General features: G+C 47.2%; 1 protein-coding gene and 1 long non-coding RNA gene across 3 annotated transcripts; both read right to left on the minus strand.

The window, feature by feature from the left end:
- Positions 1–4412: 4412 nt before the first annotated feature.
- LOC139051946 (uncharacterized) lies at positions 4413–11752 on the minus strand. The gene is made up of 3 exons (XM_070528995.1): positions 11461–11752; positions 10322–10473; positions 4413–4556 (listed from the first exon to the last, which is right to left on the minus strand). Exons 1-3 carry the CDS (start codon positions 11750–11752, stop codon positions 4413–4415), a joined length of 588 nt encoding a protein of 195 aa, XP_070385096.1.
- Positions 11753–23264: 11512 nt separating this feature from the next.
- Positions 23265–55173, minus strand: LOC135901716 (uncharacterized). 2 transcript variants are annotated; one of them, XR_010564240.1, is made up of 5 exons: positions 55021–55173; positions 51709–52005; positions 25757–26021; positions 24911–25145; positions 23265–23808 (listed from the first exon to the last, which is right to left on the minus strand). It is a non-coding gene; the product is annotated as an uncharacterized lncRNA (long non-coding RNA). The 2 variants fall into 2 exon arrangements; XR_010564239.1 differs by lacking the exon at positions 23265–23808 and having other exon boundaries at positions 23817–25145.
- Positions 55174–72089: the final 16916 nt, after the last annotated feature.

Raw genomic sequence — 72089 nt, forward strand, 5'->3', positions numbered from 1 at the left:
TGCTTCTCTGGATATTCACCACGCATCTGTCCATATTTATACAGTTCTCGAACAACACGACTCCGTTTTCAGTCGAACATGTGATGCCTTCGGCTTTACTTTCGGCGTCTTTTTCCTTCCTCGCACCTGTTATTTTATGTCGTTTCTCCGTTTCCGAAGCCATGTGAAATGATGTAAAGCCGTTGCACTAAAGGGTAAAGCACATGTAGCTGCTCGGCGAGGGTTGTTTTGCTCCTTTTTTTTATTTATACTGTTAACACTCGAATCGTCATTACAAGAACGGAGATACAGTCAATATTTAGAACGTAATGAAGAATCACACGCGCAACAATGAAGATAATGGTAATAATGCTAATACAGGAACTGCTTTTTCACATATATTCATAGTAGTAATAATCCGAGTACAATTGCACTCGTCGTGACCACAGCGCGGTGTTATCTGTCTAGCGGATCAGAATATTTCCTGACCTGAACAAAACAAGCATCAGAAGCTCGTCTAGGAATGTACTCTATATGACTGACGCCAGACATGGACGACGAACGAAGAATGTTTATTCAGCAATACGCAGGAAAATATATAGGCGCGAGAGGCGTGATAACGCAGCACGGAATCATGGTTCTTTCAAGACCGCGATGACGTCACAACACAGCGTCGCGCTATCACAGTACTTAAAGAAGTCGAGGAAACCGATAACTCAGGCAGCATGTTCCATTCCTTTATTACTCTAGGAAAATAGCTATATTTAATACAGTAAAAGCTCGTTAATTCGAACCGCAAGGGGAAGCCGCTTCAGTTCGAATTAACGAAAGTTCGAACTAACGAAAGTGAAGGAGGGCAACAGTACACTGCGATTTGGAAGCAGTAGGGCATGTCAGAAATCTGGCGTGTCAGAAAGTGATGGCGTGTGCCGCGGGCACACGCCCTCTTCAAGTCGAAGCTCTCGATCCGACTGTGCTACACCACCGATGTCCACCGAAACGAACGTTAGCCGAGGCTTAACACCATCACAATGAATCGCGACGGCCGATACCTCCTAAGCTGAAAACAAAGGTGCACAACCGATGAAGACTGCCGAGACAAAGACGCTGAACATGTGAAGGTGGCGAAGGCCCTGATTCGTTGGTTCTTGATTGCAAGCGCAGCTGCGACGTACTTGATTCGCTGTGTTTTGCAGCTTGCCGTGCCATCTCCGCACAACATTAGCAGCTGTACAAGATTTGCAAAGCCTCTGAGATTCGCACCGGGCAAGAAGTCTCGGAGGTTACGTAGAACGGAGAGGCGGCAGCCGCCGCTGCCTTCTGGCTGACCCCGCGTCGGTTAGATTTTTGTCCGATTTTGCCTTCTCTCGCCGTTCTCTCCGTTTCGGAGGCAATACAGCCTTGTGTGTAGGCAGTAGGCGCGTTTCTCTGGCTATGTGCCAGGCGAGCGCAGTTCGAATTATCCGTGAGGGAACCTTCTCGCTTTCGAATTAACGGACTTTTTTATACATAGACTTCTGTGGAGCTTGGCCGGACCAAATCGTACAGTTCGAATTATCCATAAATTCGAATTATTGAAGTTCGAATTAACGAGCTTTCACTGTATTATGATTTCGTGTTATTGGTGGCTCGATATACAGGCTATGTCCATGTCAAAAGCGTGCGGTGAGCGATAACTTGAAGAAGTCGTACCAGTTCATTTTAAATTTATTATGAATAATGAGGAAGAGAAATTTAATTCTGTTCACAGCTGTCCTAACTTCTAAACCAGGAACATTTGCGCTCCGGCCCAATTCGCTAAGGGGGGACAACCGCAATAGTTGTTAAATATGAATCTAGCAGCTAAACGCTGGGCTCGATCTAATTTGGGACAATTTATTGCCATGGGGTTTATTCAAGCCTTATACGCCCAGTTTTTTTTTTTCAGGTGTACCACGGTGTGAGTTGCGTCTGACGCTACATAGCACTGTGCTGGCTTCATTGCATACCATGTCTATGTGTGCGTTCCACCTGAGGTATTCGGTAAACAGTACGCCTAAGTATTTATGTTGAGATACCTTTTTCAGTTCAGTGTTGCGAATTTTGTAGCTGTTAGCATGAATAACTTTTCTCTCTTTATGGACATAAACACACATTTATGTGGATTCGCATCATTTGCCATTGGTCACATCATTCCGTGTTTTTTTTTTTGTAAAGTAGCCTGTTATCCCAGTTGATCGTCTAGGTATGTTATCTCATTGTACAACACACAATCGTTCGCAAATAACCTTTGTGAAACAGTTTTACCGTTTGCAAGATCAGTACTAAATATAAGGAATTGGGGGGGGGGGGAGGGGCTAGTACACAGACCGGAAGTACTTATGACAGTACTGGTACGAGACTTGACCTACAGCCACCTATTTGGACGTTTTGTTCTCGAGATTGAAGATAAGATTTCAACCAGTTAATTATATTAAAGTTTTTGCAGAAAGCATCAATTTTCAACAACAATTTTGGTGCATACTTCGCCAGCATCTGCTGCACTTGTAGCTTACACTCAAGCCTTGGCATTTCATCGTTTTGCAGATTAACCGCCAGCCACCACCCATGGCTGCGCGCTGCCAAAGCTGTGGAAGACAGCCAAGACCATCCTGATCCCCAAGCCTGGGAAGCCGCCGGACACGGATAACCTCCAGCCCATCTCGCTCACGTCCTGCGTGGGCAAGGTGCTGGAGCACTTGCTGCTGCACAGGTGGCAAGACTACCTGGAACGCGAAGGGCTGTACCCGGCCATGGTGATCTGCTTCAGACAGCACCTAAGCACGCTGTACGCGATTCTGCAGCTCAAATACCAAATTATCGACGATGGCGGCAGCACCCGCGACAACAAAGCAATCCTAGGGCTCAACCTGCAGAGCGCCTACGATAAGGTGAAACACTCAGCGATTCTGTCCCGTCTCCAAGCTCAACATGGGCGAAAGATCCTACAACTGCATCAAGGACTTCCTCACGAACCGGACCACCGAGCTACGAGCAGGCGACCTACAGACGCCAGAGAAGAAGCTCGGAAGCACCGGCACACCACACGGATCGGTCATTTCGCCGATGCTGTTCAACCTGGTAATAATTGGAGTGGCTGTAAAGCTCGCGGACATCGAAGACGTCAGGAACACCATCTATGCGGACAATATCACGCTGTGGGTGACCAGAGGCAGCGACGCACACATCGAGGGCACGCTGCAAGCCGCCGTCGACGCAATACAAGACCAGCTAGAAGGCACCGGACTGAGGTGTTCGCCGAGCAAATCGGAGCTTCTCATACTCCCACCTAACAAAAACAGCAGAGGCAAGACCAGACAATGCGAAAACGAAAAAATTAGAATCGTAACCAAATCAGGCAACGGGATCCTCCAGGTCGGCAAAATTAGGATCCTAGGCATGTTCATCGAAAAGCACGGAAGAAACGATGAAACCATCACGCAGCTCACGGCAAAAACAGCCAATGCGATTCGACTCAGACAAGTCACTTCCCGGACGGCTGGCATGAAAGAGGAGAGACTAATTAGGCTCGTCCAATCCTTCGTCACCAGCCACGTCGCCTACGTTGCAGCCTACTACAGATGGCTGCAACACGAACGTAACGAAATAAACGTGATCATCAGAAGAGCGTACAAGACGTCGCTGGGCCTGTTCGATTACACGAGCACGACCCACTTGTTACAACGCGGCATACACAATGTGCTTGAAGAAATAGCCGAAGCGCAATGGACCTCTCAACTGGAGCTGCTGTCCGTGACCAAAGCCGGGAGGAAGGTACCGGACGACCTGGGGATAGGACGCTCGATCGAGGTGGAGATGAAGCTTCCCGTTCCCGAAGAGGCCCGACGCCAGACCAGAATCGACTCCATACCGAAGAACATGAATCCCGAGTTCAACAAGGGAAGCAGAGCGGCGAGGGCCAAGGCTCTAATCGACCAGCATGCCAACGACGAACACACGCAGTACGTGGATGCGGCCGAATACCAACGGAACGCCTGCGCAGCGGTAGTCATAGAGGCGTCAACCGGCGCTACGAGGACGGCAGCGAGCGTGAGAAGCGCCGGAGTGGAACAAGCGGAGGAAGTAGCCATCGCCCTGGCCATCGCCGACGCAGTCTGCCACACGGTACTGAATGACTCGAGACAGGCGGTGCGAAACTTCGCCAAAGGCCAAATCTGCAGGGAGGCCGATCGCGTACTGCGAGCGGTAAAACTACAAGACAGAAAAGGAAGACTCAAGTGGTTCCCGCCGCACTCGGGTGACGCGTCGGAACGCGATGAGAACCACAATGAGATGGCACACGCAGCGGTGCGAGCCCTAACAAACCACGCCCCGGCGACAGACCATCCGACGTGATTCGGAACCAAGGACCGCATGACGGATTGTAATGAAATCACGAATGCCTACCGCCTGGCTCACAGGACTCTCCCGCCCCCGCACCCGAGGCTGAGTCGAGAGGAGCCGGTACTACTGGGACAGCTACAGAACGGATCGCTACCGAGCCCGGGACTGATGCATCGCATGTACCCTGAGACATATCCGACCGATAAGTGCAGAGTCTGCCGGAGGGAGACGGCAGAACACGCACATCTTGTGGGACTGCGTTAAATGTCCAGAAGAAGCAAAATCAAGAACGATCCCACTGCGGCTCGAGGCAGCCGCGTAGAGCTACGACCGAAACGAACAGCTCTCGGCCGTCTAGAAGGTCCTCGGGGCGCTTGAAACGCAGGGACCCAGCGAGACGGCAACGGCGAGCGGAGACCCGCGCCGAGTAAGGGCGACCTCGTAGATGACGTAGGCCCTCGTCGGGGCGCGCGAGCGCCCAACTGGAGGCACAAATAAAGTTGGCTCCTATGCAATCCAATCCAATTCGATTGCCACTATCTTCCGGTATACAACTGATCGTCGCTTTCCTGATGTCACGGTCTCCATCGCTTACCCATTGCCTACCATCAGGAGCAACGTGTTTTAGAAGAGCAAGCTTGGACCGGGCATCTTCACTTCGGCAGCAGCTGCGGCAACCGTAACTTACGCTCAAGCCTTTCCATTTCATCTTCTTGCAGATTACCCGCGAGCCACCTTCCATCGCTGAACGTTTCCTGAATTGCCACTATCTTCCGGTTTTCGCGTTCCTGATGCCACGGTCTGCATCCTTGCCCATTTTCTACCGCCAGGAGCAACATGGTTTAAAAGAACAAGCTTGGACCGTGCATCTTCACTTGGGCAGCAGCTGTGGCAACTGTAGCTTGCACTCAAGGCTTGGCATTTCATCGTCTTACAAGTTGGAAAGAATTTGGAATATTTTACCTTCATTACTGCACTAACTGTTGCTGCCACTGCAGCTTGCGAGGTGTGTTTCCTTTCCTTGCATTGTTCGATATTAATTCTGAGCTGGCTAAAGCCCTCAAAGACTTACGGCAGGACCTAAAAAAATGCGATCTTCTCTAGAGAAAGAGTTTAGAACGCAACACAAAGACATAAAGAAGAGCTTAGAATTTTTTAGTGAAAATTTCATGGAATGACAATTGAGCTAAAGGCCACAAGCAACGAAAATAATGATATTCGGTCCGAAAATGCCTCTCTCACATCTGAATGAGATACGCTCAAGAAACGAGTGTAGCAAGTGAGCATAAGCATTTCCAGCTGGAGCAATACTCGGGAAACAAGAGTCTTGAAATTAAAGGCATTCCGGCACCTGATTCCGGAAATGTTGCTGAAATCCCAGAAAAGATTGGAATAGCTATAAATGAACCAATCGCTAAAAATAATATGGAAGTATGTCACAGGGAGCCGACAGGAAAGGCAAATGAGTCTAACATTGTTGTCCAGTTCTTCAGCCGTGCTAAACATGATGAAGTCCTCGCAAAAGCAAGGCAAGTGCGCCTTTCTATCGCTGGCATTGGTCTTACACAAGTGCCATCCGTTTTCGTAAACAAGCGCTTGTGCCCAGAACTGAACAATACTGCTAGGAATGACTGCTGCTCTGAAGAAAGAAAATAAATGGCTTTTAGTCTGGACCAAAAAAAGAAATATTTTAGCAAAAGCACTAAGTCCTTCCACACGCTGCACGTTGTCCTTGTCAGCGATGTGGACAAAATGGACTGAGCATATCAGGTGTATTATGTTACCATAGTTTCGTACGCACAATGGATACAGCTTATTTCACACAGAGTGAAGCTGCCATTTCCCGCTCAGTCAGCACGAAATAAATGGGGCGAAGAAGAAGAAGAAGAACAAAACTTTATTCGTTGAAAGAATTTCGTTGCCCCTAAAACGGGGTAACGCCGTGTGGTCGGGCCCCTATTCCAAGGCACCGCTGGCCCTAGCCATCCTTTCTGCCCTGCGGACGAGCCTGAGCTGATCACCAAGGGCGGAGCTGGATAGCAATGCCTCCCACCTCGCTCTCGTGTTATTATCTTCTTGTTCTTCTGTGTGAGCTGTGCACTCCCATGTGATGTGGTAGAGCGTTGGTGTGCTCCCACACCACGGGCATATGTCCTTGTATGCTGTTGGGTAGTATATATGCAGTGTATGAAGGTTTATGTATGTGTCTGTTTGGAGCCTGCGTAACGTCGCTGAGTCCATGGCTGAAAGGTTCCTATGCGGGGCTGGGTAGAGCCTTCTGATTTCCCTGTAGTGTTGCAAGATCGCTTTAGAACTTGGATCGATGGGTGTCGGGTCCTCCACCATGTTGCCATGGGCAGCTCGGCAATTAGTAAAACTTCGAGCCACCTCATCTGCATGGAGGTTCCCAGTAACACCCTCGTGTCCCGGGGCCCATGTTATCGTTTCGGTATACATGACGTCAAGGTCTCTGTTGATTTCGGTAAGTATCCGGCGTGCCCTCGCGCTGATCTGTCCCCTCTGATAGTTTCTACATGTGGCCTGAGAATCTGTGACTATTGTTAGTGGAGCATTGCGCTCTATGCCTTCTCGTATAGCTAAGGCGATGGCTATCTCTTCGGCTTCTAAAATGGTTGCTCGGGAAACCGAAGCACAGGCCGTGATTTTCCCTTTACGGTTTACGACAACTGCCACCATGTTCTTTGCGTTGGCCCGATATGGTGAAGCATCCGTGAATCGTGCAGTGTCCAAGTATTTTGTTGTTTTGTCTATGTATTCTGCTCGAGCTTTTCTCCTTCCTGCGTGTAATGTCGGATCCATGTTTTGTGGTATTGGTGATACCCCATACAAATCTCTAATCTGGCAGGGTAGACCTTTGGCGTTTTGGTGTATTTGTATGCATCCTCCAAGGCCGACTCTTAGAAGAAGAGCTCTGCCGACTGTCGTTTGCGCCAATCGACTCCTCTGCGCTATGAGTTGGGCCTCAGCCAGCTCATGAAATGTATTGTGGAGGCCGAGGGCTAGAAGCTTCTCATTTGAAGTGTTGCGTGGCAACCTCAGGGCTGTCTTATATGCCATCCGTATTATTGTATCAGCCTTTTCTTCTTCCTCTCTGTTCATGGTATGGTAAGGAAGGGAGTACATTATTCTGCTGATGGCCAGGCTTTTCACCAGTCTGAGGGTGTCTTGTTCCCCCATTCCTGTCCGATTATGAGCCACACGGGCTATCATCCGGTTAATTTGTTGCGTTGTTTTTCTGATCGTGTTTAAAGTGTGTAAACATCTGGCATTAGATTGCAGCCACATCCCCAACACTCTTACCATTGACCTCTCAGGAATAATTTTCCCATCCAGCCTGATCTCGAGTTTGAGTCTCGGGTCAGTTCTTTGTTTTTTTGTTTTTGTGAGGCGAATGAGTTCCGACTTCTCCGCAGAGCACTGGAGTCCTCTTTGTTGCGTATAGTTTTCTATTATATTGGCTGCCCATTGGAGCTTTTCCTCCTTCTCTCCCAAGTTGCCCTTGGTTATCCATATCGTTATATCATCCGCGTATAGGAAATGGTGGACGTCGGGGATTTCTTGGAGTTTTTTAGCTAGTCCAATCATGGCTATGTTGAAGAGTGTAGGCGAAATCACCGCACCCTGTGGCGTTCCTTTGTTGGGAGGATGGATGACTTCAGATTCATCGTTTCCTACTTTTATAACTGCTGTTCTCTGGTTGGGGAAGCTTCGGATGTACTGGTACGTCCTTTGACCGCAGCTGGTCTCTGCAAGTCCATCCAGTATCCCTTTGTGACTTACGTTGTCGAAGGCCCCTTTTATGTCGACAGCCATGACAATGTGTTCTCCGGCCTTGGGGACGTTCGTTAAGACTTCCTCCTTTAAAAGCAGGAGTATGTCCTGTGTTGACAGATGTGGTCTGAAGCCAAACATGGTATCAGGCATTAAGTTGTTTTCTTCAAGGTGACGTTCGAGTCTAGTGGTTACTAATCTTTCGGACACCTTTCCTAGACATGATGTAAGAGAGATGGGCCTAAGGTTGTCTAAAGTAAATTTCTTCCCTGGTTTTGGAATCATGATTATCACAGCGTGTTTCCATTGCTGTGGTATCGTTCCTTTGACCCAATGATCATTTATAAAGTTCGTAAGGGCTGTTATGGCTTCATCATTCATGTTTCTGATCATGGCATTTGATATTTGGTCTGCCCCTGCCGCTGTGTTCCGTTTTGTACTGGCGATTGCTGCTTTAACTTCTGCTACCGTGAAGAGTTCATCCATTTCTGGGTTTGGGTGTCCGATGTAATCAGCTTGGTATGGGGGTATCGGGGCTTTGTTACCGAAGCATTTTCTATGGACTGCCTGTAGGAGTTCTTCTTTTGTGCCTGGGTACGAGTGTAGCAATCTCTCCAAGTTCTTTTGTCCTTCGCGTCTGGTTTTGAGCGGGTCGATCATTCCTCTGAGGATGTTCCACGTTTTTGCCGTCCCTAGGGTTCCATTAAGTGATCCGCAGAGGCTTTCCCAGTTGGCTGTTGTAAGTTGATTAGCATATTCCTCGGCCTTCTGGGTTATTTCTTTGATTTTCATTTTTAGTTTGCGGTTGCATTTCTGTCGCTTCCATCTTTTGGTCAGGCTTCGTCTTGCATCCCACAGATGCAATAGGTGAGGGTCCACTTCAGGTGTTTTGTCTGTCCTGGTGATGGTTTTGGTATGTTTCTGTTTTATATTTCGTATGCATTCGCACCAATTATCTACATCATTTATGTCCGTGGTATGTTTATTAAGTGATTCTCTGTACGCCCGCCAGTCTGTTATTTTAGCTGTACCTATTTGTTTGCGGATTTGAGCGGTGCGGATTGTGGTGCTTATAATGCAATGGTCACTGCCTAGATTTTCGAGGATGTTGCACCACTCCGCATTTCGACAATTTTTGGTTATTGTTAAGTCCGGACTTGTGTCTGCGGAGATGCTATTCCCTCTTCTTGTTGGCATTGCAGGGTCTGTTAGAAGTGTCATGCCGAGCGCTTCTATTTGTCCCATGATATTTTTGCCTTTATTGTTCTGGGTTGGATACCCCCAGCTTGAGTGCCTGGCATTAAAATCCCCAACTATCACTAGAGGTCTCCCCTTCGCAATTTTTGCGGCCTCTTGAAATAGTTTGTCGAACCTTGCTCTTTTCTGACTCGGCGGGCTGTAAACATTAATTATGAAGGCACTCTTTCCTCTGGTGCCTTTATATGTGATTTCTGCTATTATATGCGGAATGTCCGTTCCTTCTATGGATTTGTGACATATTGCCATTACTTTCTTGTCCACCAATGTTGCGACCTTCCAGTTTTCACCTTCGGTATTGAAGGTTTCGTATCCCTGTAATTTTGGGTTTGTTCCGGCTTCTTGCAATGCAATGATAGCTGGTGATCTGTTTTGTGTCATCACCAGCTGCGACAGTTGTCCCATTTTACGCCGGAACCCGCGGCAGTTCCACTGCCATATTTCGCACTCTTCGGAAGCGTGCTTTTGATGTTTAGGCATTGTGTGTCGCCTGGGTCATGGCCGACAAGCCTGGCCTGTTGTATACTTTCTCTGCCTTTTCTCTTATGCTGCTGCCTGTGGCATGTTTTCTCAGTGCTTTCGTAAATTCTATTTGTTGTGCCTGGATTTTCTTGTCCAGAGCTTCTAGTTTTCGATCTACCTGAATCATCACCTGCTCAACGATTGTGGGTATAACTTCTTTTATGGTTTCTTTCAACATCGACAAGGTAATTACGGTGTCGCCTTCTAAATTCGGTAGTTTTTGTCCTTTCTGTCCTGTCTGAACTGGTTTAGGTTCTCGTTGTGGTTGCTGCATTTGTTGCTTTTTCAATTGCCTATTTTCTCTTTCTAGGTCTCTTATTCGCACTCGCATTAGCTCTAGTTCGCGTTCTAGGCGTGTGAGTTGTGTTGTTTGGTGTGGGGGTTGGGAGGCGATTGCTGCCCAGCTCACCTTGTTTTTGCCTTCTTTGTTCACAGTCTTCTTGCTCTTCTGCTGTTGTTTTGTTGTTTGGCCCCTCTCTTGGCCACTCTCCCTGGAGTTGGAGCGGTCTCGGGAGCTGGACCTGGATCGGGAACTGGATCGGGACCTGGAACGGGCCCCATCTGGTGATGCAGAGTCCTCACGGTCCGTGCTGAACCAGCGTCTCTTGAGGATTCCGTTGGCCTGTGGTCGGCGTAGACGTTGCGACAGTGGTGGCCTGCCCCTTTGGGGGACCCGTTTGAGTTTCTTGGTGCACTACGATGCCGCCGTGGGATGAGCCCCCCGCACAGGGCACACTCTGGATCACAGGTGTGGTCCTCAGGAGGGTCCCTTAGCCAACAATTGCTGCACGCCTTTGTCGTGGGCGTTGGACAAACGTCCGTTCTATGTCCCTTGCTTTTACACAGTTTGCAGTATTGTCTTGTGGGCTGATAAGGCACACATGGCATTTCGCCACCGTAATAGTAGACGAAGCGTGGCACTATCGGTCCATCGAACGTTATCACTGCGGTTGCAGACTTGCCGAGCATCCGGGCTTGGACGATTGTCACTCCTTGAGTGCGCACTCGGAGATGACTTAAAAGTTCCTCTTCTATGGGTTTCGCGTTCCAGTCCGTGTACCACTCCTTTAAGGTACCCTTCAGGGGCGGTTATTTAGGTGTTCATCGGATGTTTAGTGCCATTGAGCTCCAGCGTTTTGATCTTCACGATCTTCTCCGCCACTTGTTCGTATGGGGTACTTACAATGATTATGTTTGACCCGTTGCGGAGGCGAAGCAAAAATTCATCGCTCCTGCAGGTCTCCGGGTCGCCGCTTGCACGCTCTATCGCTCGCGCAACTTCGTAGATTTTAAGTTCTTTTACAACTAGCCCTGGCTTGGGACGCATGATAATTTTCATGTCATTTCTGGGCAGCGGCGCCGCGCGCGTTCGCCGTCGGGCTCTTATATACGCTACGCCGCGTTTAGATCGCTCTCCTGCAGGCGCCCTGGCAATGCAGCTGCTGTTGCCCTCAGCGTCGCCTCGAGCTCCGCTGTCATCAGTGGCTGCTCGCAATTGTTTTCTTAAACCTTTTCGTTCTCGCAAAGATAGTGCAAGTTGCCACTGACCGTTCTTGGCTTCGTCGTCTTCCCTTGCTGTGTCTTTCTCCTCGTTGTCGTCGGCGTCGCTGGCTGATTCCCCCTGTGTCACCTCGTCAGGCGAGAGGAAGTCCTCTTCAGCGTCGGCCGCAGATCCCGCGGTTTCGATGGCTTGGTCATCCGTGTCCATGGTGTCCTGGGCTATTTCCGGGTCGTTGTCCGTTGGAAGTTGGGCCGTGGCGGCGCTGCGCTTGGGCCGGGAGCTGACTGCCGGGGGTCCGCGCTCCGCTACGCCGTTAGGCTTAGCGTGGCGGGCCGGCATGCTCGGGTGGTGGTCTTATCTTCTTGGAAGAAACCGGGTCCACTTGTCAAAAAAGGGGGGTGTCAGCGCGTTCCTGGTGTCTTCCTACACAAATCCTGCGAATTCCGTGGTGGTCACATGATTTTGACCGCTACTAGGCAAGATTATTGACAGAGCCGATGTGAACACGTCTGCACTCCTCGGCGCCACCTGGCGTCAATCAAATGGGGCCAAATTCTTGCTTTTAAGGCTGCTCTTGGCTTTGAGCCGAACATTGTCATGATCACTGAAACATGGTATCAAGATAACTGCGATGTTCTTCGGTTGCCAGGGTGAAAGTCCTACTTTGTAGAGAGAGAGAGAGAAAATAATGCAGACAAAGGAAGGGAGGTTAACCAGAGGTAGTTCCGGTTGGCTACCCTGCGCAGGGGGAAGGGTTAAGGGGGATAAAAAGAGAAACAGAGTGGAAGGGGGAGATAGAAAGAAAGGGAGACAAGCACGAACAAAGCGCGTACACTACATAACGGTAGGGGGCGGCATTCTTAGAGTCTGTCGTGAAGCCCCGTAGACCGCAAGAACCTTAATAGCGCGAGTAAGGCCTTCAACGCGGGTGTTCTTTGGGAGCATTGGCCTAAAGCTTTTAGTTCGGAAAGTGGGCGATTGTCCAACTGGTCCAGTACTCTGCACATCACTTGTCTCAGCACTGTATCGCAGGCAGACACAGATAATGTGTGCGAGCGTCTCGTCGATGTTATATGTGTCGCACGTGGGGCTGTTGGCCATTCCTATGAGGAAAGCATATTAGTTTGTAAAGGCAACGCCTAGCCACAGACGGTAGAGCATGGTTTGTTCACGTAGTGGTAATCCAGGTGGGAGGTGCATCCGTATGTCCGGAGACAAGGAACGCAACCGACACATGGTGAAAACATTTCAGTCCCACAGGGGCAAAGTACACTCATGGGACATCAATCGCAGCTCAGCCGCAGCGTCTGTTCGCGAAAGCGGAATGAAGACTCGTTGACCACTTTCATGTGCAGATCGGGCGGCTTCGTCGGCGTGGTCATTCCCGCTGATGTTACAATGTCCTGGAAGCCACTGTTTCCCTTCCCGGTTTGGAGGTGGCGTGATGCCGTTGGCTAAGCATGGAATAACCTATTTGTTAGTTGAATCATATATATGTATCGCAAATAATTATGAGGCATTAACTAAGCAGTGCAATGATGCTGCGTCTTGCGCATTGTATCGGCCTTCAGCAGGAAGTGTCCCACATTTTTTTTTTCCTTCTTGTACAACTACCTGAGCTGGTCCGATGATAATGGATATAGGTTGTTTCTGACAGGAGACCTGAATATCGACCTTCTGAAATGTTCTACAAATCAGAAAGAATCAACAGAACACAAGAAGTGAGCGGTTTTTTAAACCTAGTAAAAACATCCACGTGCATTTCGAATGACTCTTCAACACTAATAGACCTGTTTATGAGTAACATTGACGATTCATGCCTCCTGCCAGGGATAGTAAGCGCCGAGATCAGTGACCACCTTCCTGTATTTTTACTAACTAAGCTCAACAACGTAAACCAGGCACGTCACTTGAAGTTACAGTAAAGTAAGAGATATTAAGTGTGCATTCTTTTAACAATCAGCTATCAATGGCTCACTGGTGAAACATTTATCGTATCAATGAACCTGAACTTGCCTACGACTGTTTTTTAGAGATATTTGGTGGTGTTTAGGATGAATGCTTCCCACTCAGGACTTTGAAGCGTTCACGTTCACGTTCACGTGAGGGCAAGAAACCATGGATAACGAAGAAATGTCTGACAGAACGACGCAAGCGAAATAAATTTTACAAATTTTGCATAAACAGCAAGACACTGAACGACTTCAAACCACAACGAATAAGGTCACCAGCCTTTTACGTCATGGGAAAATGTGATATTTACACGTGTACTTATCTTTATCGGGCAAACACGTTTGGCCGCCTAACAAATGTTATGGCGCTGCGCAGAACGCGCTTGCATGTAAAAGAAGTTTCTGGAAAGATATCGACTCTTCTATCCGCTGTCTGTTGTCGCCGAACACTATGTTATATGATTTCATCACCTGACGCTAATGGTGTAGAACTTTGTGGAAGGCACGCGGGCCCGAACGATTGGCCTGGAACGTTCGACGACTGCTCTATAAAAGCCGACGCGCTTGACCCGCTGATCAGATTTCCGACGGTCACTGACCGTGTTCGCCACTATCGTTGTACTATAAGTCTAGCCTGTTTTTGTGGGCACAGGTTCACCCAATAAAAGCTAGTTTGTTTTCCACCGTATTGCTGCTTTCTTTACCGTCACTACCACGTCACAATATTCGTGCCCTCGTTATCACCGAACTCTCCACGAGCGCCGCAGAATCGAGGCCCTTCCCCTGCTGCGCTCTCAGCCCTCCCGCCGATCCGACGACCACCTGGTGCGCGCGTACGCTTCTGCAAAATCGCAGCACAGCGCGCCGAATCTTCGGCAGGCCCATACAGCGCCGCTCGCGTAATCCCGTAGCGCACGCGACCGTGGCGCGTGCATGTCAATGCACCCCCTTTCGCACCATCGCCCTTGCCTCTCCTCCTGCACGATCTGCACCCGTTGTATTTTGTCGGTGGTAGAAAGGTGCAGCGATATCGTAGGCAAGTGCGTGGAAAACCACCACGATGCCCTGGCGACGAAGTTGTTGCGAATGAAGGTACCTTAGGGACTGCTCGTTAAGCTATACTATGTGAGAAGCATAATCACGTAATTTTAGCTATTATTTCTATACTACCCTAATGTGACTAAGAAAAAGAAGTCCAGTTCCTCGTATCTCCTTATTGATCTCGCTCGCTCACGCATGTTTGTTATCCTCGGTGGATGCATTGGACTCTGCGTGATTGGGTATCGCGACTGTGGAATAATTAAAGATCGGCACTTATGACATCAGGGCACTTCTCCTGATGGTTTGTTACACGGGCTCCACACAAGATGCGCCTACAGGGCAATCTAAAACGGTCTGAAAGCTGTCGTGGCGCAAAACCGGTTGGAACTAGCTGGAGCTTCCACAGCGCTGCACGGTTTTTCAGGCTGTGCACGCGGCAGTGAAAAAGAAAACAAGAAAGCAGAACAATGCAGTAAGCATAAATGGCAAGCCCAGCCTGGCGCGCTGTCGCAGCGACGCCCTCAACTCCGTTATGGGATTATGAACGACTGCCGCGTCGCCGTCGGCGGGAATGGCCGCAGGGCTGCCAACAATGAAACAACCGCCTTCTTTTCCCCGCCGGCCTTTTTTCAATGCTGTCGGGATGACGCCGGCACAGCGGGCGCCTGCATTGCTGCGTGGTGCTCTCCCCAACGCACGCGATCTCTCACCCTCTCTCCGGCTCGTCCGAACACCTGGCCTGCATTGGATCGGCATGGCTAGCTTCGGCTGCGTGCGTGTGCGGGCCCTGCCAGCACGGTGTGTTATTGCACCGGTGTGCACGCGCCAATGCACAGCGCTACGCTCCACTTATTGCACACACCGTTCTCGCGTATTTCTCCCCTGCGAGCTCTTCCATCGTGATACTTGCTTTTGTTGTTTTTCTTTCTTCTATTCTAGGACATCTACAATACGAGTGACCATACAAGGAGTGTACGAAAGAGTTGCAATTGGAATAACGTTCGTTGAACACAGAAGTGTGCACCAGGTGCCACGGAAGACTGCTGGAATCTACGCACAGCGCTGATATCTGCTCTCCTTGTGTGATGGGAAGAAAAACGGCAAGACAGAAGGGCAGAAATTTTAAGTTCGTCATTGACACACAGCTCGGACATAATAGAAACAAAAGGCAACTGAACAAGCATTTGGCCGACTTCCTATGTGCTCCGTTATTAACCTTTGCCAAATGCACGCGATTCGCTCGATTCGATAGGTACTACGTGGCATCGCGATGAAACGGCCACTGCTGACTGGCGACTACAGCTTTCGTGACGCAGTACAGCACCCCGCTAAAGCGAAACTTAGCTATTCGCCAAATTATTGTCCGAGACCCGATGATCGAAACCAGAATTTGTTGATACTGCGCAATGAACAACGGCCCGTAACATTAAGCGATAACTGTGCCTTACTGCATATGTTTCTTGCTGTTATAGCTTGTGCACGTCACTTTTCAACTGTATCTTGTGGCGGTGCTTCAACAATCAAATGATCTAGTACTGACGTCAGGTGAAAGGTACCAAATATAGTCCAAAATAGATGGCGTCATTCTGATTTTCTATTCTGGTTGTTTTCTCGCTTACAGTAATTCTGCTCTCGCTACGAATGATTAATTCATTATTCCAGAAACCTAATCGTTTAGCTTAGCTCGGTTTGACATATGGTAGCTCTAATAAGTAACGTAAAGCGTGAACTTACATCTACTAGCCCGAGTTTTCCTATTAATATAGCTCGACTTAGTAATTTTATTTAGTGTCTCTTAAAGGCAATAAAGTAATGACATGATACAGTACCTGGCAGAGCAGCTTCCGTCGTCTACGATGAAGTTTGCGATGCATGAAATGTTCCGAAAATCGAAGCGGATCACAATTGGCACAAATAGATTTACCATGGCGGCGGGCATTAATTAACCTCGCTTTCGTACTGTCGTACAAAACCATCAAACGGCGTGAAGGGCTCCGTTCACCGACGACTTTACAGAGGCTTCTACTCAGAGTAGCTTCGAGATGTTGGTTGGCGCTTGCAAGAGTACTGATGCTTATGTTCTAATTTGTAGCAGTGTGAACGATGAAACACTAGAGAAACACTGTGCAGCAAAATTTGGCTACCGTATTTGACAAAGCACTGTGGCTTAAGCGAACAACTTGGTGCTGCGTACATCTCTTTTGAAGACAAGACCAGCAGCAGCTTTGTTTCATCTCGAGACACCAATATATTCATCGTGAAGTGCTATGCTGGCACGCGCAACTTTCATGTTTTTGTGTTATATGAAGAAGAAGTTTTTAAAGACTGGAAATTGTAGAGAGGTCGGCCGGATAATGGAGCATCTGGCCTGCTACTCGACGTAAGGGGAGAGGAAGAGGTGAAGAAAAAGGGTCACAATGGGGTAATGATAACGGGAGGGACGAGGTGAAGGACACATTACACAACTGGTATCACAGCCGTGAGTCCAGGCCCGTGTCACCTAGGAAACGTGAAAGAGCACGCATTGTCTCTGTCGTCTGCCAACTGTGTGGCCATGCGCCTAGCAAGAGGTCCTCCGACAGTGGTCCATTGTGTAAATGCCTCAAGATATCTGATGTAGTCAGTCGTTCGCGCGCATACTCAGGGCACACCACGAGCACATGTTATAGTCTCTACAGCACCACACACTGCACAATCCGGGGAGTCTGTCCGTCCAATAATGTGCAAATATTTGCGCGTGAAGGCGACGCCTAATCGCAGTGTGTGTATCAGGCATGTATGAGGGCGTGGAATTCCACGCAGAATAGGAAATTTCATATCGGGATCCAGCCTTTTAAGGCGGACGTGACGAGCGTCTGGCTGGGCCCAGTATCTTCTCGTCGCACTCCTCATTAATTCCGACAGGAGGCATGTGATGTCCGGTCTGAAGAATGGCACTACAGCTCGCAGGCCATTGCTGAGGGCGCGCCTTGGTGCAGCATCGGCCATCTCATTACCGTTGAGCCCACAGTGTCCCGGGATCCATTGGAACACTATGCGGTGGTGTTTTTCTTGAGCGCATGAAAGTAGCTCGGTGATCTGCAGCGCCAGAACCTGATATGTGGTGTGGCGCAGGAAGCATCCCAAAATTCGCGGGTTTTGAGTCCGTGAAAATGCACCACTCTTGAGGTCTTTCCCCGCAGATGTGGCGAATCGCTTCCCGAATAGCCACGAGCTCTGCAGCGGTTGATGTAGAATTATGGTCTAGTATGAAACCTCGAGTCATCTGTTGGGCTGGTATCACCACAGCTGCTGTTGAAGCCTTTGGAGACGCGGAGCCGTATGTGTAAACATGAACATATATGCGAGAGCAAGTTGTTGTAGTCCACTGACGGGAACCAATGATTTTTTTAGTATGCCGGGGCCATGTACGCATACGGAAGGTTGAACCATCACCCACGCTGGTTTGGCGGGGTGATATGGAAGGGCATAGCCTGATGTTATGTGGGATAGGTGGCAGGGGAGTGCACTTGCGAAACTGCTGTCCGGCCACTCATGTAGAACTGACGTCAATGGATGGCAATGGTGTCGTGTCAGTAAGCGTAAATACGCACGTAGTCGTTCGTGGGACAGGTATATCAATAATGGGCATGCGCGGGCTTCCTCAATTGTGCCTTTGTTGGAGGCACGCCGTGGCAACCCGAGGCATATTTTGAGTGCCTGCGCTTGAACGCTCTCTAATGTCCGTAAGCAGGAAATGCTCAAGTTTGAGCGTATCGGAAGGCTGTATCGAATGTAGCCTACGAAAATAGACTGATAAAGTCTTAGTAATGAGCCTTCCGTGGGGCCCCATTTCATGCCTGCTGCGAAGAGAAAAACATGGCAAAACAGATTAAGTTTTTGCTTCAACATATTAACATGCCTCGACCATGACAAACCGGGGTCGATGGTAATGCCCAAGAATCTGTGGTGGGAGACATCAGGTATTATCACACCGTTAATGGAGATCGGGTAGCGGCAGACGGATTTGCGCGTGAATGCAACCACAGTACATTTTTCGGCAGCTAAGAGCAAACCCTGACGCCGTATGTATCGTGAAGTAGATGACACAGTCCGCTGTAATTTCGCACGTAGTTGTGGGCGTGTTGTACCAGAAGCCCAGATTCAGATGTTATCTGCATATGCACTGATGTGGATGCGATTTGGAAGTTCGCTCACCAGACCAATCAGTGCCACATTAAGTAATGTTGGGCTGATAACTCCTCCCTGAAGAACTCCATGGCATACATGATGACGGTTAGTCTCTCCGTTAGGCGTGGACATGCAAACGAAACGGCCGCTGAAGTAGCTCACAATCCACAGGTAGAGCCGGCCGCCAATACCCAAGTCATCTAGGGCATCGAGAATAGCTTCATTAGGGATGTTGTCGTAGACCTCTTTGATATCTAAGAAAACAGCGGCGACGAGTCGGCGTTGACGTTTTTCATGTTCCGCTGTCGTAACGAGGTCAATGACGCTGTCAATTGAAGAACGACCCCGCCGAAAACAGGTCATCATGTTCGTATAAAGATCATTTCTCTCGAGAAACCCTTCGAGCTTCGCCAGGACCATTCGTTCCATAACTTTTCCAACACAGCTGGCTAATGCAGCTGGCCGATATGAGGTAAGCTCATAAGGAGCCTTTCCGGGCTTCAAGAGAGCGACCAGGCGGCTGATCTTCCACTGCTGCGGAACAATACCGGAGAGCCGTGTGTCGTTGTAATAATTGAGCAGCGCAGTGCGACCAGCGCTGCCAAGGTCAGAGGGAGACGAGTACGAGATCCCGTCAAGGCCAGGAGCACATGAATGCCGACACGACGCAAGAGCAGCCTCTAATTCGGGCATCGTAAAGAGCAAGTCGTAGTGGTCACTTGAGGAAGGTGGCGCAAGAACTTCGAATTGGATTGAGGCTGGTTGAGTTGTGCCCACAATCATTTGAATCACAATATGAAGATTTTTGTTCATATCAGTTGGTCGGTTGTACTCACGGATTGCAGATTTGCGCTTTTGGCTGTTCGCAAAGGCGTCAGATATAAAACGGACTACATAAAATGTTTTTCATTTACTACCCCGATTTCTTAGTCCAAACAACAGTTCGTGCAATCACTAAGTCACACATCACACGGATACGAAGAGGAAAACAGCATCATAACCGCTAAGCCCAGAAGGAGCTAAGCTCTTATGATGTTGTGAAAGTTCGCTTGGTTATACATAACCATATGAAGCACGGCATCTTTCACGCGGCGGACTTCGTCCGCTGCGGCTTCATTTGCACTTAGTTTATCACTAAAGAGCGTGATGGAGCCGCATGAACGAAAGTGAGGCGTACTCGTATAATTTTCTGTGCCTGTACCTACGTTCTTTCTTCGCTACGCGACGGTGTTTTAGTGGCTACAATGTTCTGCTGCTAACAATAAAATCGTGAGATTCACGACCGGTCGCACTTTCATTGCAAAAAGGTCTAAAAACACTAATGTATAGGGAGCGCAAATATTAGACATTTGAAGTTTCAGTTTCCTGAAATAAATGTATATGCAATGCATAGATCAAGCATGAAGCGGGAAAACCCAAAGCTAGTAAATGTGACAGAACTTCTACCACAATTGCATCAAACGCAGTTGTGCAAGAGCAGCTGTGAGCTGAGATTGCCTACGAATTGTGTTATTCAAAACAATGAGTGTAGCTTAAGCAGAAATGACGCGATAACCGCAACTGCAACAGGGGCGGCGCTAATAGCTAATATTTCTACATCAAAAAGAAATTTCAATCGGAATTTCATGTCTAAAAATTATGGAACGTCTGAAATCGTTTACTGGCTGCATCTTCAAATGGGCCTCTAGATGTTCGAGTCACGGGGGAACGCAATTGTAAGCCTTTCATTCCTTTCCATCCAGCTAAACTTGAAAAAGATAACGGAGGGGCAGCGCGCACCGAAGACAAGGACAACGAATGTGACAGGGTGAGCGCCCAATTACCAACGATGTATAGGAAGAATTACAGACTAGATCAAAACCATGTCCTAAAAACAACCATAGTAAAATAGGGTTTTAGAATTGCTCAGCAGAAGTCCTATTCACATCTCCCGCAGTGCGGACGTCGCTTACTGCGGCCGCGTCCTAGCCGGCGCATAAAAAGGCCATTTGAGAACTCAATGCGAGAAACATCTCCCTTGTTCGCCCGGCGCCACTCAAACGCTAGGATTCCCTGCGATCCGGTATATCCACCACCTTTCTCACCACTCGAACAAAACAGCTGTAGTGTACGCGCCACCCTTGCATGTAGCTGCGCTTAGAGCGATGCGGGTGGCGGCACACGCGAGCGATGCGCACGCACCATTTCCGCGCTTCGCCCGCTGAAGCCTGCGTGACCAGAAGCTCTCCCGCGAGATCTCGACGTGCCGAGAGCACAGCAGACAAGATAACGGCACGGCGGTTATAGCGGATAACAACAAAGTCGGGTACATTTTGGCGTTGCGATTGATTCAGAGCTGCCTGCTTACGTAAAAAATTTGAACCCGTTCGCGCACCGGGTGCAGTGTAATGGCGTCTGAGGAGCAGGAAATCACCGGCCCTTTAACGCACGCGCCATGCGCAATCGAACCGAGCCACTCCTCTCGTATTACGTTGGCCAATCTGAGGAAGTGAGCTCCGTCTCTGACTGCACTTTGCGGAGCAACAGGCATCAACGGCTTCCGCATATATGCACTGCTCAGCTTGATGATTTCTTTGTTCTAAGTCGGAGACAGAGGAGCAGGGCGGGTATTTTGTAGCGATGCCTTTTCCGATTCTATTCTTTTTCAGACTTTCCGCGCTTGGCCAGTGGTCAGAGTGACGGTCTGCCCACATTATCAACTGGATCGGGCGGCCGTGGGTGGTGGATGATAAGAATAGCATGGAGTAAGGCATAAAGCATCGCTACAATATAGCGGCCCGGTATGACGCACGAGAAGCTTTCCTTCAACAGGTCCTCGACATGGCTCGATACGAGTCGGCGTTGCCGCATCGGGAACGTTGCTCCGGCCCCTCGAGGCCCAGGCTCCAGCAGTTGCAAGGAATTCCGCAGCGGCAGCTACACTCCTGAACGGTTGCACCCTTTGGGGTGTATATTTGTCCCACAACAGTAATCGTCATCTGCCTAGCTTGAGTTTCCTTTCTTGAAAACTCGGCGCTCGCTACTTTCCTGTCGAGAATGCTGCGTCACACTGATAACGCGCGTGCCGTTCGTGACTGGGAAGTACCGGGCTCGCAGCGTTAAAGAAAGGAAGCGCGGGCAAGACAGATGACGATTATCGTTGTGGGACAAATATACACCCTAAAAGGTGCAGCTGTTTTTAGAGTGTAGATACGCGGCAATGGAAACAAGTAGCGGCTCGGGCACAGGCTGTGAGTTGACGCGACCGCATATGCAGGCGTCGTTTTATACCGGTGTCACACGGTCACCCTTGATCACCATCGGACCCGATCCGGATCGAGTTTCTTGATCGCTGCTACGTGGTTCAACGATCCAGATCCAAACCAGGCCCACCAGCACACCATGCACCGCTGGTGGGTCTCCCGCATTTATCAAAATTGTCTAACCTGCTGTAAAAATTATCCCGACTCCTTTTATCGGGAAAGAGTATTTGGTTTGTTATGGCTCATTACGAGCCAACAATTGCTCTGCCGAATGCTTGCAACTCTGAGAAATTCGTTGTGTCGTACGTGTTTACAAATGAAGATTTGCGAAATATGAGTAAATTTAGTGGTATTTCCATCTTACAGCGTAGTCTTTGTTTAAAAATTTGTAGTATGTATTTTTGTTGGGCACAGTTTCGCGATCGTCTTGATGCGGATCGGGCCCGATCGCGATTGAAGAGGACTGTGTGATACAGGTTTCACCGTTAATGATGCATGACATTTCCTTTTGCATCACTATTGTGTGGCTGTGAAATTCCCCTGTGAAGGTCGCATGTGCTTTAGAGTCGCTTGATTCGTCGTACCACAATTTGCAAACCGAAAGATTCGAATGTTTTGCGGGCGGCGACGACCACAAGATGGCTGTCGAACTATTTGTCCGCATCCTGCGTTACAACGACGAAGACACCGAGCAGATAGGTGGTGAACGGAACTACCAGTATGAAGAATGCCTCAGAGCACTGCGGTGGAACTAGCCGCCGCGATTTAAGCCAGGCGACGTCGTTACTATCCAACGAGTCACCGAGCGAAACGCTGTTGTCACCACCAGCAGTCTTAATGGCGGTCACCTCTCATGCCCCAGAACCAAGTTTGGCAGTGTGGAATGAGTCAGTGCGTCACAGGTGTCCATTACCTATGCCACTATTCCATTTAGCTATAGCTGCCTAAATGCCATCCGGGTTTTGAAAAAAAGTATTGCTATAAAGTGCTTAACCTTTAAAATCAGTGGTACACGTTTCAGTGCTCATCAACTTTTTTTGCCTGCAAGAAAGAAAAGCCAGGAGCAGCTTGCAGATTATGACGGCTTCTTTTTTTGTATTTTGGGAAAACGTACGCACCATGACTTGCTAATGAAAGAAAAGTACTGCGCCGTAAAGTACGTCTCGAAGAACTGGCGTGGGAGTAGGAACGCCCTGAAGCACGGCTAGCACGGCTAAAGGCAAAAGAAAAAAAAAACAAAAGAGATGATGGGGAGAGCATGGCTGAATAACGACCGGAAGAAAGGAGAATGCTCGCTTAGGAAAGAGGGAGTAGCAAGAAAACGGCTTAGGAGCATAGTAGGTTTGTTAACAACAACGATTATACTGAGCATTCTAGAAAGCATCCTGGCCAAAGTAAACGAGTAATGCATGTTCAATGCTTGAATTGCTGTTATGGTCAGCCAAGGCAATGATCGCAACACTTTATTACAACAAGAAATAATAACGATAAGCAGAGATTTGAAGCACGCACACAATATGTTTCGAATTAACGCAAGCGTATCTAGACCGTTCATTTTCATGTTGTCTTGAGAAAATCGGAACACAAATATTAACTCGGTAAGAGGTACCGTGGTTTAAGGTACTCTTGCTGGCGGGGAGGGCTTATGGACATAAAGCTACGCACCTAGCTGCCATACAAGCATGTGTGGCTGTTGGTAAGCATTGTGACTGGCTTGTATATTTAAGCTATTTGTTGTCGGAGAAGTTTCTGTCTGTTTTTTCTTAAAGTCCAGAAAGGAAACTTCTGTCATGACCTTCCCAACGCCCCATTCCACTGCTTGCCGGACACTGTTCATGGCCTGATTAAATTGCGGCTACACTGGTGTGAGTGTAAGGCCGCCCTAGGGCTTCGTGATCAGACGCAGCAATCGATAACAGAGTATGAGAAAGTGTCTCCCGTTAACGAGACGCTCCAGCTTTCCAAAGATGCCGTTGTTTCGAGGGGATTCCTGCAAGAAGTGCGACCAATAGGTCGGTCAATATGGGCATATAGTAATAAGGGAAAGGTACAGGAGAGGCAAAATGCCTATAACGTTAATTTAGCAGAACCTGTGCACAAATGTTAGTAACGAGCTGCACTCCACGAATAGCTGTCACCATCACTTCAGATACGGAACATGTTAAGGCTAAGAAAAAGAATTCTGGGGTTTTACGTGCCAAACCACGATCTGATTATGAGGCTGTTAGTGGGGCGCTCAAGATTAATTTTGACCACCTCGGGTTCTTTAACGTTCACCAAAATCTAAGTACATGGGTGTTTTTGCGTTTCACCCCCAACTTAAGGCTCAGAAAAAGAAGCAAATGTCATTACAACTGTGACGAATGCTGAAAGGTGCGATAGCCATAAATGCGTTTACCAGCGGAAGCGAAAAAAAAAAGCATACCAAGTGGAAATTGCCAACAAAGAATACTTTAAAGAAGAATGCCTAAAATGAGCATGTTACGATATGTGTTAATACGAAAAAGAGCTTTATTATGAGCATTACTTCTTAAAGTATTTAGGAGATAGAAAATACGGCTGTTAAAGATGAGTAACGCGTGTGTACTGCTGTATCTCCCCTCTTTTTGCACAATTTTTTAAGTGCAGCCCAGCCTTTGTCACATTCGCTTCTACTCAGTGTGAAATGTGTTCACAGTGGCAAACATGTTTTAAAATTTCACTGTTCCTTTGTACACGACTACAAATTACATTTCATTGCGGTCTTGCAAATATTGCCGTGTTAAGCTCTACGATGGGTATTTATTGCAAAATGTGTTATAAAATGCAATGTGCCAATCAGTTGTTGGCTCGAGTGCTGTCACGCACGACTGCTTGTTTAACAGGCAAAATTTGATCACGCAAAGCCACTTGTGATGAAACATGAACACCATAAAAGCCTATGAGTACCCTGACCATCAGAGGTGGCGTGCATGCAAGCTTTTGACTGTTCTCATCCCGAGTACGCACATGTCGCTGCTGCTTCTCTAGAAAATAATTGCCTTGGTTTTCGCGCACTTCTGCTCCTCACTTAAGCGACTACATTGCGAAGCAATCCTATAGGTAATCCTTACTTTGGGTGACATTTGAGTGCACACATGACCAGCCTGCTTCATGCCGCCGTCCTGAAAAGTGTCCATCTAATTGGCACAGAATTTCATTGGGGCATATCAGGGAGCTGTACTTGACGCAGTGTACCATCTTGTTCCCCGAAAAATGCACCTGCTGATTCCATTTTGGGTGGCATATAGGGCGACCAGTGCCATCAATCCGGCACTTTTCCTGATGTGCCGCTTTCCTTGTGACAGCCTGTAAGAAAAACAGGGAATGCATTAACCGTCACGGTACCTATTATTTACTGTGAATGTCTACCGTGAAAGTTCACGTTATCAAAAGTGCTAACGTTGCACGAACGTTGGCCCGTTGCTATATATTGATAATGAAGCGGCCAATACGTAACAAAAGAATGTTCCTCCACAACACACGTCAATACTTCATTCTGTAATGATGTTCTTGCTCTGTCCTGCATACTTTGATTAGATATGTGTGCTTGTACTCGTACGTGATAGTTGTATTTAGAAAGCACATGTCTACAGAGCAACTATGCCAAATACACAGGCAACTGAAGATAGTCAAACGAATAAAAAGGCAAAGCTATCGTAATGGTATGTTCACTATAAATCTGAACTTGCAATCAACTTATGCCACATGCCGATTGACGCACAAGCGAGACACAAACAGCAGTTGACTTGTTACAAAACACCTTCCTTCTCCTCAACATTCCTGATCAAGATTTGCATATATAAATGCATAAATGTTGCAACGAGAAACAATTGTGTTTCTTCTCGAGAAGTTACGTAGGAACTGAGCTATTCTTCGACTAAAAAAGAAAACGCTGGTGAAATACAAAACCGACTTACGTCTGCGAGATCACCGATGCATCCGAGCCAGGAGTGATTGTCTCCTGTGTGTGTCTGAGGAATGGCGAGTGCAGGCTTGATATTACCGGCATGTGCAGCCCAAAGATTTCTTGCAGGTCATCTATTGGGGTAGGCCTGCCACCACAGTATAAAGTCCAACGCATCGCGACTGGGCGCGGTCACTTTCTGCGCGCTGTCTATTTCCTCCCAGGAGCAGCAGTGCACCAACTTGTTCGCTGAGGTCTTCTTTCTTGAAATGAAATTGCTGAAAACAACGTAGGTTGAGTATGGCGACTTTGGCTATGCCCGCAGTTCGACACAGAAAGAGAAGCGATGGTCGACAGCATGCAAAAGAATGGTCTTTCTCGCAAGACGTTTGAAGGCGTCGTTATCCACGGAGGACCCGCGGCAATCGGGACGAGATTGCACCGACTGCTCATTGCCATCATGCGATACGCGGGCCGCACAGTCATCACAGGCTCAGGCGGAACAATTACCGGCTATGTATGCCAGGCTAACCCCTCCTGCTGCAACACCGCCAATGCGCTCCACATCGAGGAGTCCGTTGCGAGAACGGTACCAGCGCAGATCTGCTTCGCGATCGCATCTCATGCGATGTTTCATATCGTCGAGGATCGCGTCTTGTTAGCACCATGACGTCGGATTCTTACCATGAAAGCGTGTCCAAAAGACTGCGATTCCAAACAATGCTCGGCGGCATTGTCTCAATCTTCGTCGCTCTGCAGGGCGGGGCTGCCCGTCTGTAGCCAGTGTAAAATGGTGACACCTCGGCTTGTCTCGCGGATTGATTTGTGTCGACGAATATCGGCTATTGCATCTTGCTGCTTAGCCACCAAATGGCGCACAGCAACACTTCGAGGCGAGGCTGTTGACCCCTAGACACACTCTATTTTTCAGTTGTTGCGCACAATAAACGAATGCTGTGGGAGACACCGTCAACCGTTACGTACGCAGCGCACGCTAGGTCGCGTACGCGCGTACTTGGGTGCACTATAAACTGAAACTGTCCAAAAGCGATTCATCCGAACGTAGGGTCGTCCTATAGAGATCGCGGTTCGCACGAAAGCACATTTCTTAGTGGTCATGGCGCTAAGCGGCCAAGCACGAGGTCGTGGGCTCAGTACTCGTCCACGGCGGTTGCGGTTCGATGAGGACGGAAGGCAAAAACGCTCGCCTACCCTTCGTTGGGGGCGCGTTAAAGAACCTCAGGTGACCAAAATGTTGCCGGAGTGCCTCATAATGAGATCATCGTTTTTGGCATTGTGAAATGCTATTTTAATTTAATTTCACGGAGATATATTTATTGGCTGCGCATTTCTCGCGTGTTTCTGCCATACGGTTTTGTTCTACTTGAGTACCGCCGATTGAACCCTCCCGCAGATTGTGTGCTTGCCGACCAAATTTTCTTGACAACACAAATATTCGGAAAAGCCGCAACCCGTCAACAGCAACGAGAAATATTACTAAAACGGAATTGTATAGTGACCCTTGCACCGATAACGTTCCGATACAATGAACTGAAATTTCTTTATTGCTATAATCCGTGGCCTATTCCACGCACGTACTGGTAATTCCGAAATAATTCGGTGAAGTTCACGTAAATGTATAATCAATGAAGTTTTATTTGCTTGTTTCTTTGATTGCTTTGAATCCCATCTGATGAATTCACGAAAACCGTTACACTTGTCAACTATGTTCCTCTTATTGTCTTCGAACCCTTCTGACCGCCAGCAACTAAATATACTTTGTTGGCTTTACCATGGCAACGTAATATTCATAGCTTTTTTAACATTTTTTTGTTTCGTTTTTGCGACTGCGTACATGTGGGGAATACCAGGACAGCACGTTAAAAAAAGATGACAAGAAAAGAAAATAGTTAAAGCAGAGGGCCGTTGTGAATAAATGAGTTGAAACACGAGTGATCAAGAGAAAACGAGACGCAGGAAACAGGATTTTGCGGGAATCAAAAATGGCAAAAAGTGGCCCCGCACTCTCGGCGCGCGCGTGTTGTTATTGTCGCACGTGCGTGCGCATTCGCGTGGCTGCCCTCATCCATAAAAAGAGGGGGGTGCCGCAGGGGTGCTGTGCTCATATGCCTGAAACGGGCTTTGTTCTGCCGCCCCACACTCATTCCTGCCCTACACCCGTCCACCAACCGCGCTTAATAGTGGCATTGACGTGAAAGTCTCCCACCACACCTGGCTTCTTTCAACCGGTGATCAAGAGATCCTACATCTGCCTACTTGGCGGGAAAATAAAGCGTCTGCAATGTTTTCAACAGGAAATACAAGATAGTTCTTTCCGCGCGAGCGCTATAGAACGACGCGGTATAGTCAATATCGGGTGCACGCAGTACATGAATACATTCTCCGGTTTGTTATGGATTGGGGCTCGTGGAAGCGAAAGCGGCGAGGACTGACGACATCGACAACGATTGCCGCTCCAAACATCGCCGACTTTAGCCGCTAGTTCAATGGACACAAGTTCGTCCAACATGCGCTGCGGCCTTTTGCCGCTAACAGACCGGAAACTGTTCAAGGCCTCTGCGGCGTTACCAGACGTGACCAAGGCATCTTTCTACGTTTCAGCGCTTCTTTCACTGTGTTGGAAGTGAGTTCTGGGCTACCTGGTACAGGTTCATTGCGCTGCTTTACGCGCCCCACAAAAGGCAATACGAAGAGGACATAGCGTCGTGGTCGGTTATCTCGGTGCCTACAGGACACCGCTGTTACTCTGGTGTTCATCGAGTTATCTCAGTCGCATACCAACATTTCTTGCGCTAGCAGTGGCGCGTCTCAGCACAAAAAACTGAAAAGCGCGTTAAACATAAAATGCTATCGGTGTCCTAATACATTCTACTTTGGACGTATCCGGGCCGTACCTCTTCACAGATGGCCCGCGCACCACGCTTCGTCCTTTGCTGCGGCGTTGCACTCGCCGAGAATAGTTTCCGACTTGATGGACGAGCGGAAAGATTTGCCGCCGCCCCTTTACTTTTTACAACAATTTCGCGCTCCTGCACCCGGTCAATTATGTCATTCAGTGTTGTCTACACGACGCTTCCCAGAATGCCTCTCCTAGAAACTACCCAGCTGTAGCGCGCCTCACTTAAGGGCTGGGGTGTTCATTTATGTTTGTGACATTTTGCATTCACAGTGACAACAGGTTGGACGCAAGCAGATGCGCACACCTGCCAAGACAAACCTGTGCGCGATTGTGCGTCTACGTCTTTGTTTAATCACCCAAGCATTCTTTGCGAGCTTCAGATGGATCTATCTATCTATCTATCTATCTATCTATCTATCTATCTATCTATCTATCTATCTATCTATCTATCTATCTATCTATCTATCTATCTATCTATCTATCTATCTATCTATCTATCTATCTATCTATCTATCTATCTATCTATCTATCTATCTATCTATCTATCTATCTATCTATCTATCTATCTATCTATCTATCTATCTATCTATCTATCTATCTATCTATCTATCTATCTATCCTCTGCAGCGTAATGTCATCGTGGACGTTTCTTCAACTTGGTATACAGGGTGTTTCGCGTAACTTGAACCAAGAATTTAAAAAAAAAGAAGTTAGCCGCAGCTGAATGAAAAAAATGTCATTGGTTCTCCGTCATGTGACGCTGCTTAGAGTGTTTTTTATTCCATTTTTTTTAGCTAATTAACCAGTATGAAGTATGAAAATTGTAAATATTCACTCTAGGGCCAAGTGCGTTTCATTGCGTTGTATAGCCGGTTCAGGTATGAGTAAACCAATGTTTTGTAGCAACATACATGCTTCATCGTGATTTATATTTTTTTTTAGTTTTGAGTGCGTGAGATATGAAATGAGACCACCTGACTGCGCTCATGCGCTATCATATTGCAGCGCTCTCAACCGCGCTTGATGCGAAAGAACCGTGCGCTCGGTGACCGCGGCTCCAGCCATCGGCTTCACAGTGCGGCCGCATCTTTGGCGACGGCACACGGAGAGGAAGCGCCGTCGTCTCTGATTGGCGACAGGCTCGACGCTAGGTTGAGAGCGCTGCAATGCGATAGCGCACGAGTGCGGTCACGTTGTTCTCTTTCATTTTTTGCGGGCAGTTTTTAAACGCTGAGAAAGATCGCCACGCACCGTGCCCAAAAAAGTGGACGAGTCGTTTCTCAACCCTCTCTACAACGCAACGAAACATATTTGGCCCTAAAGTGAATGTTACAAGTTTTGCATAATTGATCTTGGTAATTACGAATTCCATACTATTTTCATACTATGACACGTATCCGCAACAACGGTCCTTGGAATATCAAAGCACCATACCTCAACGGAACATTGTCCAAGGGCTCTATTCTCGACGCGCATGTCGGCTGCACGGCCGCCATTATCCGCCATGTTGACTCTCTGATTGGCTCAAGAGGTCACGGGTGTATAAATTGGTGGCGGGCATGGAGGAAAGGAAGAAAACAGGAGAGGACGTTTTTGAAGCCGGAAATGCAGCCATGTTGATGTGCTGTCTCCCTGTGCGCCTCCAGTCAGATCGCCCATAGGCGCCACCTTTGAACTTGCATTGATACGAGCCGCCGGAACTGCGTGCTGCCGACGCGCATCAGAACAAAGCTACGAAACTTCTGCAACAGCCTTAGTGAAGCAGACGTGCTCCTGTGCTTTTCCGCGGCACGTTGAAGACGACGACGAAGACCCGTGCCGTGCTTGTCTAACTGGCTATGTTTCTGGCTGATACTCACGTTGATAGATCCTAAGCACAACTTTCAAGCTTACACATCACACTCCGAAGTCAGCATATCTCGCGAAAGGCTGTGCTGTGAGAAAGGCACGGACCGAAAATAACGTATCTCACTTTTCAGAGCCCCAGAGCAGCATCGAGAGCTTCAGGAGCGTGGTTGATATGGCAACGTCAATGTTGCCATATCAGGTAATAATATCAGGTAATGAGAGGTAATATACATATACAGGGTGTCACAATTACCTATCATGCACCCAGATTTAAAAAAGAGCAGTTGCGTTACTCGAAGATAACCAAAGTGCATATCGTTTCCGGTAAAGTGGAGGACCAGCCAGTAACTTTTTTATTACTGAGATTTACTTAGGCAATTGTAGTTATTTATATAACTCGAGACGTACTATTCTAATTATGAAAGTGTCAATGAAGCATTTGTAGGTACAGCCAAAACATTTAATTCAGGTATCTTCAGTGACGTACTACTTCCGTACACATTTTTTCTGACTGATAACTAAACGCTGCTAAATATATATATATATATATATATATAAATACAATGTGACTGCGCTTCCACCGGCATTAGTGAGCCTGTATGTCGCGCGCCTCCGTCTTTTAGGGTGATCACAGCTGGGTCCAAGGTTACCTAACGGCGGCTATGGCGGCTGCCAAACATGACAGGCTGCCATCTTGGTCCGCAGCGTATGCCCAACCTGCTTTGAGAAGCAAGCGCGTTTGGGAAATATCGACAAAGCCGCTTTTCAACAGCGTCCTCGCCCTGAACACGATCGAGATTGCAGGATCGATCGTTTATTGCGGCATTCATCGGGTTGGTAAAAAGGCTATTCGTAAGAGCGCGCGAGTATGCGTGGTTGCACGTCCATCACAGAGCTCGATGTGTCGCAAGTCAGGCGTCATCTCATCCCTCATATTCAGAATCCCGCTAAGGCGTAATTAACGTTTCCCAGGTGAGTTCATGCGACAGACAGAAAAAACGTCTGAGCATTATCTACTAATGTGTACGCAATCTGACGCCGCTTCTCTGTTTCTCCAAAATTACCTTTCCATGATGGCATTGAAGCAACGCGCCTGACTTTTACCTCGTGGTTCTTCGATGTCGTTGTTAACCCAGAAAACGTCCTTCTTTTAGTTAATCGCGTGAAGGCGCTTGATTATATGACCTTAATGTATTCGTCAGTTCATTTTTAATACTTTTTACTTTATACATATATATATATATATATATATATATATATATATATATATATATATATATATATATATATATATATATATATGTATATATATATATATATATATATATATATATATATATATGTATATATATATATATATATAATGTTACGCATGCAGAAAACGAAGACCAGTGTTTATGATGCAGTTCAGGACAATATCCAGACGCGAGTTGTGTTCGCTGAAGGTGCGGCCATAGATGACGACGTCGTCGAGGTAGCACATGCAGATGTTCCACTTCAAGCCACGCAATACAGTGTCCATAAATCTCGCGAAAGTTGCCGGAGCGTTGCACAATCCAAATGGCATCACATTAAATTCGAAGAGCCCGTCAGGGGTTACAAAGGCAGTCTTCTCCTTGTCGTCAGGATGCATCGGAATTTGCCAATAGCCGGATCGTAAATCTACTGAGGAAAAGTAAGAGGCGGAATGAAGGCAGTCTATTGCGTCATCAATACGTGGGAGTGGGTACACGTCCTTTTTTGTTACAGCATTCAAACGGCGATAGTCCACGCAAAATCTCCAAGATCCATCTTTTTTTTTTAACAAGAGTCACTGGAGCTGCCCACGGACTTGCTGACTCTTGTACGACTCCCTTTTTAATCATTTCTTGCACTTGTTCGTTGATAATCTGGCGCTCTGATGGTGAAACACGATATGGCTTTTGTCTAATCGGATTTGCGGAACCCATGTTGATGGTATGGCGCGTCCGAGACGCAGGGATTGCAGGTATATTGTCCTTCTGCGCAAAGTCGAATACCGAAACGTGCTTCGAAAGCACACCCACTGACGTTCGGCGTTCACTCGTGCTGAGCGATTTAGTTACCATCGACAAAAGGGCCGTTTCCGAACTGTGGCCATCAGGTTCTTCCGGCACATCTGTAAGTTCAGCCACTGATAAGGACGCGTGTTCCCTGGCGAAGGCTAATTTCATGCCATCTGATAGTATAACGCACTCCGTAGAACAGTTTACGCTCCATAAGCCAGTGCGTCCACCTTTGATCGACACCACACAATGTGGCACCAACACATTCTTCGTCATACAGTTAAAGTGCATCGGTTCTACGGTAGCGTCGAAGCAGTCGGAATCGGCGCCGCAACAGACAACGGGAACGCAAACGGTAGATGATGCAGGTATGACCGTAACCCCACAAACACACAGTGTAGTTTCGCGATCTACAGGGTGCTCCAGGAGTCCTGATGGAATCCTAACAGTTAAGAATTCTTTCCCTGTGCGGCAGTCGACAGTAGCACCACACTCCCGCAAGAAGTCCATGCCGAGAAGAACATCATGAGTCGACCGAGGAATAATTACAAACTCTGTCGTAATAACATGGCCTCCCAAAAATACGTCAGCACTACACACACCAATAGGTCGCAATGGCTCACCACTCACTCCACAGAACTTTGAATCTTCGTCCCATTTAAACAAAACCTTTCGCCCTAACACGTGTTTAAAAGAGACACGCATGACGGAAATTGTTGCGCCTGTGTCCACCAGAACCATCACAGGGACATTATCTACAAGCACGCGCACTTTGTTTTTCAGCATCAACACAGGAGGTATTTCTGTCAGTAGCACGTCTCCAGCGACCTCACCTCCATCGGCCGCGCTAGCTAGTTTTCCGGTGACGAAGGGGACGTGGTGCGATGCCGCGGTGAGGGAGAACGGGGAGCACGACGTTGCGGTGGGGGTGTCAAACTCCTGTCAGATGCCGGGGAGCGATTCCGGGAGCCGCTGATCCAATACTCGTCGCCAGATGATACGTGTGCTGGCCACGGGGCAGCGTGTGACCGTTCGGAGGGCCGAGAAAACTCTGAGGGCTGGCCATACCACGTGGTCATACGCTGGTTGCAAAACCGCGATATATGACCCGGGACGCCACAGGAATAACACACCGGGAGAGGTCGAAACCCTGGTTGTTCGTCGATGAAGCGGATATTATCATTTTCCCGCGTGTAGTGGGTTGGTTCGTGGCGTGCGTCACGACGATACATCGGGCGTCGAGTAGGCGTGCGTTGAGCGCGTTGGTCATAGCGCGGAGTCGGAGGGCAAGTTGTCATCCTCGGCTGTGGGGCTGCGCTGTACTCTACGGCCGCTGCGGTAACCATCGGTTGCCAAGGGGCCGAATGTGGCGTCATCATAGCCTCACGTGACGTGTACACGCCATGGTGGTCAGCAGTTGAATGCAACTCCTCGCGGCGGGAAAGTTCCTCGCGCACGATCTGTCGGATGGTGGAAGGAAGGTCGAGGCAAGGACTCGTGTCCACACTGGCAACCGTCGTAACGTTTGCCAATCGACCAAACTTTGGCGCAATCCGACGCATCTTGAGCGTTTCAAAAGTTCTGCAGTGCCGAATGACGTCAGACACAGAACTGAGGCTCTCCTTTCCAATTAGAAAATTGTACACATCCTCAGCCACTCCTTTCAGCAAATGTCCGACTTTATCTTCTTCCGACATGTGAGCAGTGACCGCCTTGCACAGCTTTAATACTTCTTCGATATATGTTGTGCATGTCTCACCTGGTAGCTGCGCCCGTTGAGACGGTGTCTGCTCCGCACGCTTCTTTTTGACGACTGAGTCCCCAAAACAAGCCTTTAGCTCGTCAACAAAATGTTCCCACGTCGTAAGCGCGTCCTCGTGGTTCTCATACCACACGAGGGCGGTATCGGTCAGGGAGAACACCACATTGGTGAGCTGAGCGGTTGCATCCCACCCGTTGGATTTGCTCACTCGTTTGTAGTGGACGAGCCACTCGTCGGCATCTTCCCCCGCTTTGCCTCCGAAGGTGGGTGGAACTCGGTAGTATGGCAGTGGACTGCTAGGCGCTGCCCTCGGAGTGGCTCCTTCTTCTGGCATGTCGAAGATGGTCAAGGCTGATGGCGGGAGGCCGGCAAGTCGACGGCTTCGACGAAGCTGCGGCAGTGATGGTTCCGTTGTTGTGAGCGGTACCCCGCACCTCCACCACTTTCGCACCGTGATCGCATATGCAAGCCGCTCATTAAGTAGGCCCGAGCAGAATTACACTGTGACGGAACAAGAATGCCTCGCGGTAATATTTGCAGTTCAGTGGTTTCGTTCCTACCTGTATCGACGCCCCTTTACAGTGGTCACCGACCACCACTCATTGTGTTGGCTTGTGAATCTTCGTGACCCTTGTGGCCGCCTTGCGCGCTGGGCGCTCCGACTGCAAGAATACAGCTTCACCGTCTCTTATAAGAGTGGTCGACGACACGCTGATGCGGACTATCTCTCGCGTATGCCACTTAGTACTACGGACTGTGACGCCGACGACTTCGAACACCTCGTGGCTTCTTTGTCGCCGCGTTTTCCAGACGTCGACTGCTTAAAAACCGAACAGCGAAAAGACGGTAAATTAACACCGCTCTTCACCGCTACGACCGCCTCGACGACAGCAAACCATTTCTGTGTACGTGATGGACTCCTGTATAAGAAGAACTTTTCCAGCACTGGCGCACGTTTTCTTCTAGTGGTGCCGGAGAGCCTTCGCAAAGCGATTCTGAGTGCTATGCACGACGACCCTACGTCTGGCCATCTAGGTTCGGCGAGGACGCTCTACCGGATTCAGGAACGCCTTTATTGGCCTGGAATGCGACAATCTGTTGAGACGTATGTGGCCAGCTGCATGCAGTGTCAGCGCCACAAACGGCCATCTACTGCTCCAGCAGGTCTTCTGCAGCCGATCCCGCCTCCAAGCACGTTCACTGGTCTTCGTTTTCTGCATGCGTAACATTATATATATATATATATATATATATATATATATATATATATATATATATATATATATATATATATATATATATATATATATATATATATATATATATATATATAATTGTTGCTAATAGAATCTAAAGCTGCCACTATCCTACATTTAGGCTAATATAACGTGCAAACGTGTTAACTTCGCCAATTACGCATTTTGGTGCAGATACAAGGCGTTGCGGAGACGTTTTGCTTGGGTACGTCGCAAGGAATGCTTACACATTAAGAATATCGCCAGAGCAATACCATTCTTGAAATAAGAAAAATGGTGCATGCAAACTTGACCACAATAGCACTACCCTCAGAGTCAATCCCGTGAAGCACTCTACACGAACTGGTGAACTGAACGTGCCCAACGTATGAATTTAATGCATAGCCATGCACTTACTGAGAAATAATATCGAGGTCACTGTTGCCACGCAGAGTAGCGTACCTATGGCTCAACAGCCGAGAGGGCATAACCTCGAGCGCCCGTTCATTTACACCCATTTTAGTGGAGAAAACACACACAATTCACGCCAAGCTACTTTGCTGCATTGCTTGCCCGGCATGCAAAAACGCGCTCGACAAATAACAGGGGTATATGCGAAATCGAACAAGCATACAAACATATGTCCGAATTATGAACAGTAGTATCAGGTTTTAAACAGCCCTTTGCCCAACAGCGTAAGGCATATAAAAGTAACATTGATAATTTGTGACATTTTTTCAATCAATGTACTTCAACAAAAATAACCTGAAAACACAGCGGCTAGGAGCCAAATTAAAGTCAAAATGGACCACACAAGCGCACAATACTGATGTGAGCAAAGCAGAAATAACCATTTTACGACAAAGTAGCTTGAGAATAATACAGCCAGTTTCTTCCGGCTTGGGTCAAGGAGGTCAGCCGAATGATTACTGTCATCAATGTTGTAGCTAGAAGACTTAGGTGTGTGCAGAAACTGGCTAACACAAATGGCCTTCAGTGCGCACTTCACATCGTATGCATTGGTACATGTTTCTTGAGCCACACTACTGAAAAAAAGAACATTTTTTAAGGCAATCATGAATTAACCTAGCAGTGAGGAGGTACAAGTATCCGTGCTTCGCCAGGACCTCCTCCAATACGCGCACTACAACAGCTGTAGACACCAAGAGACCGACTTGAGGCGGCTTCCAATGTGCAGTCCCTCTCATGTTAATTCGTGTGAACGTGCCACTTCCAAGCTACAAAGTTCTAACTGCTTCCTTGTGCTTTAAGCGATCAAAATGGCTTAAAGCGACGATGGAATGTTGTTACGGTGCGCCATTATTCGATTCGGCGATGGACCGATCAACGGGCGACAAAAGGGTCCTATTGTCACGCGGTAGTGACGGTGAAGAAAGCAAACCGGTGAATGGCGAAATTAGCTGTTCATTGGGCGAGCCTGAGCCCACAAAAGCAAGTTGCACTGAAAGGAAAGCAATGGTGGCGAACGCGATCACCAGTCGTCGAAATCTTATCAGCGAGTCAAGCGCGTCGGCTTTTACACAAGTCGTCGAATGTTCCAGAGCAATCGCTGGGACCCGGATGTCTTCCACAATTCTACACTATTCGCGTCGCGCACGCATGCAATCAGATTACACAAGGTTCTGTGACAGACAGCAGATGGAACCATCGATGACATTCCAGAAACTTTCGATACATGCAGGCGCGACCTGCGCTGTGCGATAACATTTGTTACGCGGTGAAACGTGGTCGGCGTATAAAGATAAACAAGTACACGTATCAATACCCCCCTATTAAAAAGCATCAACCCATTGCTGCAAACAAACGAAAGTAATCAACAAAAACACCCGTAGCAAAGAAACAACAAAAGAAGAAGTTCGTAAGCGTGCGTAAAATTGTTTAAGACGCACCACGTGGACCACTTCAAATCGTGCGCGGCGCCGCTATGAATGCGAAATGCCGTCTGGCACGACCTCATAGTCTAGTTCGCCAATACGTTGGCGAACTAGACTATGACTAGATGATGACTAGACTATACGCTTATAGTCGGACACAAAGAAAAGAAAAGAGACGGATAAAGAGAGAGATGCTGCCGTTTCTCCGGAAGGGCGAAGCAGTATTAGTGATAGCGAACTGCACTAACAATTTCACGATGGAAGATTACACTACCGAGAGACGCCAGATTCCTTGCGGTGCGAAGGGACTCGTGCTGTGAAATTGGCCTCCTACTCGTATAGGCTCGTATAAGGCCGTCACTTCAGTGAACAGTTCTTGGAGATCACACCAGGTCTCGTCAATTGTAAATGTTATTAAGGGTCGCGCACATACATTTATTTATATATATTGGGGTCCCAAAGATTGTCGCCCCCCCTTCACTCTCGGAAAACTGAAAACTTTCCGGCTGTGCCAAGAAGTGTGTCTGCGCGTTCATGATTATGATGTCTGCCCTATGGCACATACAGATCACGGGTGATTCTACCGGAAGCGGATGGTGCATATCTTGCGAATGCCTACTAGGACTTTCAGATGTTCACTGCCCGTTGATGCTGATTCTTATTTCTATACTATACCCACGTTGGCGGGTCGCTCAAGAAGGGTCTCCGCGCGTTGAATTTGTTGATTCTGATTTCCATAGAATTGCAAATACCCAAAGCGTGGGGCTAGACAAGAAGTGGAAGGCACGTATCAATTCAACGACGACTATCTCTGAGGTGGTGGCTACGCGTTGAGAACGGTTACGATTTCCGTGCTATGCACACCAACAACGGGGGGTCGGCCAAGCAGTGGTACGGTGCTTTTAAAGATGAACAAACGAAGAGATTCTAACATGCACGGATAGGCGAGAGCGCATGCGCGCGCTGGTTTCCTTTACGCATGCAAAGAGGCAGGCAGGAAATTGTCATACGATGAGCATTTCCTTACGCGATTCTCGAAAGCTTCGCTTCACTTAGATTGCGACATGCTCGTCGGACGTGCATAATTCTTCTTCTTCTGTAGATTACCTTCTCTTGATCGAGGTCTCAAGTGAACAATTTACCTAGAATTGAGGTGTTCTATATAACACGTTTTCACAATTGTGTCACACATTTTGAAGATAACTTTTTTGCTTCCATTTACAGTAAACTCGCTGTATAATGGATCTGTGGCAGCGATACTAGTTATCTCTGCTTGTCGGCTGCGAAGGAACTCAATTATCGGCAGCGTCAACTGCTGAGGAAATGAAAATAAAAAAAGAAGGTAAGCACACATCCCGTACCGATCCGCGTTTGTTTCGAGGCCATGCAACGGAGGGGAAGCCTTGCACGCGCCGCCGTCGGCTCACTCTCCGTGCCCCTCTCCAGAGCGAGACTGCCCAAAGAGGGAGGCTGTGGCGGGCCATCTGTTCGCGTCGCGGGAAGAAAATGGCTGTGCTGCCCTCCCCTGTCGGTGCGGCAGACCGCTTTCTCCTCCACGCGTTCTCCCTTTCTGAGACTCTCTCATTTCTTTTTTCGTTTTGTCTCCTCCATCCTTCCCTCGAACTTCTTCCCTCAGTTCCTGGTCGCGCGCCTCGAAAACCTTTTGTGCAGTATCTCGGCGGGGCATCCTTTGTTCGCCCTCTTTCCCGTACGCGCGTTTTTATTTTTTTTGTTTTTCTTACCGCCGCAACCCCTCCGGCCTTTTCTTTGCGTGATTCTGCACGTTTTGCTTTCTGTCCCTTTTGCCGCAACACTCTTTCTTTTTCGCTCCGCAACTTCCAGCACTCCGCGAAATTTTCGGCTTTGCGTTCCTTTTTTTTTTTAAATTGCCGGGCCGCGTGTCTTGTTGTGAGTTTTGCTCTTAATACTTACAATCGGGACTTCAACGAGTGTGTTCGTACGCTGGCGCACTCCCTGTCTCTCTCGGCTCGTCTCTCCCGCTGTGTATTTGCTTTGCCGGCACCAAGGTCCCGCCTGTATGCCTTCAGCAGCCGCTTCGCCGAGAAAGTGGACTTGAATGGGCGCGTGGTGTCTCGCCGTTTCGACATTTGGCTTCGGGGTCGAGGTGTCTGCCTCCGCGTGCAAACGTGCACCTATGTACGGTTACCTTCTTACTTTTTTTACTGTCGCCGGGGTTCTCCCAGGACACCCTTGGCACCTAGTCGAATCGGTCTCGTGCTTTCGCTACGTAGGCTTTTCTTTTGTGTAATTACTTACAATTGACCACACGACTCTAATTACCAAATGTCTGGATTTGTTACCGGCCGGAACATTTCGTTGTTCTTTTTAAATCCACTGCACTGGTACTGTTAGCGGCGTGCTAACAAGGTTACTAAGACGCTACTTCCTGCTGCCATGAATTCGTTCTAAATCCTCTAATGCCACTTTCACAAGGCTTTCTAGGAAATTTTTATTACACTGAACATATTAACGGCGCGACAACAATTGGCATTCTTGTGGCACAGCACGTCCAAGATCCTGCCTTGCATGCTGGAATTCCGCTTGCCAGTATTCGACTAGAGGATTATACCATTCGGCGCTTTTATTTATAGATTCTTTTTATAGGTGAGCAATAGTGCTTCAACTTTCTTTCTTTGAATGGCGCGCATAGGACGGGAAAGCCAAATTAAGGCACACACGAACAGTGCGAGCGCTATTTGCTCTTCAAATCATGCACCAACAAGCCCACAAATCTACGCTGACAAATTACATTGCTTTCTTTACCGTCCACTGAATCATTAAAACATCGGTGAGTACAGTCAATAGCATTAACTGCCATGAATTTGTTTGCCACGAATCATCAGTCACTTTCACAACGTATTCTACGAGCTCTGTATTACATTGGATCTCAATGACACGGCAAACAATGAATATGCATATAAAGTAACCATGAAACTAGAAAACAAGAAATGGAAAATCTATGAAAAAAAATTTAACAAATCTGATAAAAAAATTAACTCAAATGAGTGTGCGGCACACATGTCGGCGCTGAACGCATCAATATTCTCACTCCACGAAGCGTCGTCATGTGCAAAGAAACCAGCCTAGACCGGCCAGGCAGCCAGAGCCCGGTAGTACAGCGAGGGAATATTTGCACTTTAACTGGCACGCGGCACCTTGTTGTCTTTCCTTTGACAATGTTTTATTAGGGTTGCATTCGTATATTTACCCCGATTGACGCTTGTTGTAATTTCCCTATTTAAATGTGTGCCAATTTCAAGCGGCGCCTTTCTTTTCGTGTAACTTCGCTGTGAACCGTGCTTACGTTACGATCATTACTTTGCCTCCATGAACTTCATAACAGAGATTACGTAATACTAAATACACTTTACGCTGCCGATCAATCGAACTTTCATTCCATGCCTTTGGTTTTATCCTTTGGTTTTAAGTGGTGCAGCGTTGGCGTAGAGGTAGAACACCCGCCTGGCGTGCAAGAGGTCCCTGGTACGAATCCCGGTGCCGCGTAATTTTCCACCGGATTAAAAAAAAATCCGCGTCTTGATAAAATTGGATAAACAGGCCTGGAGTGTGGCCTGATCCCGGTGACCAGAACCGGTAACGCACTTCCTTGCCAGAGCAGGATTGGCCACCCTGGGGCAGCACATCGCCACAACCTCCTATATGAATAAACAATCAAACCCCGGCCCTCAATCCCCAGCAGCTGCGAAGCAACTGGCCACGGCGCCGGTCAGACCTGCGACGCAGTAGAGGGTGCTAAGAATCCCTGGCTCCGGAAAGGCCGCCGTTGGAATATGAACCTGGCAACGTTTAACGCTAGAACGTCATCTAGTGAGGCGAGTCTACCAGTGCTATTGGAGGAATTAGAGAGCAGTAAATGAGATATAATAGGGCTCAGTGAAGTTAGGAGGCCAAAAGAAACATGTACAGTGCTCAAAAGCGGGAACGTCCTGTGCTACCAGAGCTTAGCGGAGAGACGAGAACTAGGAGTCGGATTCCTGATTAATAAGAATATAGCTGGTAACATGCAGGAATTCTATAGCATTAACGAGAGGGTGGCAGGTCTTGTTGTGAAACTTAATAAGAGGAACAAAATGAAGGTTGTACAGGTCTACGCCCCTACATCCTTTCATGATGACCAGGAAGTCGAAAGCTTCTATGAAGACGTGGAATCGGCGATGGGTAAAGTCAAAACGAAATACACTATACTGATAGGCGACTTCAATGCCAAGGTAGGCAAGAAGCAGGCGGGAGACAAGGCAGTGAGGGATAATGGTATAGGCACTGGGAATAGCAGGGGAGAGTTATTAGTAGAGTTTGCAGAACAGAATAAAATGCGGCTAATGAATACCTTCTTCCGCAAGCGGGATAGCCGAAGGTAGACGTGGAGGAGCCCGAACGGCGAGACTAAAAATGAAATAGAGTTCATACTCTGCACTAACCCTCGCATCATACAATATGTGGACGTGCTCAGCAAGATGCGCTGCAGTCACCATAGGATGGTACGAACTCAAATTAGCCTAGACCTGCGGAGGGAACGGGAGAAACTGGTACATAAGAATCAAATAAATGAGTTAGCGGTAAGAGGGAAAATAGAGGAATTCCAGATCAAGCTGCAGAACAGGTATTCGGCTTTAACTCAGAAAGAGGACATTAGTGTTAAAGCAATGAACGACAATCTTGTGGGCAACATTAAGGAGTGTGCAATAGAAGTCAGTGGTAATTCCGTTAGACAGGATACCAGTAAGCTATCGCAGGAGACGAAACATCTGATCAAGGAACGCGAATGTATGAAAGCCTCTAACCCTACAGCTAGAATAGAACTGGCAGAACTTTTGAAGTTAATCAACAAGCGTAAGCTAGCTGACATAAGGAAGTATAATATGGATAGAACTGAACATGCTCTCAGGAACGGAGGAAGCCTAAAAGCAGTGAAGAAGAAACTAGGAATTGGCAAGAATCAGATATATGTGTTAAGAGACAAAGCCGGCAATATCATTACTAATATGGATGAGATAGTTCAAGTGGCTGAGGAGTTCTATAAAGACGTATACAGTCCCAGTGACTACCACGACGATAATGGAAGAGAGACTAGCTTAGAGGAATTCGAAATCCCACAGGTAACGCCGGAAAAAGTAAAGAAAGCCTTGGGAGCTATACAAAGGCGGAAGGCAGCTGGGGAGGATCAGGTAACATCAGATTTGTTGAAGGATGGTGGGCAGATTGTTCTAGAGAAAGTGGCCACCCTCTATACGAAACGCCTCATGACCTCGAGGGTACCGGAATCTTCGAAGAACGCTAACATAATCCTAATCCATAAGAAAGCGGACGCCAAAGACTTGAAAAATTATAGACCGATCAGCTTACTGTCCGTTGTCCAGAAAGTATTTACTAAGGTAATTGCAAATAGAATTTAGGAACACCTTAGACTTCCGTCAACCAAAGGACCAGGCAGGATTCCGTAAAGGCTACTCAACAATAGACCATATTCACACTATCAATCAGGTGATAGCAAAATGTGCGGAATATAACCAACCTTTATATATAGCTTTCATTGATTACGAGAAAGCGTTTGATTCAGTCGAAACCTCAGCAGTCATGGAGGCATTACGGAATCAGGGTGTAGACGAGCCGTATGTAAATATGCTGAAAGATATCTATAGCGGCTCCACAGCCACCGTACTCCTCCATAAAGAAAGCAACAAAATCCCAATAAAGAAAGGCGTCAGGCAGGGAGATACGATCTCTCCAGTGCAATTCACAGCGTCTTTACAGGAGGTATTCAGAGACCTGGATTGGGAATAATTGGGGATAAAAATAATGGAGAATACCTTAGTAACTTGCGATTCGCTGATGATATTGCTTCGCTTAGTAACTCAGGGGAACAACTGCAATGCATGCTGACTGACCTGGAGAGGCAAAGCCGAAGGGTGGGTCTAAAAATTAATCTGCAGAAAACTAAAGTAATGTCTAACAGTCTCGGAAGGGAACAGCAGTTTACGACAGGTAGTGAGGCACTGGAAGTGGTAAGGGAATAGATCTATTTAGGACAGGTAGTGACTGTGGATGCGGATGATGAGACTGAAATAATCAGAAGAATGAGAATGGGCTGGAATGCGTTTGGGAGGCATTCTCAGATCATGAACAGCAGGTTGTGTTATCCCTCACGAGAAAAGTGTATAACATCTGTGTCTTACCAGTACTCACGTACGGGGCAGAAACCTGGAGGCTCACGAAAAGGGTTCTACTTAAATTGAGGACGGCGCAACGAGCTATGGAATGAAGAATGATGGGTGTAATGTTAAGAGATAAGAAAAGAGCAGATTGGATGAGGGAACAAACGCGAGTTAATGATATCTTAGTTGAAATCAAGAAAAAGAAATGGTTGCAACAGAATTGCTTGTTGGCCTAGTTGGTGCTTGCTAAAAGACATGCACAGTTCAAGTTAACCACAGTTCCCTGGCTGTTGGCGCTTGCTAAAAGACATGCAAGTTCAGTTAAGCACAGTTCCCTGACTCTTTCGTGACCTCAGTCACTGAAAGCCTTTTACGGAAAGGTAAAGGTATTAGCGCCACAAGGGAGGAAGAAGGAGCCAGAACCATAAGACCTGAAGTGATTTCTTATGTTCATAAGGTCTCCCATAACCTCAAGAAAGTGGCAGGCCGGTATGGTGTACCCATTGCCTCTTCTGCTCCCGTAAAACAGGGTCGACTCTGTTCGAAAACCACACGCGAGGAGACCGGTTCGCAAGGCTGTGGCAAGAAGCATAGCACGTACTACGGGAGATGCGCTACAGGCGTGGTGTACGAAATTCCCCTTGAGTGCGGCAAGTCCTATATAGGAGAGACTGGACGCTGCATAAATGAATGAACCAGGGAACACGAACTAAACCTAATGAAAGATGGCGTGGCACATTTGCCGGCGCACTGCAAGGCCTGCATCCGCAAACCGCGGCTTTCTGAGATAAGGATTCTTGGCAGAAGTAGATTTCCAACAGCACGTGAGCTGATGGAAGCCTGCTATATAAAAGTGAAAGGAACAAATTGCAATAGTGATACATCTATCGTGCTCTATAAATCAGAAACTAGATTTATTGACCGCTGGGTAACGTAGATCTGTGAACAGCCAGCGCACGCGTGTATGTATGTATATATATATTCTTGGGTCACAACCCAAAATAAATCAGTTGGAAGTGCCGCCTGTGTTGTCTTTATGTGTCTTCCTTTTGTGAGTGTTCAATTGCGGCAAAAACATGTCTTTTAAAAGAAATTGGCATGGGCAGGACACGTGATGAGGAGGGAGGATAACCGATGGTCATTAAGAGTTACGGCATGGATTCCAAGGGAAGGGAAACGTAGCAGAGGGCGGCCGAAAGTTAGGTGGGCGGATGAGATTAAGAAGTTCGCTGGGACAACATGACCACAATTAGTACATGGCCTGGGTAGTTGGAGAAGTATGCGAGAGGCCTTTGCCCTGCAGTGGGCGTAACCAGGCTGATGATGCTCCTTCAGAACACGTTTCCGCTTGCGCTGCTTCTCTTTTTTCGCAGGACCATTCAATTACAATGCACGATCAAAGAGAGCACATTAAGTAATCGAGATCTGTATTTTCCATATGAATAGCAGTCACTGACCATTGGTCTTCATGCGTGGTTCCACCACCCGTGAGTGCTACATGGCAGTAAGCCATGGGCTGGGATGGAACTTAGGTCGCATTAAACTTGTGACCTCTTGTGCCTATTATTTTTTTTTCTCGGTGCAGAAAATTAGGTTCACTGCAGGCCTAATTTTCCTATGGCAGATGTAGTGCCTTCGTGTTTCGGACTGGGACAGCGCCACGCCCCGAGATCGGCCCCTCTAGATCAGCCAGCGGTTCCCTCAGTGCAGCTCTATAGACCGTGATTGTTCGTAGAAAGAGAATAAATAGTGTTACATCCACAAGGTTTCCTTTTTTTTCACGCACGAATCACATCAATATTTTTCTTAGAACTCGTTGCGTACTCATATGTGGAGCTGTCTGTAGCTCTGTGGGCGGGATTCGTAGGATGAGTGCGCTGGATGGCAAACTGCGACGACATTTTCTGCCTCGACGACATGCCGCAGCTCGCAAAATCTTGTTTCAGATAAAGCAGTTATCAGATATCGAAATACGCAAGTGAAGAAAATTCTGCGGAAGATGGTTAAGCCATTTTCTGTGAGCATAATGAGCCTGAGGCTAATTATGCTCACATAAGCACGTCCACGCTGGCTTTCCTCGATCAGTAACATAGCCCAACCTGCATTATGCGCTAGAAAAGTCGCAACGTCTGCTGTGTGGTCGGCCTGCGGCGCCACTGGGCCATCGACGCACTGCCGGGTCATCTTCCGAACCGAGCCTCGCGCTATCTCGGCAGAACACGACCTCAACTAGAAAGAAAGAAAGGAGGATACGTGTTGTCCGTATACTGGTACACTACAACGGCATTGCAGTGCACGAACAGAGAAGGAACCACGGAACACTGGAGAAATACCGGGGTGCCTCCTGCATGATTGCTTCTGCGTTGCTTTATTAGGTTTTGGATTTTTTCCGAGGACAGGAGCTATTTGCCCGCGTTCTTTTCGTCCAAGACTGGTAACACGAATGAAAGTTGTTGAGGCAGCGACAGATAGCTCTTTTTACAAAGTACTATACATACTATACCACATATACTATATATACAGGGTGTCTCAACTATCTTGCACTAAGATTGAAAAAAAAAGATGCAAATGCCACGTGGCTAGACAGAAGCAACCCTATCTGTTTTCCCGAGGCACTGTGCGAATACAAGCAATTTTACGTGTATTCGTGAGCTTCTTTCATGTTCGGACAAACGCTTTTATGTAGCACGTATTGAGCAACAGAAAGCTGAATCTGCAGTTTTTCATGTCGCTCAATAATTTTCTCATTGACACTTTTAATATAATTTTAATATTTGAGAAGTCGTATAATTAAGACTAATTATGAACTTAGGCGCAATGCGCAAAGATAATCTGAGTATCTCCTAGCGAATGCAAACGGCATTACCTTGGTTCTGTCTAGCTATATGGCATTCGCATATTTTTAAACTCTGGCTAAACTTAGCTTGGACCCCCTGTTTACTGTACTATATGCATTACGGAGAAAGCCACACTATGTTTAGGGATATGTCTAACTTCATAATTATTTCAGAACGACTAATTCTGCTCGGAAGCTTTAAATTTATAGAAAATGTGTCACTGAGACAGTCGCAAAGCGCTGATGCCAATTCGGAACACCTTTACCTTAGTGCTCAGTATGTTTAAGGCATATTTTAGATAATACGGAAGTATAAAAATACAGTAAAGGGATAGCATGCTCGCCCACCCAGATGGCACTGCTCACAAATGTGCCGCGCATAAACTAAGAGTGCTTTCAACCAAATGGACTGCAGTTGATGAGGTTGCAGAGCGGGAGACATTTCAAGTTGTTCAGCCTGCTTACCGCAGAAGAGGATAGAAAACTGGTGAATCTGGTATTGGTTCATGTTTAATAATAAGCAGCGCACTGAAAACTAAGACGAATGAAGCCGTAGACAGAGCACAACCACGAACTATTAACTTAAAAAATTTATTGAGGTAACAAGTTATTACACATTGTCCCACCCTTCCAGTTGACAATCAGCGCTTGTGTTTATGCCTTCCTTCGTTTTCAGGGAGCGGCAGTTAATAGCATTTCTCATCGTTGTTATCATCGTAGTTTATGTCCACGAATTAATCCTGAATTTCACGGATTTCAAAACTTGTGGCACTTGCTGCGCAAGATTGTCAGCAAAACGTCTTTATATTCGTGTGATTCAGTACACTCTTAGGCAAAGGTACATCCCTTTGGGGTGTATCTCTGGCACACAACGATAATGGTCATCTGCCTCGCTTGCGTTTCCTTTCATGAAAACGCCGCGCCCGCTACGTTCCTGTCGGGAATGCTATGTCATGCTGATAACGCGCATGCCGTTCGTTACTGGGAAGTACCGGGCTCTCCGCGTTTAAGAAAGGAAATGCGGACAAGACAGATGACGATTCTCGTTGCGTCGAAAAAAGGTGTAATTTCGCTTAAGAGTGTAGTGATACCACGGCTAAGTTACATTGGCACACCGTATACGGGCGTGCGTGTATGTTCCGATACCTGCTCATGGGCAAATCAGGGGTGCACGAGAAGCTTGCTGCGGTTCCATCGTGGGCAGATATTATTGCTTTCTAAACTTTCATTAGTTCATTGTTTCTTTGTTTTTGTTTGTCTGGTTCCGCTACCTGTGCCTTTCGCGAGAAACTACCGCATCCAGTGCAGAAGATTTCAGCATACGCATCGAAGAACTTTTGTTTATAGCCACACGACACGGAAACATCGTGAGCGCACACTTTCATTTCATTTCATTTATTGTACCTTCAAGGCCCGAAGGCGTTACAGAAGGGAGTGGAACTAAATGAGCATGTGCAGATAACAGGGTATAATAATAACAAGAAAAAAAATTAGAAACTGCGGATTAACAATAGTAGTTCTAAAACCAGATGTATCGGTTGTATTAACAATTGAGGCCGGCAGATGATTCCATTCATTGGTAGTTTTAGGAATAATGAATAAAAAAATAGGTTCGTCCGACAGTGTGGAACGCTCAATTTTTGCCGATGGTCAGTACGAGATGATATATATGCAGTTTCGGACAAAAGTTCACTTTTGAATTCCGGATTGTAATATTAAATTTTGTGCAGCAGTGATAAGCGTGCTAACTTCCTACGGGATGAGAGGAGAGGGAGGTTTAAAGTAGCCTTCATAGATGTTACGCTTGATGTCCGTGAATAGTTAGTAAGAATGAAACGCGCGCTATGATTTTGGTATAGATTCTATTGCATTTGTTAAGTAATCCAAGCCAGTGTCCCATACAGAAGAGGCATATACAAGCTTAGGAGGTATTAGTGTTTTGTATAGAAGTAGCTTTAAGTCAGCGGGTGCCATAGAGAAATTGCGACGGAGGTAACCAAGCATACGGGTAGCTATATTAGTGAGTGATGTGGTTTATGCGTGTTTGCCAGGAAAAATTAGATATTATGTGGACGCCTAAGTATTTATAGGAACTGACTTCTTCGAGTACAGAGTTCTTCAAATGATAGTTAGATACGTTAGACGAAGCAGTATTGCGGGAAATCCTCATTAGTTTGCACTTTTGGCTGTTAAGTCGCATTTTCCAAGTGTCGCACCAGTTAGTTACCATGTCTAGAATTTGATGATATAACTCTGTAAATGACACAATCGCCTGCAAATAACCTCATGGAGGACGCTACACAGTCAGTCAAATCATTAATATAAATGTGAAAAAGCAAGGGTCCGAGAACGGAACCTTGCGGCACCCCGGAACTGACAGGACAACGTGAAGAGTCAAAATTGTTAGCTGAGACAAATTGTGTTCTATTGGATAAAAAGTGTTCAATTCATGAGATAATGTTACGGTCAATGTTAAGTGTATTTAATTTTAGATAAAGTAATTGGTGAGAGACGAGATCAAATGCTTTAGAAAAGTCTAAGAAAATGGTGTCAATGTGAAGTCCATTATCCAACGCGGCACAGATGTCATGTGTAAATGAAATAGGTTGAGTGTCACAGGAAAACGATTTACGGAACCCATGCTGACGAGATGAAAAACATGAATTTGTTTCTAGGAAGTTGATGAGATTAGAGTATATTATATGCTCTAAAATTTTGTATGGCACACTTGTTAGAGAAATTGGCCTGTAATTTAAAGGTGAATGCACGTCGCCAGACTTAAATAATGGAATCACCTTGCCGACATTAAAGTCCTTTGGTAATGAGCACGACAGAATAGATTGCGAAAAAATGTTGCATAAAATTATGGATGTGTGCACTTCGGTATTTTTCAAAAATTTAGAGTTAATATCGTCTATTCCTGACGATGACGAAATCTTTAACTTACGATTCAAGTTCACGACACCACCGTAATCAATTAACAAGGGCTCCATCTGAGGAACATTCATCTTAGCAACTTCAGGTAGAGAGGCACAGGGCAACACGTTATTGAAAAATGATTTAGAAAGCACTTCATTGAGTACAGAACAACAACATTCTTGTGGAACAACAGCACCATCTACATCAGTTAATGACATTGTGTTACCTTCGGAACCCTTGACAGTTTTCCTAATTTTTTTAGTATTTTCAGTCAGCAGAGATGGAAGTGTATTGTAAAAGAAAACGCGTTTAGCTTCTTTGACTGCGTTTTTAAACAGTGAAGCAACCTGCTGATACGCACGCCAGCTAACAATTGTTTTCCGTTTTTTAGTTCGGTGAAGCAGCCGCTTCTTCCTGTTCAAGATACGTTTTAGGGATGCATTAAACCACACGGCTCGATGGTTACACCGGACAACTCGGAGGGGTACGTATTTTCGTACTAATTCATTAACTTTATTTTTAAACAGTGACCAGTTCTCTTCAACCCTCCGAGTGTAAAAGTCCGGAATATATTCTTCTACAAAATCTTCAAGTTGCGTGTTCATTGATGCGTAATCGGTTTTACTGTAGTCTCGAATGTATTTTTGTTTGCTATTGGGACGGTTGACATTTTCGCTAAGCTGGAAATGAATAAAACAATGATCGCTAAGCCCTGGTAAAATACTTGAAGTATTGACAAGATCCGGAGCGGTAGTCAAAACTAAGTCAAGGATGTTAGTACTCGTTGCTGTAGTTCGAATTGGTTGAGTAATGAGCTGAGTAAGATGGAAATCACAACACAAATCGAGAAATGCCTTGCTATCACTGGAGGAGTCGGATGCAGTTGGCACAGGATAAAACCAGTTTATGTTGGGGTAATTGAAATCGCCCATTAGGAAAATGGATGAGTGTGGAAACCTTGTTAGGATGGTATTAAGCAGGTCACGAGGTTCAGCGCAAAACGTAGAGGAAGCGCTCGGTGGCCTATAACATGCGCAAAAAATAACATCGCGGTGGTTTATTCTAATTCCTGCGCAAACTGCTTCTAAACCGGAAGAAAGAGGAATGCCAAGTGAATTGAGCCTGTCGGCCACTGCGATAAGCACACCACCACCTAATCTGGAACCATGGTCACACCGATAGATACAATATTATTGTTGGCATTCGAATACTTCTTTGTTCGATATTTTTGACGATAGCCAGGTCTCTGTCAAAGTGACAATGACGGGGCAGTGCATGTATCGATTAAGGAAGATATGTCATCACGTTTATTTACAACGCTATGAATGTTAGAAAAGAGCAGATTAATATCAGGTGCAAGGCGGTGTGCGTTCGAGTTTAGCTATGCCGGAGATGTGTCATGCGCAGAAGATCGAACAGCGGCTTGAGAAGGATGCAAGGATGATTCATCAGCCTCGATTCCGGACTCGATCTCACAGACACTGTTAGTAGATGGGTGGTACATATAAGCCTTCTTTCTAATTATCAATTTATTGTAGCATACTGAAAATTGTTCACCGCTAGCTTTTCCAACCTCGATTAGTTTTTTGCTGGCTGTGCAGGTGGAAATGCAGAAATCTTCACTTACAGTGATACCTGTCATTCTCATTTGGGATTTTGAGGAAAATATTTCGCTTTTTTTTTTAACTAGTGAACTTAGTTATTATCGGACGACATTTATTTGGCGAAAGCTTTCCCAGTCTGTGGGCACGAGATATTGCCTCATTCGACAGTTCCATGTTGAGCGCTGAAGAAATTATGTCCCGAACTTTTTTTCAGAAGCAGCCCACATTTCTGTCCGGTCATCAGCGACGCCATAAAATATCAAATTATCGCGCCTTGACCGATCTACGAAATCATTGAAACAACTGTAAATGCAAGCCGTCTCCCTAGGCACAGCATCAGTCACTGCTCGGGCAACTTCCACCTCGGCACAGTTTTCCGATGCTTCTAATTTTTCTTCAACAGCTGTCAACCTGTCATTTAAATCTGTCATTTGCTTTTCCAGATTCATCTGAATTTCCTTTACTGTATAAAGTTCTGAGAGCACCTCTGCATGATTTTTGTCTATTTTAGCAGTAAGTGTCTTCATCAAAGAAAGAAGTTCGTTAGAAGTTTTGCTAGGTTCCTCCTTTGGAAGCCCGGGATTCATTTAGACATCGCCTCCCAAAAGCAAAAGTTTCATCACATAAGCACAGTCACAAACAATGCTAAACATGGCGTGTGGGCATGGAAAGAGCAGCAAGCTAGTACCGCTAGAGCGTTTACACTGCAAAGAAGGGCCAGGACTGACCTGCATCGAGAAGCAAAGATAGATTTGGAGCGCCCGCATCGTAGCCGCTCTTTCCTGCTCACTGAAGACGAACGATGAGAGCCCGGTCTTTAAAGGCTGTTGATCCGATGATGTCAGGGACGATGGCGATGCCGGATCCATGGGAAAAGAGGTGGCGGTCCAAGCGTTGTCCTTCGATGTGGCCGGGCAACATTGTTCTGGCTGCAGCACTGGGCTGCGCAGGGGTAAGCGGCAACAAATGTCTGATGACGCATCAGGCTGTGGTTGTCGCTCGCCGGGGACGCACATCGATACCATCTGCATCGAGAAGCAAAGATAGATTTGGAACGCCCGCATCGTAGCCGCTCTTTCCTGCCCACTCTGATGAAGCATATATTATTATTTTTACACATATTTTAATCAGGTTAGTAACACCTGTTACATCTTTGAAACATGTTGAGATATTGCTGGGTTGTCTGTCCCTTATATTTGGTTTGGTTATTCTTGCCGTTTTATACGTTTCAGAAGCACGCTTGCTTCCACAACCAAAAAAGAAAAAAAATTAAATTATGGGGTTTTACATGCCAAAACCACTTTCTGATTAGAGGCACGCCGTAGTGGAGGACTCCGGAAATTGCGACCACCTGAGGCTCTTTAACGTGCGCCTAAATCCAAGCACACGGCTGTTTTCGCATTTCGCCCCAATCGAAATGCGGCCGCCGTGGCCGGGATTCGATCCCGCTTCCTCGTGCTCAGCAGCCTTGCTTGCACAATCAGTGCGCTGCTCTTGGCCGTTAACTAAGAACGGAGGAACTGCTGCGCTCTCCAATATAATAAATTTGCCAGATAAGGTTATAACTAATTTTCTCGACAAGCTTAGCTAGCCAAAGACTCCCTCGGCACGTAATGGGTAGTTAGCGCATTTCAATGTGCTGTTCTGTAGTGTACGCAACAAACGTCACAGGTGAATAGTTTATGGGGTCGGAGACGCTGCGAAAGAAGTGGCCCTTCGCACCTTTCATCACGTTCGCGTCAATGCGGTGAACAATGCGACGAAATCGCCGCGCACTGTACGCGGGCTGCAACTGGTGCGCCACGTTCGCGTGCTGCCACTGACGGCGTTCCCTTCTTGGATGACGGCAGGGCAAGTACCGGCAGCGATCGGCAGCCAATTTACAAGCCTCCACGCGTCCCCCACCCCCCATTCACCCCTCGCGTCCCCCTCGCCGACGCGCTGCGCGTCAATCGCGCGCGCGCACAAGAAAGGCCCAAAAGAGGCAGAACCGCACCACTTGCACCCGCGCGCACCACTCTTCAATGGCTTTTGCGTCGCCATCTGGACTCTCCGGCGGCACGCGAATGCTTTCCCCCAGTCTGTTCTTTGCTGAACCCGACAACAGTGTCGCCCCCTCCCCCACGAGGAGACGGCCGCTCTGGGGACAAGGCCTCCTGCGGTCGTTGAACCCCACGGCGCCACGCAAACACCAACAGCAGCCGTGTTGGCTTTTCTTCCACACATCGGCCAAGTCGCCGTCATCGTCGTCTGCTCCCCAGTGTGCACTGCAAAGACTGCGAGTCCGCACGCGTTTCGTCGCCGTCGTCTGCTCGCGAACCCACCCCTCTCCGCACAACGCACGATGGAGCACGTCTGCCAGCGTAGTCCAGCTGGAGCCCTCTTCTCGGCCATCCAGTTTTATGTGCCGCATTTATTTCTCCCTGAATTCTTCATCTGATTTACTGCGAGTTTTGGCTTCTCGCTGAAGCCTAAGATATGAAGGCATTTGCTTTCATGCGAGGAAACGTCTGGTTCAGGCTAAAAAAATGTAATTTGAAGGCGTGTCCTCTCTCGCTGAGAAAGCACCAAATAAGGCACCTAAGTTGCTAGCAATTTTCTTCAGACCATTGACGTCGACTGCTATACAACCTATCACACTAAGACGTAGGAAGTGAGCTAGACTGTTGTAGCTGGGATTTTTTTCTTTGCAGTCCCTTTTCAATATAAACCGTTCAAGATGTTTATATTAACAATTTTACCTTTCGTGTCGTGCAAAATTAACCTCCCCACCCCAATATCCCAAAAGATGTAGAATGTACACAAAAATTTCACGAGATCTCAACAATTTGCACTCCTTCACCATGCCACTGATGTACAAATCAATTGGTATTGCCCACTACGATACCTTTATTTAAAGTATGCACAAAAAAGTAACTCTTCATCAAACAGCCGGTAAAAATGAACCCGAGAATTGAGCCGTTGTTATTGTGAGTGTAATGCGCGGCGATGATTGTCGCAGGAACAAATTTTCATTCCACGATTTTATTTCTCCCCCTATTTGCGTGATTCCACGGACCCATGGCCAAAATAGATGAAAAACACTGGCAGCATGACGTGCTCGCTAAATGCCAGCCATGTCGGTAAACAAATTAAAAAATGCAATAGGCGAAGTACGCAGCATAAGGATTTAAAGCAACAGTGCGATGCGGAAAATGCTCTTTGGTGCAAAGCAATTGCCACACAATTCGTGTAAGCAGAACAATAAAACACTAAGAAAAATGCACTCCATGGAAAAGTGCAGGGAAGGAAAAAATTCACAGGTGATTGCAATACTCCTAATGCAAATTTTTAACGCAACTGTTCAGGTGTTGTGAATTCGCGATATGCTGTGGGAAAGCTTTTGATTCTGCGCGACAAATCGGCGTCGGCGCTGAGCTTCTGGCTGGGCCACTCGTTTAGCAAAAGCGGCCGGCGAATCATTGTTTGCATCGCTCATTGTTCCGAAAGAAAGCGTGAATATCGGAAGAGCCAAGTCTTCCTATCTAGCGGCGGCGGCGCAGGCGAAGTAGCGCATGCACAGTGGGTCCGAAGCCAGCGCTTTTGTTTCCATACATGATATCGGTGCACGCGCTCGCCGTCTCGTGCGGCACTCCACTTTCCTCCTCACCCTTCCGCCATACTTCACTCTGCCGCATTCCTCCTCATGCTTCCGCTGTACCCTCCTCCTCCGCTTTCCTCCTCGCGCTCTCCTTGCTGTAGCAGTCTTTAAACGTTGTTCAAAAAAAGTCATTCTTGAATTGCGCGCGGAGAGCTCTACAGTGATGCGCATCTGCCCGGCTAGCAGCTCCACCAGCATAGTTTCTACCTACTTATCTGAGCCTAGATTAGTTTCGATATCAGCCGAAAGTAGCAGCAAAGTTCTCGGGGAATGCAGCAAGCAGGGAAGATACACACAAAGTGCTGAGGGCCTGGTAGCTGCAACAGAAAGCGGTCATCGCTCCAATAACATTTGAACGAAACTGTGGGGCCTACATTCAAAAAGAAGCACGAGTGCTTACAAAAACCACTTGTCATGCCGCTGCCGGATCCACTGAAGAGGATTGGCCGGAGCGACGGCTTTATAGCCTGTCGTGTCCATGTAGCTGTCGTTCGAGTGCTGTGCCATGCACAGTCCAGTGAAGTATATCCAGCGTTGGTCGAAGGTTGTGACGCATTGCTGCCTGCCAAGTAGAGGGCTTTATAGAATATAGGCCCATCGATGGTGCAGTTGTGAATCACGTTCGAAAAAGGAGAATTGTTCAGGAAGTAGGTGCCAGCGATACTGGCGGCTATCTGCAAAAACAAGCACACAGCTTGCAAAAACCGCTTGGCATGCCACTGCCAGACCCACTGAACTCATCGTTTTGATGTTGGCGCAGCCGCTGTTGATCATTGATCAGCTCGAGGTTTTATCTGAAGATGTGGCTTACCTGAAGATATCCTTTTGCATTAGCTGAAGAAGCATACAACGGCCAGTTCCCACCTTTTCAAATTTCTTGGAGGGAAAACGTGGGGTACGTCAGTGCACGCGATGTTACAACTCTAAAGGACGCTCTTTTTCGGGTAGCTGAGGTACAGCTCACCTGTTATGAGCAATACCTGAGGAAGTAACATATGCACAATCGAGAGTGCTCAGGCGCAGGCACTCAGGGTTTGTCTTGCATTTCCGCGCTGCATATCAACAACGAAGACAATAGCGGTTGCCTAAGATTACGCAGACACAACTCATATGACATTGAAAGTGCTCAGAGCACACATCCAGGACGTCGACCCTTTCTACAGCTTCGCCGCGCTGCCGAAAGACCGGCCCAGTGCCTCCTTTTGCCAGGAGGTATCCGCGTACCGTAACTGCCTCCCTAGAGATTATACTCCTGCTGAGAGGCTCCTGGCACCTCCTTGGTGTTTGGCTGTATCGCCCACAAGTTCGACTGTCGGTACCGGGAATTCGAACGAAAGCAGGAATTTCATCACCAGCTCTCAAGCAGCTATCTCTACTCATGCTGCACGAGATATACAAGAACCATCTTCACATTTACACCGATGACTCGACAACTGCGGACGAATCGGCAGGAGCTGCGATCTTTCCAGAAAGAAACCGTGACTATTCAGTTTAAAACTTCTCACCGGTCAACGTCGACTGCTGCGGAGCTTGCTGCGATTCGCAGCGCACTTCGCAAGATCCATGAAGATCTACGACGAAGATGGAGCATATTCACCGATTCGAAGGCAGTTGTGCATTGTTTGCTATCCGCTCTAAGTCGAGGACCAAATGACCAACTTGTGCTGGTAATAAGGCAGCTTCATCACGAGCCAGCAGAGAAAGGGCATGACATCTCTTTTCAGTGGCTTTCAGGCCAATGCGGTATCGTGGGCAACAAAACGCTGAGAGAGCTGCCAGGACGGCTCTCGAAAATGGTGTGAAGAAACCCATGCCGCTGCCAAGAACTGATGAAGCAATAAAGCTGCGCATACTAGCGGGTGATGACACACGATGCATGTGGAACACGCCAGGTTTCCGACATACTCGACTGCACCGAGTGGACATATCTTTCCGCCTACGCACTTAATCTGTACTATTCCAAATCGAGACAACTGTCATTGGTCGACTGTGGCTTCGAGTGTCTTTCACGAGTGCATTTGCTTGCCGTGTCGGAACGGCTTACAATGCTGCCTGTGATAGTTGCAACGGCGAAGAAATAACGAAACATATCCTCTGTCACTGTCCTCGCAACAGCTACCAGAGAAAGTCGCTCGTGACGGCGTTGACGCGCCTCGATGACCGGCCGCTTTCTCAGCAGACGATCTTGGAGTGCCGGCTGATGCGATCTTCACACCAGAAGGCGATGAAGGCGCTAGTGAGGTTCCTCTGGTCAAGCGACCTTCTTGAACGACTGTGGCACTCTTAGGGGGGGCAGGGGTACTGTGTGAGTGTCAAACTAGTGGACATGTCCATTTCGCCTGCGGCTGAACTGCTGATTGGCTGGGCGTGATTGTCTATTTCGGACGCGCACCCAGCCCAGCCAATCAGAACTTCAGCCGTGGGCGAAATGGGCATGTCCACTATACTCGCGGACAGTTTTCTCTGGCAATGAAGGGAAAGCTACGGCGCGTGGCTACTGCACATGTGTTATGGCGTCAGGGAGCCCGCCAGTGTTTGACAGTGCTTTTGGTTGCTCGGAATAGACGCTGAGTAGACGCAGCTACACGTGCGCCGGTTTCGCGTTTGCCCAGACGTGGAAGCAAAAAACCGCAATATAAGCGAAATTTTACATTCAGTCGTCTGTTTTATATTGTTGAACTGTTGCTAATAAGGCGCTTATGCTTTCTCTTCCCCTGCTGAACCTAACGTGGCTTAAAACATGGGACTCTTTTCAAAAGCATTCTCAATTCTGCGCACTTTGCCTCCGTGACTTTTCCTTCATTGCCACAGAAGTTGTGCGCGAGTATAGGCGAACACTGACAGATTACTCCCTCTGCGTTTCTTCGTCTGCTTGTATGTGTGTGTTGCTGCGCGCGTTCCATCAATGCTTCGCTGGTCATGTGTTTAGTGTCATGCTTCGCTGCGCGCCAACAGCGTTCGCTCCCGCGAGCACGCACGTGACGCTCCTCGCGATGGGTTGCAAATAAAGAACCCGAAAAGAACAAGAAAGCTGAAAAAAATATCTAAAACAGCGCATTAGCAGCCGTATACCACAGTGTGATTATTGAATTAAAAGTTGTTTCATTCTATGCATAGCCTATATAAAAGACAGTTGCGCGCAATTACGGTAAAAAGACATCGAACTATATCCGAGTGCGAACGAAGCCACTGCAACAAGTCTCTCTAGCATCCACAGCGTTTACTGCTATGTGTGGAGTGGAGTATAGGGTTTTGCTCACAGCTCTAATATAGGCTAGAGCAGCGCGCTTATATATATACCGTATGTACACTTCGTCATTTTCACTCGGCCACTTCGAAAGCGACCATTCAACGTGAAAGGACGACCTGCCTTTCACTTTCCGCACTATCGAGCGCGGCAGACGACAGGTATGACAATTTGCACCCATGTGCTCAGCCACGTTATAATAAAAAGAACCGGTCAAGGTGCCGCAGAGTACGCTTAAGTTTAACGAAGTGTCACCGGTTGCCGTCATATTGCAAGCAGCTTTCTTTCTCGTGCCTTTCGCTCGCTTACTTTGCTTCTATACTACGAGCCTACTCAATAAAAGCCAGAAAGAGCACAATGTGCTAATATACGAACGCGGAAGAAAACGCGCACGTGCAGCCTGAGGAATGAAATAAACGGACGAAAAGAAAAAAAGAGCGAGAGCCACCGCCGCCTACTATAGCACAGGCCTTTCCTTTCTCCCCGAGAAGTGGGGATCTGCCCAGACATCTGTTCCTTCGCGTGCTTTGTTGAGTGGACAAGGTTGCGCGACATGTGCTTCCTTCGCGGACTGCGCCACGGTTTCCTCCTTTTGCTTTCTACTTTTATGGGCACCTCCGTCTAGTGCCACGCGTTCGCCGCCTCCGTCTGCTCGCGTTCCGTTGTCGTCTGCTGCGGGTCAGTTTCGGGTTTCACTTTCACTTGGCTGGCGCACGCTCTGCAACGACCATACCTCGCCTCCTGTCAACTTATCGTGGAGGTGGGTGCTGAGGGATGGCAGAGGGGATGTAGCAATTGGGATTTAGAGATTCGTTGAGCCATTCTAGTGCGCGCACAACGCTTAACTGAACGTACAAGATAAGCGGTGTTGGGCAACACATGCGCGCTACTGAATAGCTAGCATTGATTGTGAAAGCAATATAAAAGACCAGGTCTTAGTAGTTCTTGAAAGCAGTGTCATATGAGCATGCATGCTCATATATGCTTCGGACAGGCCGCCATTGGAATATGAACCTGGCAACGTTTAACGCTAGAACGTTATCTAGTGAGGCGAGTCTAGAAGTTCTATTGGAGGAATTAGAGGGCAGTAAATGGGATATAATGGGGCTCAGTGAAGTTAGGAGGCCAAAAGAAGCATATGCAGGGCTAAAAAGTGGGCACGTCCTACGCTACCGAGGCTTAGCGGAGAGACGAGAACTAGGAGTCGGATTCCTGATTAATAAGAATATAGCTGGTAACATACAGGAATTCTGTAGCATTAACAAGAGGGTGGCAGGTCTTGTTGTGAAATTTAATAAGAGGTACGAAATGAAGGTTGTACAGGTCTACGCCCCTACATACAGTCATGATGACCAGGAAGTCGAAAGCTTCTATGAAGACGTGGAATCGGCGATGGGTAGAGTGAAAACAAAATACACTATACTGATGATAATATGTGGTGTTTTATAGCGCGAGGGCCAGTCATGGCCAAAGAGCGCCAAGCAATGTTTTAATGCAATCAGTGATGCAAATAATGACCAATGGCATCGTGGTTGGCTATAACAATGCAACTTGGCTGTAAAGAGTCCTAAAAAAGAGTGGTAAAATAAATGTCTCGCAAAATTGTTGAAATGACCTCGGGATGTGCTATGAATTTAAGACATATGCTCTCATGGAACTAGGGGGTAAAATATATAAATGCCAGTAGCACTATTGCCTCAATTAGGCCCTTAAATGCAAGGGCCTGTAGGCACATGCTCTAGAAAATGTTACTATCGCAGCAGCAGCGTCTGGCAAGACGCTGTGCTACGAATCTCTTCGGCCTATAACTTGCAATAAATTAACATCTTGCAGAAAGGCAAAAACTGATCTTTTGTGAAAAAAATGGGTTAGCACTAAGAAACATTGCCGGATGAAAAGGAATCTTCTGTCGGTAGGCTAGAGGGAAGTGTTTTTTCCTTTCAGTTTCCAATTCTCTACACTCTAGCAAGACATGGAGGACGGTTAGTATCTGGCCATATCTACAGCACATGGGAGGTTCACTACCGGTCAAGAGATAAGAGTGCGTGCCATACGTATGACCTATCCTAAAGCGGTAGAAAATTACCTCGATTCGCCGTATGTTTGTTATCGGTGGCAAATTTCCTAATTGTGGCTCGACCAAATGGAGTGTATTCGAGGTTTAAGTGTCCCACTTGTGTTGCGAATGCCTTCGAAGTTTTTTGGGCAAAAACGGCTTTAAGTCTGAGGATAGATACCTACGGAACAGTTGGCAGCTTTCGTTGCAATGGATGTGGCAATTTCATCTGCAAGTATGTCGCCCTTAATGCCTCTGTGCCCAAGTTCCCAACATACTATGACCTGCTGATTAGATGAATATGCTGTGCACAGGAGCGAATATAGCTCATTGAGTACAGGATTGTTGCACTTCTGGAGTGACATTAGAGATTTTACGACACTAAGAGAGTCTGTGAATATAATGGCCTTTTGCAATTTCATTTCCTTGATATGTTTAACAGCTGTCAGTGCAGCATATGCCTCAGCAGAGAATATGCTTGTTTCTGGGTGCAGGACGTTAGAGTCTGAAAATGACGGGCCAACGGCTGCATACGAAACTCCGGCATGCGACTTTGAGGCATCTGTGTAAAATTCTTGGCAAGAGTACTTCGACTGAAGTTCAAGAAAGTGCATTTCAATGTGTACCTGGGGAGCAATCTTCGTTCTTTTAACAAATGAAATATCACACTCAACGAGCTGCCATTGCCACGGCGGACATAGCGTGACAGGAACTATTAGAGAGTTTTCAAAAAGTGGAACATCCATTTCTTGACTGAGTTTCCATACACGCAGTGAGAAAGGTTCTATAACTGCCGGACGATTAGAGTAGCAGATGTCATATTGTTTACACTTGGATAAGAGGGATTTTGGTGGTTTATATTTACCTTCAGAAAATACATAAAACTTGAATACGACCTCTGAAGATGAAGCGACAACTCATTAGCTTCAACGTAAAGACTCTCCACAGGACTTGTCCTGAAGGCACCGGTCGCCAGGCGGAAACCTTGGTGATGTACAGGATCCAGCATCCTCTATGCACTCGGGCTAGCCGATTGATAAACTATTGCCCCATAATCTAAGCGTGTTCGGATGAGGCTCTTGTAAAGGTTCCTTATGAATCTCCTATCACTACCCCACGTTGTGCGTGACAAAATTTTAAGAATGTTCATGGTTTTTGGGCATTTGTTTCTGAGGTACTTCAGGTGTGAAATAAAGGTAAATTTTGTGTCTAAAATTGCGCCTAAAAATTTGTGTTCTGTGCTCACAGGTATGTGATGCCCCTGTAGTTCAACTTCAGGATTTGCTATAAGACCTCTTTTTGTGTGAAAAGAAGACAGGTACTCTTGCTGACGTTGAGCGTAAAGCCATTTTCATCGGCCCACTTAGGCACCTTGTTTAGACAAACCTGTACTTGTCGCTCACAGATAGCGAGATTGCATGATTTAAATCCAATCTGAACGTCATCAACATATACCGAATAAAATATACTACGCGGTATTGATGAGCGCAAGCAATTCATTTTTATGATAAAAAATGTGCAGCTAAGCACGCCACCCTGCGGTACCAGGATATTACCAATTCTACCACGGAATGTGCGATTTGATAAATAGCTTTGTATCACATTAAGCATTTTCCTGTGGATGCCCATTTCCGATAAGTCACGTAGAATTCCATACCGCCACGTGGTGTCGTAAGCTTTTTCCTTGTCTAAGAATACAGAAAGAAAGAACTGTTTATGTATGAAAGCGTCGCGAATATATGCTTCAATGCGAACGAGGTGCTCTGTCGTCGATCAGCCTTCCCTAAAACCACACTGATATGGGTCAAGGAGTTTGTTTGATTCAAGGAAGTGCAAAAGCCTGCGATTTATCATTTTCTCAAAGAGTTTACATAGACAACATGTGAGCGCTGTGAGTCGGTAGCTTGCCACAGAGGACGGATCTTTACCTTGTTTCAAGACGGGGACTACAATCGCCTTTCCCATATAATGCTGAAAATAGACAACAGAACCATCTGCGTGTCAGGGTGATGTTTTATCATTATGTACATGACTCTGTCGGCTCCTGGTGTCGATTTCGTGCAGCCATTCAAGGAAGCTCTGAACTCGGCAATGCTAAAAGGATGGTTGTATGGTTCAGTACCGCTACTTTTGCGGTTCTTTGCTTTACTATCAGCTATCTGTTTATGTTTCTGGAATGACTGCGAGTAGTTTTCAGAGCTATAAACTCGCTCGAAGTGTTGTCCCAGAGTGTTCGCCTGGTCTTGAAGGCTGTAGCCTTGATCATCAACCAAAGGTATGTTGTAGGTTTGTCGACTAAGTAATTTCCTTAGCCTAATCCAGACTATTGCTTCTTGCGTATAGGAACTTATGCTTGTGACGTATTTTTCCCAGCTTTCACTTTTAGCGATACGACGCGTTCGTCTGCCTTTGGATTTCACGTGCTTAAAGTTCATGAGGTTTTCTGTCGTTGGAGATTGACGTAGTAAACGCCAGGCTTTGTTTTGCTCCTTACGCGTATTCTTGCATTGCTCATTCCACCACGACACGTGCCTCTTTTTTGTAGTCCCCTTCGTTTGTGGTATGCACTCTGTTGCAGCATCAATTATAAAAGCGGTAAAATAAGCAATAGCATCGTTCACACTAAAATCTTTGAAAAGATTTCACTGCATCTGGGTGAGTTCCTCAGATTCTTTCCAATCTGCGGACGCAACTTTCCATTGAGGGTGTGTGGTAGGAATTCATTTTCTTATAAGGTTTTTAGGCAGATGGGAAAATGATCACTACCATATGGGTTTTTAACCACGTCCCATTCTAGGCAAGGTACAAGTGTAGCCGAGCAGATAGCTAAATCTATCGAAGAGTACGTGCCATGTGCTATGCTATGGAATGCCGGCTCCTTTTTATTAATTAAGCATGCGCCTGAAGAAATAAGAAAATTTTCTATTAGGCGGCCTTTGACATCGCATCGAGAGTCTCCCCAGAGAGGGTGGTGCGCGTTGAAATCCCCAACGAGTACGTAAGGCTCAGGCAGCTCATGAATTAAACTTATAAATTCTGTTCTTTGGAGTCGATACGGAGGTCGCATGTATACAGAAGAGATTTTAACGAGTTTTCCTAACAGTAAGGCTCAGACCGCCACTGCCTCAAGAGGCGTTCGGAGTCCCAAGGCCTGACATGGTACCCGCTTATCAGCTGTAATAGCGACACCACCGGACGAAGCGAAAGCATCGTCCCGGTCTTTGCGGAAAATGTTAAATTGTGGTAGAAAGCTTGTCTGTGTAAGTTTTAAATGGGTCTCTTGGACACACATCACCTTTGGATTATATTTACGCAGGAGTTCCTTGACATCATCGCGGTTATGTAAGAGTCCCCTGACGTTCCATTGTAATATTTGTGTCTCCATAGTGAGGAGTGGGTGTATGCTGTGTGTTTAGAGAGGAAAGTTGATCTAGATTACAGGGCCTTTCCGGGCCCCGTAATGCGAAGTTTGTCTTTCTTGCCGCAGTCCTGAAACTGGCGGCGGTCCTTCGGCGCTTGCTGCACCGTTTGGCTTGAAGTAGTGCCCATTGCCTCTTGCGAGGCACTGGACGTCTGCTCTTGTGGGCGGCGCGTTTGTCGTGAAGGCTTCACTTGAACAGATGAGACCTTCGTGTCTACCAACCCTGTGGTCGATGGGCCCTCTTTCTGTGACGGCGAGGCAGCACTGGCTGCTGTCGCCGAGGGGGTTGGTGGCACAACCACGGCCACACCCTTTGTGGGCCCACAAAATGCCGCAGTCTGCTGCGGCGTTGCCCCCTTACGCGCCGCACCAACATAGCCTGCTGTACGAATGAATGAAACACGTTTCCGCGCTTCTTGAAATGATACTTTGTCTAACTTTCAATGTGATAATATCCTTTTCTTTTTTCCACGTCGGACATGATCGGGAATATGTGGCGTGATCACCGTCGCAGTTCGCACAGTGGAGTGCGCCAGTACAGTTGTCGGAAGTGTGCTCTTGACCAAATTTTGCGCAAGTGAGACGGCCTCGGAAGCTTTGTGAGCCATGCATGCATGGCCAAATCTTTGCCATTTGAAACATCGACGTGGATTTCGAATGTATGGTCTTACTCGTGTTTTTGTGTATCCTGTATTGAGATAATCTGGCAGTACACTTGCAGCAAAGGTGAGAATAAGATGTTTTGTAGGAATTTCTTTGCTGTCGCGCTTGATCGTTACTCGTTGCACTTTGACAACATTCTTTTCCTTCCATCCATCGAGTAGTTCTTCACTCAGATTCAAAAGATAAGCATCTGATACCACACCTCTGGATGTGTTCATAGACCGATGTGGCGTCACTGTGATTTCAACATCGCCAAAAGCCAGAGTAGTTGAAATCTTTTATTGTTGAAGCTGGTCACGTACTTGAAGCAGCAGGTCGCTGCTAGCCATTTTAGTGATTTTGTATCCAGGACCTAAAACGTCGGTGAGAACTTTCGCAACGGTGAATGGTGAAAGGGTTCTCACTGTCTTATCAGGGCACTGACTATGTATGACGTGGAAGCGCGGGAAGGATTCCTTGCGTTGGGCAAAAAATTGAAAAGTTTCTTCGGTGCGCCCTCTTTTCAAAAGCGGGCGATCAGAAAGTCGGGGAAAAGTGCTTAAAGCCATCAATAACTTATTGTATTTCGGCAACTATGCCAGCCACCCACCACGAGCAGAACAAGGGGACGCTGCGAGACACGAAGGAAACGCAGACGCCAGCTGTACATATAGCTACTATAACCTAATAGATCCAAGGTTGGATGAACTACACAAGGTTAACCCTTGCTGCCTGGAGGATTGGAAGTAAACGAAGTGAGAAGAGGACAGGACAGGTGCAAAGTGCGAGAGTAAGACGAAGGTTTAAGAGAGAGAAAGACAGGAAAGGGCAACTACCGATTTCCCCCGGGTGGGTCAGTCCAGGGGTGCTGTCTACGTGAAGCCGAGGCCAAAGAGGTGTGTTGCCTCCGCCGAGGCCCAGTAAAGGTCCAAACGCGAGGCATCGGCTCAACCCCCAGGATCCCCTTTTCTTCGGGCACTGCTAAGCCGCGCACGGTTAGACGTGGGAAGGTCCTCCTGTGCTCGGGTACGTGGTGTCGCAACACACCAAACGCCTGCTGACGCAGACGCCCCTGCGGGGACACTATACTGATGAGCGACTTCAATGCCTAGGTAGGCAAGAAGCAGGCTGGAGACAAGGCAGTGGGGGAATATGGCACAGGCACTAGGAATAGCGGAAGAAGAAGAAGCGCCGAGCAGTGCAGACGTGGAAGCATCGGCTCCGTTTCTTTTTCCATGCTCCGCTCGCCAATTTTGAGAGTACAACGAAAAGAAGCATACCACTGGATCCACGAAGCGACGGCGAATCGACTGACACCAAGATTCGAGGTGGGGCTCCTATTTTCACAATTTTACAGAACCTTTTCTGCTCCTAAACGCCGACTTGAGCTTAGCGGAGCTAAGCTTAGTGAGGAGTAGGGCCCTTGTTGGGCCTAGTAAGCCCACCTGCCCGCAGGCATGACGGATACAAGCATGGACGATGAAGATTTTTCTGGAAATGAAAGAAACAATGCTCAGGAAGACTTCGGCTGGCAAGTCGTGGCTGGCCGAAGATCACGAGCTAGCACAAAGGCTGTGGATGAGGAGAGCACATTGCCACGCAGTCAGCGAGATCATGGCGCCAAGAAAACCGCCGTCGATGGAATGATTAAGAATCGGATTATCAGAGCTTCGAGAATGCCTCAACTGCCTGAGGAGCACAGCAAGATCATTATACGGCCTCGAGGAGGGCTCAATTTGAACAAGGTGAGCACCACCACGATTGGTTCTGCAGTCATTGAGGCGTCCGGCCTAACGGAAGACGAGGCCCGTGAAGATGTTGTCTGCCCAAACTTCACGCAAAATATCATCGTAGTCAGCACACCTAAGCCCGAACATGCTGCGAAGTACGTCAGAATCAAGTCTTTCAAGATCATGGCAGCGGAATACGAGGTAAATGCATACGAAGCGGCACCACATGCCACATGCAAAGGCGTCATCCGAAGAGTGGACATCAGAGACTCCCAAGCTATGATAACAAGAAATATCGTGCATGACTTGAACCCGCTTGCGCTGGCTGCTAAGCGCATCAAGACGTCGGAATCGGTCATAGTACTTTTCGATGGACTCAAAGTGCCCAATTTTGTCAGGTATGGATCCACACTAGTGAGATGCTACCTTTACAGGAAGCAATTCGACGTCTGCTTCACCTGCGGAAGGGTCGGGCACCGCTCTGATGTGTGTCCAACACCTGACTTTGTTCAGTGCAGAGGTTGTGGCACTCGCAACCCAGGAGATGAACATGTGTGTGTACCTAGGTGTAAATTCTGTGACGGCGATCACCCTACCGGCGACAAATTTTGTAAGAAAAGATTTCAAGTCCCTTACGTCGTACGACTCCGTCGAAGAGAGCGCAACAGGACTAGGTCGTCAACAAGAGCGCAGTCGGAGGCGCATCAGCTGGCGCCCAACCATCGCCCCGAGGACAGGGAGCACTCGCGCTCCAGGAGTCGCACCAGATCCAGGCATCGTTCGCTATCCAGGGAGAGAAGGCGCTCCAAGTCAAGGGACGCGCAGGTGCACTTCGTGCAAAGAGACTCAATCCCTGGCGAGAAGACGACGCCAGGAACCACCTGGGCTGACAAAGTCAAAGGTATGGCGAGGGTTGCTGGGGGCGCCTCGGCGGCTGTGGGTGATGACAATGATGCCAGAATAGAGCAATTAATTAAAGAAGTAGCCTCTTTAAGAAAAGCTAATGAAGAATTGACCAGGCAGGTAGTAGAGCTTCGTAAAAAAGAGCAGTCAAGCCCTGCTAGTGTAGAGATAGATAGACCTGTGAGCAAAAGCAACGATCCAGGGGAATCCAGCTCCCCTGCCCCTAAAAAGAGAGCGGTGAGTTCCGAGGGTGATTCAGTCTTCTCAGCCCTCAGTGAAATAAAAGAGGCAATTAAAGCGTTAAGAGAGACAGTGGAAACGACCAACTTTAAAGTGGACAAATTGTGGAAATGGAGGCTAACGGCAGAGAAAAGACTTAGGAAAATGGAGGCGCGAGGGGATGACGACGATGAGTATCTGCCATCGGAGGCGGATAGTATAAAGTCCATTCCTGGATTGTCGGGGGCCACCACAAAGAGGAAAATAGCAGGTAATAGAAAGGCATCCTCACCTAATAACAATGGACAGTAATCATGGATTTAACGTGTGGCAATGGAATTGTCGTGGGTTCCAACACAAAAAAGCAGCACTGCAACAGGTGATCGGGTCATCTGAGGCCAGGCCAAAGGTAATTATGCTGCAGGAAACCTTAGCGGACGAAATTATGCTCACTGGGTACAAAGTTATATGTAGAGACAAAAGAATGGGGAGGGGGTTGGCGACCCTCATTGACAAAAAGTTGCCGTACATTGAGCATGAGATTCACCTTAGACATTCCAGGATTGAATTTATTCTAGTTGAGATTATACTTAAAAGAAACAGAGGTAAGACGCAAAGCATTTTCTGCTTGAATATTTACAGCAGTCCTAACGACATGAGACAAAGGTTTAGAGCACTCTTCAACAAGGTGCTTTCGGTTGCCAAAAACTCCCCTCTCATTATTGGAGGGGACTTTAATGCTCCCTATCATACATGGGGATACGCTTGGAACACAAAGAAGGGAGAGGAGCTATGGAGTCTTGCCATGGATCTGGGATTATGCTTGATTACTGATCCTGCGTATCCCACCCGTTGTGGCACTTCCACAAGCAGGGACTCCACGCCAGATCTTACTTTTGTGAACAATTCAAGAGGAGCCAATTGGGAAAATTCAAACTTGGATCTCGGAAGCGATCATTACATCATACACATAACCATACGCATACCGAGACAGGAAACAAGAATCTTCAAATTCACTGATTGGGATCACTTCAGAAAAATTAGGGCGAACAGAGGGACAGTGGGGCCTCCACATGCCGAGCAGGAGCCCCTTCAGACATGGGTCATCCAGCTCAGAGAGGACGTCAAGGAGGCCACTAAAGAAATCAGGACAGAGGAAAATATTGAAGCGATGGACAGCAGGCTGGCGCATCTGATTGAGGCCAAACAGGCTATATTACAGAGATGGAAAACGCAGAGACTTAACAGAAGGCTAAGAAAAAAAATAGCGCAATTAAACAGAGAAATTGATGATCATTCGAAGACCCTCGTGAAGCAACAGTGGGATGAGATCTGTAATTCGGCTGATGGTAGACTCAAACAGGGAGGTAGCTGGAACCTCCTCAAGCACTTGCTCAACGAGAATGAAACAAGGACAAGCAAGAGAACAGCTATAGCTAAGTTGGTTCATCAGGAAAGCAAAGATAAAACAGAGAAAGATATCATGGATAGTCTCGCAGCCAAATATCTCCCACTTAAACAACCAAACGAAGGAGAGGAGAGCCCCGAGTATACGGGAGGCATATGTGAAGAACTTGACCGGGACTTCACTGAGAGTGAAGTGAGGGCCGCTCTTCACAGTCTTAATGGTAGATCGGCGGCTGGACCTGACGGAATAAGTAACAAGATGTTAAGAAATCTAGATGATGCATCAATCTATTATCTAACTGAACACTTCAATGAATGTTGGAGAAAAGGGGTATACTCCGAGGAATGGAGGGTGGCCAATACTATCCTCATACCAAAGCCAGGCAAACAACTCACTCTAGACAACCTCCGTCCTATTTCCTTAACGTCATGTCTAGGCAAAGCTATGGAACATGTCATCCTAAATCGACTCACGAAATACGTTGAGCAGAACGAGATCCTCCCATACAACTTGATCGGCTTTCGTCCAGGGCTGTCAACTCAGGATGCTATGCTGCTGATCAAACATCAACTTATACAGGCTAGCCCAGCGCATACGAAAGCTCTTTTGGGGTTGGATGTGGAAAAAGCTTTTGATCGTATAAAGCATAAGGCAATACTTGACGTTCTCTCGGAGATGGGTTTGGGTAAGAGACTTTTTAACATGATTAAGGACTTTCTTAGAAATAGAACTGCACAACTCATGCTGGGTGAGCTTAAATCAGAAGCTAAGAATTTGGGAAATAGGGGCACTCCACAAGGGGCTGTGCTCTCACCCATGCTATTCAATTTAGCAATGTCCAAGGTTGCAAGAAATCTGGAGAAAATTGAGGGTATACGTTATGTGATATATGCCGACGACATAACCATATGGAGTGCCAAGGGCAATATAGGACAGACAGAGAACAGATTACAGGAAAGTTTATATGTTGTAGAGAACACACTGAAAGCCATGGGGTTGAAATGCTCGGCAGCCAAATCAGAACTCTTAGTCATTAAACATTGCAGAAAAGGTCGTAAACCAAGAGGTTACATTCCGGAAGATGAGCCAAGAGTGTGCTTATATACTCATGAAGGATCCGCAATCAGGCTAGTTGAAAAAATCAAGGTTCTTGGGTATCACATAGACGGAAACAATACTAACTACAGAACAATACAACATATCTCGAATAAAACAGATGAGGTCATTAGGTTACTAAGGAGAATTACCAATAGACACAGAGGCCTGGGAGAAGACAGCGCTTTGAGGATAATACATGCCTTTGCTCTCTGTCACTTCACTTATGTGGCTGGATTATTCAGATGGAAGCAGGCAGAACTTAACAAACTTAATGTGATGCTCAGGAAGCTCGTTAAAGTAGCCCTAGGTATACCCAGTAACGCTGCAACCGACAAACTAATGAGTCTAGGGGTGCACAATACAATGCAAGAAATTGCGGAGGCCCAACAGCTAGCGCAACACGAAAGATTGACAAAGTCACGAGCTGGCAGGAACATATTACAGGCAATAGGTGCAGAACTGAATACATCGAGGAGTCCAATAGAGGCTGAAGTAGAATTAATGACTGAAGTTAGGAGCAAAATCAGAACCAACCCTCTCCCCAGAAACATGCATCCAGAATATAATGTCGAAAGGAGAAAGGCAAGAGCTAAAGCACTCTTGAAGGAAATAGAGCAGCAGAACCAACTGGCAGCTATAGTTGATGCCGCCTGGGTGAACGGTAAAGAAGCCTATACGGCCATTGTATCAAATTATCAAGGGAAGGTGCAAGACGCTCTCACAATTTTTACCAAGGACCCCACGGTGGCGGAACAAGCGGCAATTGCTCTAGCCATCAGGAGTAATAAGTGGGCCTTCATTTACAGTGATTCAAAAACCGCTGTAAAGTGTTTTGATAAAGGCTACGTAGCTGGAGTTGCAGCTAAACTTTTTGAAAACATTGTGATTATGACAACTGAAATCCGATGGTTTCCTGCGCATATGGGAAAAGTGGACGATACTCGGGTAAACCTCAATGAGGTTGCTCATGACTTGGCACGAGGACTTGCTAACCGTGACAGTCACAACCGAGCCGTTCACCATCAAGCGAGGGAATCCAGAGATCATTTATTAACATACAATGATGTTACCAAACATTACTATTTAGGACGCAGACAATTCCCATTGCCACATTCAAAACTGAACAGGGCTCAGGCAGTCTCACTGCGCTTATTGCAAACGGGTACATATCCCACACCGTACACCATTAATAAAATATATCCAGAGAGGGAGATTAAGATGGAATGCAATGATTGTAATGGCATCATTGGAATCAGACATATGCTGGCGGGGTGTCCCGCGACTCTCCCCAACCTCGTTGAAGAATGGACACAGTGGGAGAAAAGGATTCAAAGCCCATTGTTTCAGGACCAACTAAGGGCAGTCCAGAGGGCCCATGATGTCGCTGAAAGGCTTGGCCTGACAGTGCCAACGTGGGAGCGGCCCGCCTTGGCTTGAGAAGTCGAGCCTCCGGACCTCAGTACAATAAACGTTTTCACACACACACACTAGGAATAGCAGGGGAGAGTTATTAGTAGAGTTTGCGGAGCAGAATAATAATTTGCGGATAATGAATACCTTCTTCCGAAAGCGGGATAGCCGACCATGGGCTTGGAGGCGCCCGAACGGCGAGACTAGAAATGAAATAGACTTCATACTCTGCGCTAACCCTGGCATCATACAAGATGTGGACGTGCTCAGCAAGGTACACTGCAGTGACCATAGGATGGTAACAACTCGAATTAGCCTAGACCTGAAGAGGGCACGGAAGAAACTTGTACATAAGAAGCCGATCAATGAGTTAGCGGTAAGAGGGAAAATAGAGGAATTCCAGATAAAGCTACAAAACAGGTATTCGGCTTTAACTCAGGAAGGGGACCTTAGTGTTGAAGCAATGAACGACAATCTTTTGGGCATCACTAAGGAGTGTGCAATAGAAGTCGGTGGTAATTCCATTAGACAGGATACCAGTAAGCTATCACTGGAGACGAAAGATCTGATCAAGGAACGCCAATGTATGAAAGCCTCTAAACCTGCAGCTAGAATAGAACTGGCAGAACTTTCCAAGGCAATCAACAAGCGTAAGACAGATGACATAAGGAAGTATAATGTCGATAGAATTGAACATGCTCTCAGGAACGGGGGAAGCCTAAAAGCAGTGAAAAAGAAAACAGGAATTGGCAAGAATCAGATGTATGCGCTAAGAGACAAGGCCGGCAATATCATTACTAATATGGATGAGGTAGTTCAAGCGGCTGAGGAGTTCTTAGAGATTCATACAGTACCAGTGGCACCCACGACGATAATAGAAGAGAGAACAGTCTAGAGAAATTCGAAATCCCACAGGTAACGCTGGAAGAAGTGACGAAAGCCTTGGGAGCTATGCAAAGGGGGAAGGCAGCTGGCGAGGATCAGGTAACATCAGATTTGTTGAAGGATGGTGGGCAGATTGTCCTAGAGAAACTGGCCACCCTGGATACGCAATGCCTCATGACCTCGAGCGTACCGGAATCTTGGAAGAACGCTAACATAATCCTAATCCATCAGAAAGTGGACGTGAACGACTTGAAAAATTATAGACCGATCAGCTTACTGTCAGTTGCCTACAACTACTTACTAAGGTAATCACAAATAGAATCAGGAACACCTGAGACTTCAGTCGAGCAAAGGACCAGGCAGGATTCTCTAAAGGCTACTCAACAATAGACCATATTCACACTATCACACAGGTGATAGAGAAATCCGCGGAATATAACCAACCCTCAT

This window comes from Dermacentor albipictus, unplaced genomic scaffold, assembly GCF_038994185.2.
Source record: "Dermacentor albipictus isolate Rhodes 1998 colony unplaced genomic scaffold, USDA_Dalb.pri_finalv2 scaffold_16, whole genome shotgun sequence".
NCBI classification, from domain to species: Eukaryota; Metazoa; Arthropoda; class Arachnida; order Ixodida; family Ixodidae; genus Dermacentor; species Dermacentor albipictus.

Bases quoted from the DNA above. Each gene is read 5' to 3' on its own strand.
- LOC139051946 (XM_070528995.1), bottom strand. From the start codon at position 11,752: ATGCCGGCCCGCCACGCTAAGCCTAACGGCGTAGCGGAGCGCGGACCC. The intron at 10,474-11,460 runs GTCAGTGGCAAC...CTGCATCACCAG, and splicing joins AGACGACGAAGCCAAGAACG to ATGGGGCCCGTTCCAGGTCC. The intron at 4,557-10,321 runs GTGAGCTGGGCA...TCCCTCCGGCAG, and splicing joins ACAAAGAAGGCAAAAACAAG to ACTCTGCACTTATCGGTCGG.